Source organism: Urocitellus parryii, chromosome 4 (assembly GCF_045843805.1).
Source record: "Urocitellus parryii isolate mUroPar1 chromosome 4, mUroPar1.hap1, whole genome shotgun sequence".
Lineage (NCBI taxonomy): Eukaryota > Metazoa > Chordata > Mammalia > Rodentia > Sciuridae > Urocitellus > Urocitellus parryii.
Genome location: NC_135534.1, coordinates 94064726 through 94136814, shown reverse-complemented (window position 1 = coordinate 94136814; position 72089 = coordinate 94064726).

Here is a 72089-nt window from a genome sequence, read left to right as displayed (position 1 = left end):
ATTACCTTTGTTCGGAGTCACCCTGCTGGACAACAGAATATCAGAACTTATTTCTTCTATCTAACTATTACTTAGTACCTTTAGATCAACCTGTCCCCATCCTTTCCACTTAACTCTCCTCAGTCTCTGCTAACCACTATTCCACTTTTCAACTCCGAGGAGATCAACTTTTTTAGATTCCATGTCTGAGTGAGATAATGTGGTATTTATTTGGCTATGCCTGGGTTATTTCACTTCACATCATGACCTCCAGTTCTGTCCATGTTGTTGCATGTGACAGGATCTCATCTGTGGGAGGCCATCCTTGCACGTGATTGAGTTACCTCCCCAGCTGGGTGAGAGGTGCTCAGGCAATTTCTCTTTGTGTTAGAGCTTTCTCCACCCTTCTTAGGTCCCAGGGCTTGTCTGCGTGGAGGCTGCCTGACCACAGCCCTCGAATATCCAATCATCTCACCTGACCTTGGAACACTGCCCCCCTTAACCTTCATTGGGTGGGATTTTCGCCAGAATTTTTTTGTTCCCCAATAGAAGTCCTCTCCCTGGTGCACTTGCTCTCTCTCTAGCCTCTTAAGTAAACCTCGCTACTTCTTGGGTAGCTTGAGGCTGGGAGTTCCAGGAGCCATCCTGGAGCTGGTTTAAAGGTAATTGGAGTCTGTGTCTTGAATTTAAACTCCCTTAAGATTTTCCCATGTAGCCAAACCTTAATATCGTCTGCGCTGACCGCAGACTAAACTCATCTTTTTCTGGCTGAATAGTGTTCCATTGTGTGTAGGTACCACTTTTTATTCATTCATCAGTTGATGCCCTCTTAGTTTGTTTCTATTTCTCAGCTATTGTGAATAGTGTTGCAGTGAACAAGGGAGGGTGGATGTGGGGAAAATAGCTGTGTGTTAGTTTTTGGATAGATATTATTCAGTAGGGAGGGAATAATTAATGATGGGTGAGAGATAAATAATTCTTATTTTGTCTCCTGCAATGGAGGAGAAAGAAAAGCTTGTTCAGGAGAAATCTCAATGTGATTTGGGGTGGTCAGGGCTGGGAGTCCTCATGCTTCTCAGAATACAAGGGTGACCATGCATTTTCCTGCCTATTGTGGGGTTTCCAGCACCCTGCCAGAGTAGATTCTTGCTCAGGAGGTGTGAGCAGCTTGAGAAATAGGAAGTCTGAAATAATTAGTAAGAAATAGAGAGAGAGCCAGAAATTAGGTAAGTCGAGTTCCTGATAGGTCTTCCAGTCCTGATAGGAGCTAGAACTAAACAACTAAAAAATGGCTTCTGTTCTTTATTTAGGGGGGAGTACATCAAAGTTTCAGCGGGAGGAGTCTGGGTGCTTGCTTCTCTGTGTGGCAGGGGGATAAGTTGTTTGGCATTTTGGCAACCCTCACCCATCTCCCAGAGATGTGTGGCTCCAGCATGTCAACCCATCTCCAATGCTGTGCTAAACATTTTTTTAAATATATTTTTATTTGTTGATGGGCTTTTATTTTATTTACTTATATGCATTGCTGAGAATCAAACCCAGAGCCTCACACCTGCCAGGCAAGCACTCTACTACTGAACCACAACCCTTTTGATGGAGCTACATAGGAATCCACGTGAACCAAGCATTCTCAAACCTGCAAGGTTCCTGCTGGGAATTCCTGATCCCAGGTTTTCCTGCCTAATGGCTTCCACATTGCTTTGGTTTACACACAGTTCACAGATGGCTCCCAGCACCTGCCACTGCAGGAAGAACTATTCACTACTTGTGAATCCTAGGTAATACAGGAAATTTGAGGGAAAAAAAAATTATTGAGTTAGTCCAATACTGTCTGGTTGCAAGAAAGAAAGCAATCAGAGATCTGATGCCTCAGTACCCCAGACCTCACACCAAATTGTACCAGCCCTATCTTCCTTCTGTAGGAATTGTGGCTTTCCTGAGCAGGAACTCAATAAACGAGATTTTAATAGCACTTGCTATTTTAACCCTCACAGTACCAATGAGAGAAATACCAATCTTCGAAATGATGGCACCTGAGGTTCCCTATGGATGTATAAATTGCTCCAGAGTTTTGAACTGAGCTCTGACTGACAGTGGACCTGAGGTCTTCCTCTATAGTCCACCTGCTTCACCATCCATCCCATCCCCATGTGTGTCTTACTAGATAGCAATCGCAGAAGGGGAACTGAATCTGAGATTCACTTCTCTTCCCCTAAAGGAAAATAGTTTTAAGATTTCCTCGAGTGGAGAGGGCAAGTGTTGAAATGGATTGACATGTTTATATGCAACAGGGACACAATTTTACTCTGTAATTAATTAGCCTGTGAACACTGATAAATGTAGGTTTTATGATGCCTTCAAAAATGCTATTTGTATGCCTAACAATTACTCAACATATCACAGAAGCTTGAGAGCCCAATATTTAATTAAAATAAGAACTACCACTGATCCTCAAGAGCTATACAGCATTTTCAAGAAAGACACACAAAGCCTAGGTTTGCCCAACAAAATCACACAACAAGAATTTTTTTAAAAAATCACACAATCACCTTATTGTGAAGCAGAGATTCAAACCCTTGACACTGAAGTCTATGGCTAGTTCTTTTTGTACGTCACTTGTGTTAGCTTTTCATCACTGTGACCAAAATACCTGAAAAGAAACTCATAGAAGAGGAAAAGCTTATCTGGGGCACAAAGTTTCTGAAGTTTAATCTATGGTAGGCTGAATGCATTGCTCTGGGCCCATGGCAAGAAAGAACACCAGGGCAGAAAGGCACTACAGGAGAAAGCTGCTCACCTCAAGGTAGCCAGGAAGCAGAGAGTAAGAGCCTAAGGAGCCAGGGACAGCATATACAACCCCCAACAGCATGCCTCCAGGGACCTGCTTTCTCCAAGCATGCTCCATTTACTTACAATTACCACTCAGTCATCCACTCAAATTATTAACCCATCAAACAGATTAACTCACTGAGTAGGTCACAGTTATCATAATCTAATAATTTTACCTGAAACATTCCTTCATTGTCTCACACTTGAGCTTTTGGGGAACATCTAAGATCCAGATCCTATATCTGATCACTAGCTGCTGAATACCATTGGTGTTCCCACCACCTTACTCTACCATGTCTTATCTGGCTGCCTGCCTTTAAAATTATTCATTCATCAAATACAAATTTTTCCTCTCTTATTAGTTACTATATAAGGATTAGGAATGTAATGATAACCATAAGCAGATATAATTGCAAAACTAACATAAAATTAGAACTTTGATTAGCATCTTAAAGAAGTCTATGATGCTGCTCACATTTGATTGGGGCATTTCATATAGTGTGAGGGTAAGAATCAGGAAAGGTTTCCTGAAGAAGAGACAATTAAACTCCAATCTGAAAGCTAAGTGGCAACAAACCATATAAAAGTCAAGGAGTATTTCAGGGAAAGGAAATGCATGCAGAAAGAATGAAGGAAAGGAAGCATGTCACAAAAACTGCGAGAAAACCCGGGAAGCCAGAACAGAAACCAAGGTGGGTGTGTGGAGATAGGAAAAGTGTGAGATAAAGACAACCCATAATATGGATGCATTTTTAAAAGACTATTCTAAGAGCAGATTTAGGGACATAGCAAGTTTGAGTAGAAAGTACAGAAATATCCAATATATACTGTGCCCCAACACATGCACAGTGCCCCCCATTATCAACATTTCCCACCATAGTGGTACCTTTGGAACAATTGATGAATCTACACCAACACATCAATATCACCCGAAGTCCATAGTTTACATTAGGACTCACTCTTAGTGTTGTAACCATGTGGATTTTCATCACTATACTATAAAAAAATATTTTTTTCCTTCTTACTTTAACGAATATATGTTATTTGTGCCAATTAATTATACATGACAGCAGAATGCATTTTGATTCAGACTCATTTTACATAAATGGAGCACAACTTTTCATTTCTCTGGCTATACACAATGCAGAGTCACACCATTTGTGCAATCATACATGTACATAGGGTAATAATGTCCAGCTCACTCAATCATCTTTCCTATTCCCATACCCCCTCCTCTCCCCTCATTCCCCTCTGCATAATCCAGAGTTCCTCCATTCTTCATTTGCCCCCCTCCCTAGAATCTACTTATCGGAGGAAACATTTGGCCTTTGGTTTTTTGAGATTGGCTTATTTAGTTTAGCATGATATTTTCCAACTCCATCCATTTACCTGCAAAAGCCATAATTTCATTCTTTATGGCTGAGAAATAGTTCATTATGTATATATACCACATTTTCTTTTTCCATTCATCTGTTGAAGGGCACCTAGTTTGGTTCCATAACTTAGTTATTATGAATTGAGCTGCTATAAACATTGATGTGGCTCTTTCACTGTAGTATGCTGATTTTAAGTCCTTTGGGTATAAACCGAGGAGTGGGATAACTGGATCAAATGGTGGTTCTATTCCAAGTTTTATGAGTAGTATCCATGCTGCTTTCCAGAGTGGTTGCACCAATTTGCAGTCCCACCAGCAGTGTATGAGTATTCCTTTTGCTCCACATCCTCACCAACACTTATTGTTGCTAGTATTCTTAATAATTGACATTCTGACTGAAGTGATGAAATCCTAGAGCAGTTTTCATTTGCATTTCTTTAATTGCTAGAGATGTTGAACATTTTTTCATATATTTGTTGATCAATTGTATATTTTCTTCTGTGATGTGTCTGTTCAGTTCCTTAGCTCATTTATTATTTAGAGGTTTTTTTTTTTGTTTTGTTTTTTTTTTTTTTTTTTGGTGTGTGTGTGTGTAGTTCTTTATATATCCTAGCAATTAGTGCTTTATCTGATGTGCCTGTGGTAAAGATTTTCTTTTATTTTGTAGGCTCTCTCTTCACATTATTGTTTCCTTTTCTGAGAAGAAGATTTTTAGTTTGAATCCATCCCATTTATTAATACTTGATTTTATTTCTTGTACTTTCAGAGTCTTGTTAAGGAAGTCAGATCCTAAGCTGACATGATGGAGATTTGGGCCTACTTTTTCTTCTATTAGGCGCAGGGTCGCTGGTCTAATTCCTGGGTCCTTGATCCATTTTGAGTTGAATTTTGTGCATGGTGAGAAACAGGGGTTTAAGTTTATTTTGTTGCATATGGATTTCCAGTTTTCACCATTTGTTGAAGAGGCTTATCTTTTCTCCAATGTATTTTTGGCGCCTTTGTCTAGTGTGAGATAACTGTATTTATGTGGGTTAGTCTCTGGGTCTTCTATTTTGTACCATTGGTCTACATGTCTGTTTTGGTGCCAATACCATGCCATTTTTGCTACTATAGATCTGTGGTCTGGTATTGTGATACCTCCTGCTTCACACTTCTCGCTAAGGATTGTTTTGTCTATTCTGGGTCTCTTATTTTTCCAAATGAATTTCATGATTGCTTTTTCTATTTCTATGAGGAATGTCATTGGGATTTTGATTGGAGTTGCATTATATCTGTATAACACTTTTGGTAGTATGGTTATTTTGATTTTATATCCTGCTGCTTTGCTGAATTAATTTATTAGTTCTAGAAGTTTTCTGGTGGAATTTTTGGATCCTCTAAATATAGAATCATGTCAGTGGCAAGGTGACATTACTTTAACATATATTAATAGAGTATCCATAATAGACCATGCACTGAGGAGCCGGTGATGAGAGATGATGGCCCCAGAACTCAGAGAATTAGAGTCATGTCCAGAATCCATGAAACAGGTAATTAAGATTCAATCCTATGATAAAAGGAGTGAAGATGCTAGAAGTATTTGGAGGAGATACACCAAACCAGACAGGGATGTCAGAAAAGAACCAACTGGGACCTGAAGATGAATGAACGTCACCCAGTGGAGAGATGGGGAAGTGTCTTACAAGACAAGGCAATAAATTTGAAGATCCACAGGTGAAAAGGGAAGATTACTGAAACTTAAAGTAGAAGGAAAGAAGTTCAGAGATGAGGTGGAATATTTAGGTTGGGACCAACACAGGGTCTAATAAGTCATGTTAGAGAAATAGCAATTTATCCAAAGTCTCTGACTATGGAATTGAAGATGGATTGAACTGGACACCTCAGAAGGTAGAAACATATATAAGGAAGTTTCTACTACACTCAAGATAAGAGGTGACTGTGATCGAAACTGAAGCAGCCACAGCAGGAATAGAAAGAGGCAGATGGACTCATGTTATGTCTAGAAGGTAGAATAAATGGGCTTTGTTTTACGTAAACTGCCTTCGTCTATGAACATTTTCTTTCATGCCTTCTTAGTAGACAGGAGGACGACTTTGCCCATGGCCTCTGCTAAAGAGACAGCCTAATTTGCACCACAAGTTAACATCACTCACAGGTCCAGATGACTGAAGAAGAGGTATTTATGTATCTGCCCCAAAGCTGGATTATATCCAGGATATTATTATCCAATGTAAATGAATTCATATTGTCTTCCATGTGGATTAATCAAGAACTACAAGGAGAATAAGGTAAAGAGTTGAATACAATCTAAAAGTATGAGGAATCCAAGCCACAAGGTGAATAGCTTGAAGTTAAAGTCTTCGGTGAAGAGCCATACATCTCATCAAGCTGCACAGGTCACTGAAGTCACACTCAGAATTATGTTGTGGTTCCTGCTGTCCACAAGAATATGGGGCTCTTTCTGCGACGGCATGACTTTGTCTTCCTATAACAAATCCCCACTGCTTGAGAAAATTTGAGTTAGTCTCAATTTCATTGAAACTGGAACAAGAAATCATACATCTTTTAAGAAAGGTCACACATCAGACATCCTCAAAAGTACTGAGACAATAGAATTTTTATTTCAAAAACCATTCCCAGACAGAGCTCTTTTCAACTGGTAGTTTTTGTCAAGAGCATACAGGAAGATGTAATGGCAGTGACTGGTTGTTCTATATTTTCTGTGAAAAAAAAAATGAGCAAAAAGAAAAAGGACTTCAAAGATAGTTGGAAAAATTTGGATCTGATTTTGTATAAAAGTAAAATATATTTTATGCTGGAAAAATTACATAATGAGTCTCCTCCAGATGAAATAGATAGAAAGTCATTTTAGAGAAACATACTTTTTTTTTTAACTGGAATTCAGCATACAAGTTTCTCTCCAGGGTTCACATACTATAATGGTTGCATTGATGGTGACCAAGGATCAGCTTATCAGCTCTGATGGCCACAGAATCCCTGGGAGCCACCTGGGACAGGCTGCTGCCTGCAGAGCTTGATTTCACATTGTGAGAGGGCGTGTTATGGCAAATACAAGATTAGCATTTACAGTCAGAATGCATCATTGAAGGCTTGGCTCCATGCATTCAAGTTTCTATTAGAGAATCTTTAAAGTAGATGTAGGAATATTTTTAATGGTTAATGTGAGGATTTTTTATTTAAGAAGAGTCACCATGTGGAAAAACATCAAATAAACTGGACAGCACCATAAACTTAATATTTGTGATAAGGAAAGTTTTCTTACTGAATAAAGACAACTGATGAAATTCACAAGAGCAATTAAAGAAGCTGACTTTGGGATCAGATAGGTCTAACTCTGAGAGATGACTTATTAGATCACTAACTCCATAATATTGAATGAGTTATTTAAATACTCCAAGCCTCAGTTTTATAACAGCAATAGGCTAAAATAGCAATATACCTCATAAGCTATTATGATTTCATGCTAAATTACATAAGGGCATGATTATAAAGCATGAAAACTTATAATTCATATTATTATATACTCTAAGTGTTCCTTAAAAGTATAGTAGATGCATCAAGTGGCATTTCAAATATTATTTATAAGCAAAGTGTCATTCTAGATTGAGTAACATCTTGGATTGTCTGTCCCAAGAAGCAACGCAGATTGGGAAACCTTGAGGATGAATCTAGTATTCATGCTAGCTAGCATTATGCTTCATTCATGGGGCATATCAGTTTCCTCTTTGCTAACATCTTACATAATTAGCAAAAGGAAATTAAATGTAGCTTTTCCAGCCATAGATCTGCAGTTGTCATTTAGGGAGCATGGGGAACTGGTGGGTCATAGTGAGGAAATATATTTCCTTAGTATCAGTGTTTAATTTATTGTTTAGTCTTCTAATCTAGTTTAGAGGCAGAAATTTGACAGGAAGAAAATATTCTATTCTATGTTAAATGGACACCTCTATCCTTAGAGATTGTAATTTTGAATCCTATTTGGAATATAGCTTTAATGTATCCAGCCATTCAACAAGTATTTTTTTTTTGGATCTGGATTGAACATTGGCTATTTAACATGAGCAAGATACATGTGGTCCCTGCCTCCAAACACTAATGGCCCACAGAGAACATTGAGAAGATAACCAGCAATTATAATACTATATGTTAAAAGCTATGATAGGAAAAGTATGCTTAATGAGTAAAGAGGAAGGGAATATATCCACACTCACAAGAAAACAATCCTATCATATACAAACACTCTTCTGCCCTATTAAATAGTACCCAGATTCCCTTGATAGAATCTGGCTTATTTGTCTCTACATTCTCTGTAATATCTGAAATATGACTTCCCAGAGGTAATTGCCTGGAGTATATCCAGCTGATTGGCTTTGTTCATTTAACATCTATCCCGACCTCTTTGTACTATCATACAAGGCTAGAAAGTGAAAAACACTATTTCTCAGGCTCCCTTACATATCTTGTTATGGATGTGACTTGGATTATGCCAGTTAGACAGGATCACACAAGATTTGTTTTGGAAATGAGTAAAATAGAAACAAAAGTGGTACATGAACACATCCATTATTGATGCAGATTGCAACAGGCACATTGGGCTGGAGCCAACCCCTTTAACACTGACTCCCTGGATTACAGTCAAGGTGGTATGAACCCGAGGCCAGAAGTTTAAATACTGGTTTCCTCATTCCTTGCTTTTCAAACTGTGACAGAGTAGCAATTCTCTTGATGGGACAGTTCTGTTAAGTGTTACCAATTTCTAAAGTCATTCCCAGAGGACCAGCCTAAGTGCTTCTCCAGCACTTTGGACAATGCTATAGCAAATTAATTCTCCCTAATAAGTCCTTTTCTGCTCAAACCAGCTGGAACTGGCTCTACTATCTGTAATCTATCCTTATTTCAGCCTTTTAAGTAAAAAATGAATTTTTCAGAAATAGATACTATGCTCCATAGTGAGTACATAAAGAAGCACTATGACATAGGCCACTAATTAAGTGTGAAAATAGTAGGAATGGGCCCAGAATGGCCATACTTAATCAACTACATACATTATTCTGCTTTAAATTATTTGAAAATATGTTGTTTTCCAATAATTTGTAGTCACCCAAGACCACTCAATGTGGCTCTGATATATGTTTAGCACTGACATAAAGCAAAGTAGATGATTCAATCCATCACATTTGAGCAGTTGTTGTGGTCTTCTGAGGTCTAGAAAGAAGGAAATCAATGAGAAGAAACAGGTCAGTGTGTCTTTGGCATCCTGGAGGAGGTGGAGACCTGATCAGCAGATGTGATTATTAGCTTTTCTCGGATGGTGTGATTCCAGAGGTTATAGAACAATGACACTTACCTGGAAGATGCTCTACTTAATTGCCTTGGGTCTGTTTCTAGATTCATCATAGATTTTTTAAATATTTATCAAGCAGACAATGACACAGTGAGTTTTTTACACATATAAATTCACTCTTCTAAATTCATCTCATGGATGAAAATGCTAAATCTCATGAAGAGTAAGTGGTATTTCCCAGGTCCCAGAGCTAGTAGTCAGCAGAGCCAGGATTCTCTGGCTCTTTAATGTTATGTGCAGATTCTTGAATGGCAGTTTACATTATACTGCCTCGCACAAAGAATTTCCTTCCAGAGAAAGAATACATCAGCCAACTGATTTTCAATATTCAGGTCCTCTTGCCAACCATAGTTCTCTGCAAAATAAACCATTGTATCTAGTTGTAAAATGGTCCCTTGTGAATTGGGGAAGCATGATATACCATATTCACTGCCCCAGACCTGATCCATCGATTATGTAAATTTTAGGGGTGACAAAGTTAAGAACAGGCTCAGAAATATGTATAACCCACAAAAATGTTGCCATCCTGGGGAGTAGGTGGCTGGATAGCCAGCAGACTCCAATGTCCTTCCCAACCTTGCTCCCTCCCTCCCTTCCTTCTTTCCTTCCTTTCTCTCTTCTAAATCCCTTCTAAGTCCACAGCCTCCATCTCTCTTCTTCTTCCCTTTGTTCTCAGGAGGCTGTTGTGGTTTATACATGAAGCCTTTGGTGTTCACCATACCTGCATGATACAGATTTCTGAGCTATTTTGGTGAGAGGCTTGCCCTCCTGTTGTTCAAACAATAAAGATTTTTCAAAGGTTTTATGGTCCTGCAGCTCAGCCCTCTCTTGACTAGACTTTCTTTAATACAGACTCTGTCAACAGCAGGGAGTCTCAGCAGCTGCTTTTGTGATGTAATTTAAGGGTCAATGAGAAGGCATCTCTGACCCTCATAAAATTTTGTCTCTTTCAGTTCAATAGTATCTAAAAACTCAGAGATTTATTCATTTAAACTGTGACTTCTCACATATACCACAATTCAAAAAGTTCTGGGAAACTAGTAGATACGCTTTATCTATCATAAACATCGCACTGAGCCTGAGTGTATCAGATCCTCTGCATAATGGATGTTTTTAATAAGTAAGACCAGAGAGGGAAACCTCAAAGCATAAGTATGTATTTAAGATCCAGAACTATGGGGCGTCTCTGTCTTTCTGCAGCCCAACTCTGTTGGGGAGTGAGGTTAAATGCATGATTTCACACTCTGTTGTCTCTTTTCTATTTCACTGGATTCTCTGCAATATTCTCCTGTTGCCACCTTAGTGTGGTCACTGAACTGTAAGACTCTAAGGTAGAAGAAATATTGCTCACCTCTGTCCCCAGCATCTAGAACTGGTATTGCCACCGTGCTAAACAAGGATTTGTTGAAGAAAAATTTTGTGGAAGAATGATCTTCAAATCAGCAGTATTTCATTCTTATTCATTTGCCATCTTTGGAACATTTGTTCATTGTTTCCTTTTTTTTGAAACACCTTTCCTTTGATGTCTGTGTTCCACACTTTCTTTGGGTAGAGATGAATGGAAGGAGGATGCACACTGACTAAGGAATTAGACTCTGGAATGGACAAGGTTAAGATCTTCTACTTTGGAGTTGTGTGACTTAACTCTCCAATCATGCTTTCTCATGAAAAATGTGAGTGAGGCTCTGAAGAATCTTCCTCATCAATACTAATGCCACACAATGCCACATACATAGTAAGCTGTCAATAAACATAGACATAATCAACCCATTAAACCCATTTGGTTGTTATATCTTATGCTCATTCTCATTCACATGTCATTTAAGTACTAATGAGAAAGTAGAAGATCCCTCAGAGTTTCATCCTTCTTATGAATTCTCATCCATTCTATAATGTCCATTACCCATTATGTCTTCATGATATACCCCTTAATTCTTAAGTCTCATTTATGAATCATAAACTCCTGGATTGCATATATTACCAGGTATTTCCCCACTCATTTACTCTACCTCTTGAGTACACTGTGAGACCTCACTTCCTGACCTTTCTTGTAAGTTTTCAAGGCTGTTTGAGTAAACTCTATGAATGGAATATTGTGCAAATGGAATGATTTACCTCTAATGCTGGTCCAGCAGACATTATCCATGTGGCTCTCCATACTTTCCCTCCTCTTCCAGTTGATGCAGATGATCTAGGAGACCAGGAAGCCTTAAGGAATAGAATGGCCATAATGTTGAATAAGCCAGTTTGGGCCATTATCCCAAAATGCATAATCTTGAACTCCACAGTCTCCACAGATATTGAAATTGTAAAAGATCAAAATCCCTAAAGTCTAAATCCCCAAATCCCAAAAGTGTAATGCTGGGGAAAAAATTTTTTTAAAATTCTTTAAAGGACATTTATTTACATTTTTAAAAGAGGTTTCATTTGAAAAATATAAAAACACTTTATACAATAAAATAGTTGATAATAACACATAATTTTTATAAGCATAAACAATAGTTGCATGTGTAAAATAGCTATGAGCAGAAAAACAATAAGCAGGCAAACTATTTATAAAAGAAATAAACTAAAAGGCTAAATGTATAGATGAATATTACAATAGTTAGTAATTGTATGCACAAAACTTTTAATGTCTTTCGAAAAGACTGATGAAAAACTTCAGTGAATCACTATGGAACATCCATCCAGTTGCCCAAAACGCTGAGATCTTAAGAAATTCTATACTTCACAAATACCTATGTTAAAAACATTTGACAGTTCTTCTTTTGCTGATGAAGTTTCAATGTTTTTATGCACTCACACAACCCTTCTACACAGATAGTAGCTCTTTTGTGGAGCCAAATTTAGCTAAAAATGCTTTAAATGAATTAGAGCTCCCTAAAAGCTTTATGCAATTTGTATCTTCAGGACTAGAAATGATGTGAAAATGAAACACATAGCATAGTGGATTTTTTAAAAAATGCTGATTATTTAAAATAATGAGAAAAATCTTTTAAAAGAAAATTTAACACAGAAACGTGTATTGCAGAGATAAATTGTGGGCAATTGCATGGAAGTAGTCCACAAGAGCTGGCTGACTTTCAGAATCTTTAACCATAGTCTAAAGTCTTGCATGATGTTGTGTAGCAGCTTGCTTTCTCTTAGGGGTGGGCTCTCCTCAGAATCACATACATTTTGCACATGGTGCTGCTATTTTTGACTCTTCTACAATTCAATGTGCACTGAGTGAGCATTCTCTGTTAAATTTTCCAAGTTTGAGCCTCACCGACACACTAAGAGTATACTTTCCAGAATGAGTGTTCATTCTGCCTAACATGGTAGAACCATCCTGCATACAGCTGAAAACACACTGATCCCCTCCCCAGAATGTGGCTTTCTACCCCTCTTACATAGTCTTGTTTTTCAACAGGAATTGCAATTTTGAACATTTTAGCATGCAGGATTTCAAACTTCAGGATTTTATATTTTGGGGTTGTGATTTTTTTTTTTTTTTTAGAGATTAGACTTCAGGAATTTTAGACTTTGGGTATTTTGATCTTTGGGGATTATGGTACTCAAGATTGTGTCTTTCAGTGTTCCTAAATGACCATGGGAAAGGCTCCCTGCTAACCAGGAACATCTGTATTGGTCTTGGCACAAGCAAGGAACAAACATTTCCTAATGTTGAGATTTAGTAGGATGTTTGTGTAACTCTAACACAAGCCCTTTATCTAGCAGCCTAGTAGAACTTTCACTTAGCTGTACTCTCTACAAATCAAACTCAGAGTATCTAACATTTGAGTTTATAATTGCTGACATTTTTACTGATGGGAATTCTCTGCTTGACCAAAATTTGTTCAGGCTTATGTATCTTCTCCTAACTTAATCCATGTACTTCCTAATAAAATCCAGCTTTCACAAAGAGTCCTACTAACTTGTATGATACTGTGAAATAATAAGAAATTTCTATGTTCTGGTTTCTGCCCCCAGTTCCTGGTGTGGAGATTCTAAAACTCTTGTAAATAAGGGCTCTGGGTGGATCTTTTGTTCTATTTGGTCTTTGCTCCAGATTCCAGATTCAAATCTCCTAAGACCTTTGTAATTTCCAGTGTTCAGAGCATCTGACACAGAACTCCCCAAACCCTGGGAGTTTTCTGGGTGATGGGAGCATCTTCTATTCTAATCACGCTACTCCATGAACTCCTGATAACCTCAGGATAGGGGCCAGTTGCCAGGGTAACCAAGGGTGTAATTAGAAGTTTGGAACCTTGAGTTGTATCCTCCAACCTCAGCCGACAGAAGAGAGGCTGACAATTGAGTTGATCACCAGTGGCCAGTGATTTAATCAATCATGTCTATGTAATGAATACAATTACATACAAATTACATAAAAATCCTTGCTGAAAATGTGGAGTTCCATCAAGGATCATGTATCAGGAAGCAGGCATGAAAGAAGCTCCATGCCCCTTCCCATATTCTTTGCCCCATCTGCCTCTTCCATCTGGCTCTTCACTTACATTTTTGACATAGCTTTTGTAATAAACCAATAAATGTGCTTCCAAAGTCCCATGAGTCACTCTAGCAAGCTAGTTAACCTCTAGGAGGAAGCTTATGTTGAAAGCCATCCATGGACTCTGAACTACATCGGCATTGCAACCTAAAGAATAGGAGAATCTGGTGTCTGGGCACTTCCAGTGGAAATTTCCTCCAGCCAAGATGCCCAAATACATGTGACCCTATTCAATCTCTGCCTCAGGTTCCATGCAGCACTGGAGATGGCATGACCTGCTACAGCCACATAGCCTCTCAAAGATGGGTGTGACCTGCGATGCCAATCAACCTGCTGACTGCAAGACACACAAAGCAAGACTCCACCCATGAAACCTTATCCCTGCCTTTGATTATCCCCTTAAATAAGCCACGGGAGCCATTTTGTAATTGTCCATTCTCAGCTCCTATGTGGGCTGGGCCTATCAGGCGCTCTCCTTTAAAACTATTTTTCTGACTCTGTGTCTTTTGATCTTCACTAGTTATTTCTGACTTACTTTCTCTAGTGGCTTATACCCTCCTGGAAGGAAAAGGGACCCCCTGGCAAGGCACTGGCAGCCTCCCCATAATCATGGGAACCTTGATTAAAAGCTGGTCACTCAGAAGTGTGGGTGACAACCTTCCACCTATAACTGGTATCTGAAGAGAGAAGCAATCTGTAGGACTTAGCCCTTAATCTGTGTATATTGACTAACACTAGATAGACAGTGTCAGAAATAAATTCAGTGACAGGACACCCAGTGGGTGTTCAACAATTAGACATGTAGGTTAAAAAAAAAATGCATCCAGTGTAAAAAGCCTTTTGTTGAGTGGTTTTCGGAAGTAGGAAAAACACTTTTTTTTTCTTGTTCACACAGTTTTCTGTCAGTTTAGCAAGAATCTCTCATCTCTCACACTTGATACCTGATTACCCTCCATATCTGATTGCATTCCTTATCCTCCAGCTGATTTGTGACCACCTTGACCCGTCTTCATCAAGAATCCTATTAGGTCTTATTAGCCAGAAGCTTCCTTATCCTCAGTGTTTCTTCTTAGTATTTTCCATCCACTGACCACACTCACCCTTGCTCCTTGGCTATAAATTCCCACTTTTCCATGCTTCATTCAGAACTGAGCCCGATCTCTCCCTTACTGCAAAATCTCACTGTTGTGGTCCTATCCCTTTGGTACCTCAAAAAGTCTTCTTTACAGTACTTAACGAGTGTAATTAAATAAGCTTTTCTTCAGCATTAAAAACCTCTCTAGGTGAATAAAATGGTGAGATCATCTCTGGAGCCTTCCGCACTTCACCTCACAGAATGCCGTTGCTTAGGTGAATTTACCTGTCCTGGACCAATCTTGGTAATTCAAGATCTGATATTGACAGCATAACAAAAATGGCAAAGCTTCTCAAGGGAAGAGTTATATTAGACCCATTTATAAGATTTATTAAGCCAGAATAAAGATGTTTTAGTTTACACTGAGTATTATAACTGCCAAGCATAATGGCTGCATTTCTTCAGGAGTACTTCAACTAATCAGAATTAAATCAAAAGATGTGTCTGGAATCAAAACAGGGAGCTCCTATTAACTTATTATGGGAGTCGAATATTTAGTGATACTGACCTCCAGTAACCAGAGTTGCACAATCTAACATCATCAGCATGAGAACTGCCCTTCATTCATTCTTCTCCTGTGTTTCACCAATACCTTACCCTTTCTTGAATCGTCTTTTTCCTGTCCATCCTCAATTATTAGTGTCTTCATTCAGATTCTCATCATTACCGTTAATAATATCTTAACCTATATCTTTACCTACACTTTCATTCCACTTGAATAAATTCTCCACGAATTTGACAATCATCTTTCCAAAAATGCCTTGCACAATTGCATGATTTTTCCAATCTAGAATTCATAAGCATTAATCTTTCAGGATGAAATTCAAAGCTCCTTCATGAAATTTCCCCTGCTCACCTCCCCAGTCTCATGCATTACCATTTTTCTTATGCTCTGGTCATGCTGAAATGTGTGCAGTCTTCTCTAAATAAGGCAGGCTCCTTCTCACTGTCTTGACTGTGTACAAGTGCTTCCTCTACATGCAAAGATCTCTCTTCCTTTCCTTGCTGACTTCTTCCCGTACTGGCTTAGCTATTCCGTCAGCTTGCTCCTAATTACCCTACATGTCTATCTATCATAGATTGCATTCTAACATATTCTTAACTTTCTCATTCACCAATTTCTCTTCCACCAAATGATGAGTTCCTGAAGGTAATTAGTTTTGTTATAATTTTGTATCACCTGCTCCTAGGATAGCACCTGCCTAATACATTATACCTGCCTAGTGAATATTTGTAGGAGAATAAATGAATATAAAAGTAGATGGGCTATATCCTTTTGGGTCAGTAACTCTTGACTACTTCAAAAATTTTGTTTACTCATTTAATTTAGTTCATACAGCAAAGAAGTTATTTTTACCCTATATTGTACATAAGGATCTGATCTCAGAGGAGTTAAGATCCACAGTGAGTAAGATGAAAGCCAAGTTTGAACATCAATGAGACTGTAAAAGTTGATTTTCTTTTTGAGACTATTCTTCATACAACTGCTCATAGGTTCAAAAGGCATCCAGGTATAAAAGGATAAGCTGGCCTAGAATCATCAGGAAAAGTTCCATGTAAGAAGTAAGTCCTTAGCTGGGACTATAAAATTGGTTAGATTTTGGATAAACTATAATTTGAAGGCAGAAGCTGGGTGAAGTGGCACATGCCTGTAATCCCTGCAACTTGGGAGGCTGAGGCAGGAGGATCATGAGTTCAGAGCCAGCCTCAGAAACTTAGTGAGGCACTAAGCAACTCAGCAAGACCCTGTCTCTAAATAAAATATTTAAAAGGGCTGGCGATGTGGCTTAGTGGTTAAGAACCCCTGGGTTCAATCCACAGTAACCACCCTCCCCCCCCAAAAAATTAAAGGCAAAATCTTTTAGGCAATGAAGACTAGCACCAATAAAACCACCCCCATATAAATTCATGGGTTGTGAGAACACCCATCATATTTTCGCATTCATTTTTTGAAAAACATAACTTAAACCTTGCCTCTGTCAATGAAATTAATTTCTGATTTTAAATTGCATGTTTTCAATTCTGCAGTTAGAAATATAAATGCAACTGAGGTTGTAATAGGAATGATAATATTTATATTTCAAAGAATGACTTCTAAAGTGTTCATTTCTAGATAGAGAGCAAAAAGATTTGATGCTTACCGTGTATCAGCTATTATATCACATTTCAATTTTTCAGTGAGGGAAAATTTTTGCCAATATATCATCATATTTAATCTATTGTGAGAATTTAAGCCTGACGAATGTTTGAAGATGTCAAAATCTTAGAAGTAAGCTCGGTTCAATTTTAGGAAGGAGTCTGGGGCTGCTCACTAGGTTCCCAAATTATTTTTCCTCTCATGTGCAGGCTTGAAATCACTTTCTCTAGCTGTTCCCTCTGAAATGCAAAGAAAAAGCTAACAAACAGATGTCCTCAGCAGAAGGCTGGGTGAACAAATTCACAAGAGCTGAAGGGCGTAAAGGCCAAAGGCAGACCAATGCTCCATGAACACCAAAGCAGCTAATGGGGCCAAGCCTTTTCACCTGCGTAATGCCATTTACTCAGTGAGAAAACATGGCCTAAACAAGTCAGGGAACTAGTCCAAAATCTCACAGGGAGCATGAGGAGAACCAGGATTAAAAGCTGTTTTGCAATTTTTGTTAGAGATTTGTGGGTCACTTATTAATCCCTCGCTGCCTCCTTCCATCTAGAAGTTAACCGAGAGAAAATAAACCCAAGAAACCAAGTGAAACTCAAATATGATAGCTTTACAAAGAAGAGTGAAATTATGACATTTGTAGAAAAATGGATGGAACTTAAGAGCATCATGCCAGGTGGAATAAGCCAATCTCAGATAGTCAAGGGTCACATGTTTTCCTCATATGTGAAAGCAAGAGAGAGGAAAGGGGATAAAAGACTGTGGGGAGGAGAGTTGTTACTAAAAATAGAAGGGAGACCAGTAGAGGAAGGAAACCAGGATGAAGGAAGAGGGAAAGGAAAGGGGAGTGACATTAAAAAATTATACTGAATGTACAAATAGGTAACAACAAATGCCACTCTTTTATGTGATCTTAATGCACCAATGAATTTTTTTGAAAAGTAAAATAAAAAATAAATCACGAGTATTTTTTTTCGAGCAAGGTTAAACTGGAAATCACAGTGGGACCTTCCACCTCCCACCAAAAACTTAAGACCTTGAAAAGCACGTGACAGAAGTCTCTAATCAGTTGCAAGGGAAAACTCAAAAAGAGCAGAGAATTGATTTATCTACCAGAAATAGAGCCTGATTCATCTACCATCTCAAGGAGAAAGCAAGAGCACACATTGTCCCTGAGGAAAGGTCAGACCCAAAGAACAATGGCCCATGTTGCCTACAACCTAATAAAATAGTCCAACCACCTCTGGCTTACATGACCCAGTGGGTGCCAGTCACTCCTCCAAAGGGGAAAAACAAGTGAGAGAAAAATGTCATTGCTCATACCTGGAAAGTAGAGTGGAAGTCCCTCATGGAAATAAGAGCAGGAAGTACATAACATTTTTTACTATATCCAGAGCCTCATCTTCAGCTTCTATAGACAATTGGAAGCCTTTATAATAGAACCTCAAATTAAGATCAATCTTCATTGGTGATAGAAGCAGCACAGAACCACCTTTACATGGGAAAATCAACCTTAAGGAACATTCTTCAATGTAGTATTTGCATTTAATATTTAACACAATGGTGTTATGTTTTGGATATAAAGGATCCCCCAAAGGCTCTTGTGTTGAAGGCTTGGTCCTCAATGCAACAGTGTTCAGAGGTGTGGATTTGGTAAGTGATTGTATCATATGGACTCTGACCTTATCAATAAACTAATTGATTGTAGGATTCACAGCTAAATAGACTATTGGAAAGTAGGGGAAACTGTAGGAGGTGGGACCTAGTTGAAGGAGTAAGTCCTTGGAGGCATGACCTTGGACATTATATCTTGTCCATGACTCTCTCTCTGCTTTCTGGCTGCTATGAGGTGAGTAGCTTTCCTTTTTTTCATGACCTTCCACCATGATATTCTGCCTTACCTCAGGCCCAAGCAATGCAATTAATCAACCTTGGAATAAAAGCTCTGAAACTATGAGCCAAAATGAATCTTTTCTCCTCTAAGTTGTTTATCTTCAGGTATTTTGTCACAGTAATAAAAAGCAGACTAACACAAATGATACATGATTTTTAAAGCTCTTTTGAGAATTAAATGGTCCTCCTCTTGTAACTATTATAAAACAATTTGATTTTACCATTTACATAGACAAATTAATGCCTGTTTTGATTTTCTAAATGCTTTCCTCCCCAAAGATATTGGGAACAAATTATTTTATTTGTATTTTTTCAGAGAACATAATTCAGTATTGTGATCTTCACAAAATGTAGGCTTGAACAAATAGTGTCTCCATTGTATAGTCTAGAAACGACTTGGAGGTTAGTACACATGTATTCTGTCCCTCTCAGAATTAAGCAGTACTGAACACATTGTGAGAGATGAATGAATATTTATCTTAAAATAAGAGACACAGAACATAGAGAAGCTATCTTGCTCTTGGGAAGATTCATGTTGTTTTTTCAAGGACTTGGGGCCACTCTAGCAAATATTTTTAAGTTCTGCATAAAGAAAACATTGTGCCTTAAGCCCACGGTTTGGATTTTGTTTCTGAAGAGTCTAAGCATATCTGGTCTGCATCTTGCTCTATTTTACCAAATCTTCTAGCTGCCCATATTATTGCTCTTCTATTACATTTATACCCCCTTCCTCCTGTGATAGTAGGGGCAAATGTGACTCCATTTTGTTTTATGACTTCATCCTGTGAAACAACCATGCCAAGTAGAAGAGTCATGACTGGGGCAAAATGTTCTTTTCCTTTTGCTATAGAAACCTTTAAGAACACAGAACTACCTAATGGGGTATTGTTTCTGTAACTAGGGTAACGGGGCTCTGTTTCTGTAACTGGGGTGATTGGGCTAACTGTGATTGGTTAGGCTTCCCTCCACTTGACTGCACTGTTCCGCTTCTGTAACCTGACTTGCTTGCATTGGCTAGACCCCCGAACATCCCTTTTGAGGTTTTCAGGCTTATGAGGAGTGCCCTTGCAATTGTTCGGGGCTGATCAGGGGAACAGCTTTATGTTCTGGTCAGCCGCCACCGGTGTGCTTCAATAAAGGCTTGATTCGATTATACGTGAGTGGTCTGGAAGTCAGTTTATGAAACCTTGAGATGATGTTTTAACTATAACACTCCATCCTGAAACATGAACATGCTTTTTCTAGAAACTATGCCTCTAGTCCACCTCCATAGCTGTAGTGTTCAAAGTTATCTTCAAAGTAACGTGTTCCACAGTTCTGTTAGATCTCTGGGATCATCCTCCTCTTCCTAAGTTTCTCACCAGATAAAACATGACCAAGATTTGTAGCCAGAATAGACTGTGCCAAAGAAACCAAATGTTATCATTAGAAGACAACTATTGTCTTCCTTTGGTGACAGCTACATAGTCCAAACTTGACCAGTTCCCCATGTCGCCACAAGATTGCATTCAGTGTTCACCTACATCAAATAATTTTCTGTATCTAGTAATGTTAATTTCTCTACTGATTTCATAGTCTTTCTCAATTTAGTCTCACCCAGACAACTCTAAATTCATTTCTGCTCCCCATCTCATCAATTACATAAGTCAGACTCCCTCTCTTGGGGAGAGTCAGAGCATGATTCTAGCTGAAATATGCCCTCCTGAAGGTCTGAAGCAAGGACAGTGAAGGTGCTCCAAAAAGGACAGACAGTAACTGCAGCCCACTCTCCAATTTCCATGCATTTGATAGGTTTTATTAAAAACTGGGGAGGGTTAAAAAGGGAGATGTAAATTACGGCAATGTTCCAGCTCCTATTTTTATATGTGAAATTTTTTCAAATTGAGATGGGAAATTTGGTTTTAAAAATATAATAATTATTCATCTTATATTTGCATCCAATTTTTATTTTAAATGTTTAATCTTACAATGGTTTTAATTATACATACTGCTTGAATAAGTTTTAGAAGTAGACATAATAGAATCCAAAAGTAAAGTAAAACCTGAAATTCCGAACAAGTATATCTGTACATCACCAATTGTAGGTGAGTCAGGTATGATTTAATGCTGTCCTCCAATTGGTATCCCCATGGAAATAGGAGGCAAAGCTCTTGAAAATAAGCAAAGATAAATATAAACTTACATTGAACATGTTGTAATTTCTTATTCTATTCTACATATTAAGATACATAAGGTGAAATGATGATATTAATAATTCAAAATATTTATTTAGTATTTTCATATAAGTTGCTCAATGCATATTTAAAAGTAAGACTGCATGAAATTTTTTGTATTGTGGAATCTTCTCAAGAAAAAGGTGACTGATCTAATTTTGAAAAAAAAAAATCTGGTGGATTAGTAAATTAGGGATCTGATCCCCAATCTCATTAATTCATATATGTACTTTAATTAAAATTTTAATTTAGGATTTTTTACAGAGGTGAGTGAAGGTTACTAACATTCTTCTTTAGGTTCCAATCACAAATACCCAATAAAGGCAAAGGGAAGGAAAAAAGAACAAAAGGAAAATCTAAAAAAACAAAAAACGATCAATGTCCTTAAAATGCTTTCAGTTTAAGGACACTGGAGGTTGGGAGGGTGGGGCATGGCCAAAAGCCTTGTCACTTATATGAAGTTTAGAAATAGGTATAATTAAGGATGATAACAAAGAACCATAAAATAGTCTAACTAGTTGTGGTGGGCTAACAATGCTATCCTCTCCCCAAAAATGTTCACATCCTAATTCCAAGAACATGTGAATATGTTACATCACATGCCAAAAGGGATTTTGCAAATGTAAACAGGGCCTTTACAAAGGGGGATTCTCCTAGGTTAACTAGATGGGCCCAATCTAATCACAGGAGTCCTCAAAAGCAAAGAACTTTCTCTGGCTGGAGACAGACATGGAATGAAAGCATGGTAGAGGAAGCAGAAGAGGAAACCACAGCAAGATTGAAAATTTGAGAAGAATTCAGCCCACCATTGCTAGCTTTGAAGATGGAGGAAGAGGAATAGGAACAGAGGAGACAGGCATCCTCTAAGAGATAAGAATAGATGCATCCAACAGACAGCAAGGAAACAGAGGCCTCAGTCTGCAACCATGTGTAACTAATGCTGCCAACAACTTAAATGAGTGTGGAAGGAGATGACCCCACAACCTCAGATTAAGTGTTTACATCAAGCAACAAACAACCTGATTTCTGCCTTCTGAAACCTGAGGCAGAAAACTCAGCTTATACTTTGAAAAACAAATTTATTTAAATAATAGATGACTCATAATTTCTCTTTGCTTTCCTTTGTTGTGGGTTAAATAGTGTTCCCCTAAAATTCATATATACCAAGAACCTCAGAATGAGAACTTACTAGGAAAGACAATCTCTGTAGCTGTAATAAGAATCAAGATGGGATCAGATTGGATTAGAGTGCAACCTGAATCCAGCAAAACTAGATGTAAGAGTCAGGAAGGACACACAGAGATAAAGGGAAGAGGGCCGTGTAGTGTTGGAGTCATAGAGTAGAGTCACGCTGCCATAAGCCAAGGAATGACAGGAGTCAACAGTAGTTGGAACAGGTGAGGAATGCTTCTTTCCAACAGCAGACAGAGCATGGCCCCACCAACACCTTGACTTCAGATATCTGGCCTCCAGAGCGGTGAGAATAAATTTCTGTTGTTTTGTGTCACCAAGGTTATGGTAATTTGATACAACAGCCTTAGGAAACTAATACAGTTAATTTTTGGATTTGTCAGCAGCTCTTTTGGCTCTGGAAGGATATGAGCTTCAAATGGACTACTAAGAGGCTGTGCTTCCACTTGGCCTCTAGAGGTATTGTTTTTGCTTCAATTGTGCCAAGCTAATATGTTTTCTGAGATAACTGAGGATCACTTTCTCTGATATGCTTCTTTTCTCTTCTGAATCAGGGAAAATAAAAAACAAAACCCAACCACGAAGAGTCTTAGCACTTCTAGTTTTGCAGTCAATGTTTATTTGGGGGAGGGAGTTAAAATGATATTCTAAAACTTTTTCTCCTCACTGACAGAAATTCACTTCTCCTTATTCACCAAGTTAGAGGTATCAGTGAGGCCTTTTCTTAGGAGAAAGGAGTTAGACAGAATCATGAATTGATTGCTAAAAACTATCTCAGTTTGATCCTAATTAGTTTTCATATAAATCATACCCTTTTTAAGTGTGGACCGTGAGGCTGAACTCCTACATTCATCAAATTTCTCTAGAATGTTACTTTCCCCTTCTTTTTAGTATTTTCTTAGGAGCAGTGAAATTTTGTGAGTGTCCACATCTGAGTCTTTAAGAATGTACCTTTACTTCCTATCTTGACTCTTTTTCCTGCACAACACACGCCATAGGCTTGAAGTGCTCAATATTTCATATCACTGACTCTCCACTTCAAACAAAGCCTTATTTCAGAAAACTTCAAAAGATAAATCTTCCAACTATCTCTCCCAATGCATTCATTGTCTATCAATGACAAAAAAAAAAAACAAAACCCTCAACTTAGCAGCTTTGGGATGTTGTAGGTAAGCACTGAATATAACTGAGCTTCTTGGCAGCTCTCTAATAGCAGACATTGTATTGTGACACTTTTGACCAAAGGAAGAAAGAATGCACAATTTCCTAGAGATAAGATATGATTTGTTTGGTATAGAAATGGTTCATGATAAGTAGGGGAGGAAAAGCAGGAATGCCAGTTTGATTTCAGTTGAATAATAGAGCAGCTCCCATTATTGAAGAACTTACTAAAGACAATGAATAGAGCAAGGTAAGAAAGGGTTCTAAGATAAGGCTGTAAAGCAACGGAAAGGGATGAATACAGAGATTGTATGGCCAAGGAAGTCAATTAAGAACCAAAATTTCTACAAGATAACTAGAAAATAAATAATATATCTCAAAGAATACATGAGAGGTAGCTAAAAAGATCACATTGAAAGAGGCTTGAGTTAATCTCAATAAAATGTAGAAAAAATTTAAAAATTAGAAAGAAGACAATTGGATTACAAATTACTTCCAGCTTACATGCTTAAGACAACACAACTTTATTAGGTCAGTTTCTATGAATCAGAAAGCCTGCACTCCATGGCTGACTTCTCTACTCAGTGTCCTCAAGGTGCCAGCCACGTAGAGCTCTTATGCGGAGGCTGGGAGGAAGAATCTGCTGGAAGTTCCTTCAGACTGTTAGCAGAGTCCTGTTCCTTGTGCACGTAAGACTCAGGTTTCCATTTACCTGCTACGGGAACTCTTCCTCATCCAGCCAGCAGCAGCACATTGATTCCATCTTGTGCTTTGATTTAGTCTGACTTCTGATGCAAGAAGTTTTCTGCTTTTGAAGATAAATTTGATTAGGATTACCTGGATAGTATACTTGTTTAAGGACTCTAATTTTAATTATACCTGGGGATTCCCTTTTACCACACAGAGTAACCTATTCAGAGTTTCTAATGATGGGGTATGGACATCTGGGGAGGGGGCACTCTGTCTGCCACTGTAACAGACATGGAGAAATGTTGTTCCTGAAGTACAGAATGTAACAAAAAGATTCAAAAATAAATAAATAAATAATATATAAAAAAAGAAGTAAAGAGACTCTCTAATTAAAAAGTAATCAGAAGAAAAACAAAAGGAGTAAAACCAGGCTAGCAACAAACTACTGTGTGGTGATCAGGCAGTGCCAGAAATTGATGGAAGACTGCTATAGTTTGGATCTTGAATATCCCCCAGAGACCCACAGGTTAAAGGTTGGATCCCCAGGGTGGCACTATTGGGAGATGGTGGAACCTGTGAGAGGTACCTGTAGGGAGGGCTTAGGTCATTGAGTACATACCCCCAGAGGGGTTTGTAGGGCTTCATCCCTTCATTTTCTTTTCTTTCCTCCCTGGCATGTGATTGCCAAGGTTTCGGCTTGGCACAGAATCACGAGCCACCACACACCTTGTAGATTCAAACAGCAATCCTTTATTCCCCAACTCACACCGGCCTCTACAAACACGTTCTGGTGAAATCCCGTTCTTCTGCCCCCTACACCTACTCCACAAGGCTTTTTTCCAAATCCCATTTGAATCTCACGAGAACTCAACGGGAACAAGCAGCAGGAACACCCTAATCCCAGCAGCAATAATCTTCAACCTCCAACTTCCCTAAAACCCGTATTGTCTCAGACCGGGAACTCCCTAAACTTGTCTTAAACCAGGAACGCCTTAAACTCAAGGAACAGGAAACTTCCTCAAACCTGATCATCTCTAAACCCGGATCCGCCCTGAGCAGGGTCAGCTTTCTCAAACACACATGCAAGGTCACAGCAAATTTCCAAGGCAAGTCCATTTAACATGGGGTACGCTGGCAAGGAAATATCGATGCGTCATTCCTACTTGGCAATGGCCCTCAGCATGTGATGAGTTGAGGAGTTTTGCTCTGCCACGTTATCCCTCCATGATGTGCTGCCTCACCTGTTCAATAAGACCAACCAATTATGGACCTGAACCTACAAAGTTGTGATTATCTCAAATATTCATTTGAGTACTGGAAAACTGACTAACACAAAGGGTGTACAAAATTTAAGAGAAATAAAATATGATTCATGTTTATTATAAACAAACAAAATTTTGTTTATGCATTAAGGCAACAGACATACATTTTCAAACTTAAAAGAAGTCAGGTATCAAAATGTACAAGAATCTTTTTTCGAAATACCATTTCATGATGAAACCTCTTCAACTAAAACACTGAGTGGAGAAATAATGGTATCAAGATGAAAGGATATTCAGCATCAGAAGAGAAGGAAGACTTACTTCATTCTCAGAATAGTTTCCTTTCTTATGAAATTCAAGCAAAACTTTTAGTTATGAAAATTTATTTAATTTTTTTAGTTTCAGAGGTAAATGGGCAGATGCCTAGATATAAATAATGGTATCTAATATTATATCTACATAATATTGAGAATGCAGACGACTGCCTAGGGATCATGAATTTTGAGTAATTTTTTGGTCTTCTTTGAACTCTTCTTTTTTCCTGGGATGTAGGGCATGGCTGCCTGCTTCCCGGTCTTGGGGCCGCACAGGTGGCTGGGATGGCTCCAGCCGATCAGCCAGGAGGCGGTGCTGTGGGCGGTGACGCAGGAGGCAGACCACCTCCAGGATAGGTCCAGTACTCTTCCACCCTTGTGGTCAGCTTGTGCCTTCCCTTACAGACTATGGGGTGGGTGTACACGTGAACTTGCTCCACCCCTCTGATCTTTATTCTGATTGGCTCCTGTGCAGTATATAAGCTGTGTGTACTTCCTTATCAAAGGAGATCCTGCTTTGACTGTTCTCCCTGGCATGTCTGATTGTCCTCCCTGGAGAAAGGGCTGGGGTGGGCGGCCAGTTGACCTTTACCTCTCTTGGCTTGTCTTGGTCAGAGCATGCTTTCCCCGCTTATCCCGCCAGTCAGGAAGAGACAGGGGGAGGGGGGTGCTAAAAACCCCGACACTGGGATGGAGAGTACCAGTCACTCAGCCACTGAGCCACATCTGTGAACATCTATGAACATTTTTATATTGAAAAATATGCAAGGTAAAAGTTATAAGAAATACAAGGAAATTCTGGTAGAAATATATGTGTAGTAAAAGATATAAATTCCAGCACATAAAATTAATAAAAATTAAGAAACATCTACTTATGTATCACATACAGCTGTGTACGTGAGCTGTACGCATTTGAGCATATGAGGGGAATGGTCTGGCATTACGTGCTTTTTGGGCTGTGTGACACATGTGTGTATTTTCTCTTGCTCTGCCTGTAATCCCACACAGCACTTGAAATGGGCATGACTTGCCAAGATGTCAGTCAATCTGCTAACCACAAGACATCACCAAGCAAGAATCCACCCTTCGAAACCCAATCCCTTGACTTATTTGGGTGGAACTTTCTATCGAATGTCTTTCCCCTAAATAAACAGAAGGGTTCAGGGTGTGCTCTCTCTCTTGCCTCTTGCCTCCCTTGTACACCTTGCCCTCCAACGTGAGAGCTGACACGTGAAGTCTCAGAGTCATCCCTGACCCCCCAAAAAAGAATTTCTGTGTTTGTGTGTTTTTTGTCAGCCCAGCCAGCTGGTGACACTTATGCATTATTTAATTAACATGGCTGTCTTAGTCTGTTTTCTGTTGCTACACCAAAATATACATGGTTTAGTACTTACAAAGAAAAGAGTTTTACTTAGCTCCTAATTCTGGAGATTCAAAAGCATGGCGCTGGGATCTTCTTATACTTCTGGTGAGGGCCTCACAGCAGATGGCTTCACAATGTTAGGAGCACGTGTGGCAGAAGAATTCAGAGGAGGTACCAGCCTTGCTTATATCATCAAGAGGATTGATCCAGATACACAAGACCTGACCCACTTCCATGAGACAGCACGAATTCACTCATGAGTGGGGAGCCTCATGACCTAATTGCTTTCAAGGAAGCCCTACCTCTCACAGGTCCCGCCACCTCAGCTCTCCATGCTGGGGACCAAGCCTCCATCACACGAGCCTTGTGGAGGACAAACAATACTCGAATCATAGCAATGGCTAGCCTTGTGGAGGACAAACAATACTCGAATCATAGCAATGGCTAGACTAAAATCGTGACTTACATTAAGTTATATGCCCTTGAAAGATATTTTCTTTCTACATGCTCTGAAAATATGTGTAATATCTATTGAGAAAGAGATTAAGTTGCTGAAAATAGAACCAGAACAGAGCATATTATCTTATAACAATGCAATAAACTATCAAGCAATTACAAAATTAGAAACCTAAACTACATTGGAAAATTTAAATCTAGCTGTTAACTCTTGACTCAAGAACAAAATAAGAATCAAAACTGAAAGGAAATAAATCACAAAAATTGTTAAAATTACATTTTAATATATCAAAACCCATGGGTCAACGATAAAGAAAGTCTCTCAGAAGAGGATTAGTTTTTTACTACTTTCTAATCAAAATTACACATTTAAGATCCAATTGGCTTTTATTTGCAATTCTGAAATCAGAAAATGTCTCATTGTGTAAAACACAATGAATGTTTTGATGAGCCCAACAGAAAAGATTGGCTTCATAGGCAAGAAAAGGCTGAGAAAAGTAGGAATAGAACAAAAAGTGGGTGAGCTGTTAAAGTTATTTTTTAAGTGGGAACTTCCTTATTAATCTGATTCAAATTGATTGTAATATCCTGTTTGTTTTTTTTTTTTTTTTGAAACTGTCTTGATTTAATTATATAATACTCAGCACAATGACCCCATTCTAGTTGGTCTCATCTGCTGGGGCCTAGTGAAGAAGACTCATCCACAACAATGGCCGCCTGTTAATTTTGTTTAATATTAGATTTCTGGATAATAACTAATTAAATAAATTAAGCTTCCAAACTAAAATTTAAAAAATTAACCCCAAATTACACAAAAAGAATGTTGTCACATGCAAAAATTGAAATTTTAAGACAGAAAAAAATAATAGAATTAATAAATGAACTCCAAAGATTTTTTTTAAAAAATACTTTCTAGAAAATCTAGAAATTGAAAAGCTCAAATACAGAAAATTAGAGTGCAGTAAAGGTAAATAAACATAGGTAAAAAGTGAAGTAAATCACTAAAAGGGCATACTTCTTGCTTGAAATATAATTTCCTTGCTTGGAAGTTTTAATGCTTAAGCAAAAGAAATTATCTTTTAGGAAAACACATATTATCACTCACAGAGAAAACTGGGTAGACCAATAACCATGGAAGAAATTGAGAAAGTTGTCAAAAACCTAGCCATGCAAAAAAATACTAAACCCAGATTATTTCACAGTTGAATTATTCTAAACCTTCTGGAAAAAGATAATTCCAAAGCTTTTATATTCCAACAGTATAGGGAGAAAAGTAGAAATATTTCTAATCCTCTTTACACAGCCTACATAACTCTGATACTAAAACCTGCCAATGCATACGTGCATACACACACAAAATACATGCATTCCACAACTATAACATCTTTATTTTAGGTATTAATTCAATATTTAATTTATATATTTATACTTTTTTGAAAATTACAAATATTATTTTTTAAAAACTAAAATGTTTACAAATGTAATCCAGAAATAAGGTTTTTAAGCTACCTGTAATTACCAAATTAAATTAGTCAAGAAGTGAAAAGACAATACAACAAGAGTTTTTCTAGAAAACCTTTTCCCTGTAAGAGGTCAATAGAGCAAAATGATATGATCATCTGGATTGTCGGCAAAGTGCATCGGAAACACAAGCAATGACCAATGATAAACTCTGAGGGATAACAGAGATGGAAACTCCCTGTGGCAGAGTTTGCCAACCCCAACCCCTTCTTTCTAATGGGCACAATTGGTTCAGCTCTTCACCCTTTCCCAGACTCAAGAGCATGTGACCACACCTTCCCTTGCCTGAGATGAATCAGGACTGCTCTCTGTCACAGTGGTAGTTTTCCTTTTTCCTGAATGAATTTTTATGTGGCCTTGTAACAATAACCGGGCCAATGGAAAGCAAAGGAACAGCTTCTAGAGGGATTTAGAGAAAGATTTTTTCTTACTCATTACAAAAATAATGCACAGAAGAAAACACATCTTTGCTTATTACCAGATGTGCCTGAACCTAAATGTGATATTAGAAAATGTAAAAACCACCATCACCATAAAGCATGATTATCTGAGGATGGCAGAACAAAAAGATAGAAGGTACTTAGGTATTTTATGATAAAGTTGAATCACCAAATTAACTCTGGAATTCTGCCTCTCAGGTATTATGTGAGATGATAGCTTCTCATCTTAAAGCTACTTTTAGTTGAACTTTTGCTGTTTCTGGTCACTGCCATAACTGATACATTCTCTTAATATAGTGAAGTAAAAACATTTAGTCAAAATTCCAAACACTAAGAGCATTCCCATTAAATTTGGAGGCAAGAAAAGATAGCTGTTACTTAATAGTATTTAACATTATTTTGAAAGAACTAGCCAAAGGAAATAGAAAATCATTATTACGGGAAATGAGTGGAAAACTGAGATATTCAAAATTCTGGACTATGAAACTGTTGGGGAAAAGTGAGTGTTAATATATTTAGTTAAATAAAAATGTATACATATAATAAATAATTTGAAGATTATTTAAGACAAGATCCTGTTTTTTCCTATCTGTAGAAAACTATCAAGTTGCAAAACAAGTCACAATAGGAGATTTAAATAAAGGGACATGTATACTTCTTGTTCTTAATTTGGAAGTTCAGTTTCATGAATGTTAGATAATCCCCATCAAAACACCAATAGAAATTTTTAAATGATAAAATTATTCTAAAGATTAGGTGAACGAATAAACGTTAAAATGTATGAATAAATTTTGAAAAAAAGAAAAAGGAAGGCATTTCCTACTCCATGTTAAAACAGATTTTAAAGCTACAGTTTAAAGAGTATGGTAAGAGCACAGAAATGGACATATAATTTACACAGAAAAAATTCCCTAATTATACCAAAATGTTTATGAGAAAAGAATGCATAATAAGGTTGGCATGGATGTGGGAGAGCGGACCCAACGAATGACTTTTGGCTAATAGTGTACCATTCTATGGGGGACCCCCCAGAATTTCTATACTGCATATAAAAACATGTCCTAGTGAATCATAGATTTAAAGGTAAATGTCAAAAATATTTCCAATTTAAGGTGTCAGTGATAATTTACAACACTTAAGCCCTCTTACAAAAAGAAAGCATAGAATCATTATTTCAAAAATGGAGCAGTTATTCTAAAAACCACTGAGGCTAGACTAGCAATGAATTCTTATTAACTCATAAAGCTAGACCAAATGCTTGGAGTAAAGCTGAGGCCTGTGCTCGGATGAAATGGTACCAACACTGAATGAGTGAAGCCAGGGAGAGGAACAACCACCCAGTAGTGAATGAATGTGAGCCAAGTTGAATGGAATTGCTTGCCTTCGGAAAAAAACCTTCTTCTTCAATAATCAGAAATTACAGAGCCAGGCGCTGTGGCGTACTGCTGTAATCCCAGAGGCAGGAGGATTGTGAGTTCAAAGTCAGCCTCAGCAACAGCAAGGCACTAAGCTACTCAGTGAGACTTTATCTCTAAATAAAACACAAAATAGGGCTGGGGATGTGGCTTAGTAGTTGAGTGCCCCTGAATTCAATCCCCAGAACCAAAAAAGAAAGAAAAAAGAGTACAAAATGACAAGTCAGAAACCCAGCCAGCTCCCATTGAAGTCAAGACTCCTCCAAATTCTAGATACATTTATAAACCACAAAAATACTGCTATATAAGTCATATATTTATAAAGGAAATCAAAATAGAAAATTGCAAAAGACTTAGAAGAGAATGACAATAAAATTACTATGTGTCAATGCTGTGAGATGCAACTAAAATGGTACTTATAGCCATAAAGATATTTATTAGAAAGCAAGAAAGATTGAAAATAAACAATCTAGGTTTTCATTCAATATGAAGGGAAATATTGACATACACTCGAGAAAACCAAAGAATGTAACAAGGATAAAATTCAAAGAGGAAAAATAAAGAATTAAAAATAAACAAAAACAATAGAAATGGTTAACAAAATCGAAAACTAGCTCTTTAAGAAGCCAAATAACGTATGTAAATCTCTGGTAAAATGGATCAAGGGGGTGACTGGGGTTGTGGCTCAGTGGTAGAGCACTCACCTAGCACGTGTGAGGCTCTGGGTTCAAATCCTCAGCACTACATATAAATAAATAAAATAAAGGTATTGTATCCAGCTACAACTAAAAAATAAATATTAAAAAATACATCAAGGGAAAAAGATGCAAATAAGTAAGCAACATTAGGAATAGGAAAACTGAAAATAACTACAGGTGAAGTACAACTTTTATAAATCCTTAAAAGTGCTGTGACAAGTTTGATTAACTTAAAACAGAATGTCTTACATGACGTGATTTTACATTCTGTAAAAGGAAACCATACCTTTCTATTTAAAAATCTTTATATTTCTCTTGAAATAATGTTCTGATTTTACTGTGCTAATTTTCCCCTTCCCATCCTGAGTTGCATCATCATTTTGTGTCTAACTATACCTGGCACTGAAATGCACCAGCCTGTTTCTATTTTTCAGTCTCTAGGAAATAGAGGAGTCTGACTCTCCATAGACTAAAATATTAGGCACCAGGAACTCTGTTTTATTTACCTTCATCTGACTGGGGATTAGTAGAGTGTGGTGTATAGAGATTTCTGTCAATGTTTGATGGAGGCATGAATGCAGACTACCATCCTCCCAAAGCCTGCCTCACAGAAACTGCTGTGCCAGTGCCTTTCCTGTTCTGCTGCATCTTAGGACTATTACAAGAGTCCTTGGAAGAAAATCTAGTTTGTGTCTCTCCTTTGCCAACCTGAGTTAAAATCAGCAAGAGACTTGGGAGCAAACAGATATGAAGAAAGATTTGTACCTTTTTATCAACCACAGAAAACTTAGAGACCTATTTATGAGCTCTTTGACCAATACATGTAACTGCTCTTTACAGACACTTCTATCTCAAAGCAATATCCTATATTTGAAAAAATAAATAAATAAAACATCTAGAGGTCTGGTTTGAATTTTAAGGCTCACACGGAACATTCCTGATGGTTCAGATGCAGATCAGCTAGAATAGAATGAAAATCCTGAACATAGTGTGGGAGAATCATTTTGAAGATGTCAATGGAAGCTATTTCTAGAAGAGAGTGCTTGTGATGAACTTGAGTCACTGAGGCTCCCTTGCAGTGGAAGGAGAGCTGAGATAACAGCAGTAGAATGGTCAGGCATTAATGCTCTCTTCAGTGGGAACCACCACAGCTGTATTCTAACTCAGAGTGGGGAATTAGACTGGGAGTATCTATCATTGGTGAGGAATTCAACCTCACAAAAGGTGCCATTGAATTTATACAGAGATTTACTGCATAATATTTAAGCCCTACACTGGCAATGAAATAATCCTTGGATTTCATATTTTCAAAGACCATAACCCACACACTAGCTTTAAACAACTCTAATTTAATCTCAATTTGTAGATCACTAATATTAGGAAGTCAAGTTTCTTACAGAGAAAAACATTCCATCATTGGTCAGATCTAATTGGATTTCTAAACTAGGTATTACTTTTTAATAGGTCACACTCCTATTGTCATGGTTTGGATGTGAGATGTTCCCCAAAAGCTCAAATGTGAGACAATGCAAGAAGGTTCAGTGGCGAAATGATTAGGTTGTGAGAGTCTTAACCCAATCAGTGAATAAATTCCCTGATATGGATTAAATGAGTGGTAACTGAATTGATAGGGTGTGGCCGGAGGATGTAGAAATTGGGGGCATGGCTTTGGGGTATGTATTTATATCTGGCAAGTGAGAACCTCTCTCTCTGCTGACTGATTATCATATGAGCTGCTTTTCTCAGCCACACTTTTCTTCCACGATGTTCAGCCTCACCTGGAGCCTCAGCTGGAGTTCTATGGACTGAGACCTCTGAAACTATAAGCCCTCAAATAAACTTTTCCTCCTTTATAATTGTTCTGGATGGGTCCTTTAGTCACAGTGGCAAAAAGCTGACTAAAACATCTATGGAGCTATGTATGGTATTTCTGAGTAGTTTATCTATCATTGCATTGCTACTTTATTTGCTTGACTTTCCTACCAAACTTTAAACTCTTAGAAGTTGGAATCATATTCATCTATGTATCTCCAGGTACAGCAGAACACCTGACATACGGTTACCACTTAGTAAATGTTTTCTAAATTAACTTAAATTGAATTGATGCACACATAACTATTCTTATTCTGAATTACACATAACCTTCTTCCACATAACCTTCCCAAACGGCATAGGTTCCAGAGTCTTCTGTAGAAATTGAAATACTACGAAGACTATTCTGTAGAAGACACAGAAGACCAGAAGGGGCATGGATTTCTATGCAAAAAAAAAAACATAAACCAAAAGATAATGATTCCTCATATCTTCCCAATGTACACTGAATTATTTAGGCCCCTCTGCTGATTGGTAGAAGATTGAAAAAGAAGAGTTAAAGTATATCTTCAGAACATTCTAGACTTTATTTTATTTTAGAAACAGAAATTAAAAGGTTGAAAATACCATAATAAGCATTCTCTTTGCTTTCATCTCACTGGAGTAAAACTAGGACTATATTTGTATAGGTGAAGTAAATAAATGAAAGGTATGGAGACTCATTCAGCAACCTAGCTGGGCCTAGCTGGGTTGCTAGATCAATCATATCACCAGTCTAATAAACTGACTTTTTGGATAAATAAGTTGACTTGAATGACTAATCAGATTGATTCTCCTGGAGAGGTAGCAGTCAGTAATGGTGACACTTTGAGCCATGATCATTATTCTCCTGACAAACCAAGTACGTGGAGAGCTTTCCATCTAAGGAGGGGGCTCCTTCAGAGTCAGTCTGCATATCAGCGACCATACCATCGGCCTCTTTGAGAAACCTCCTGAGACAAGTAGCATCTGCTACTTATGAAATGACATTCAGAAGGACAGCAAACTGCCTCATCTCACACACACCAAAGGTCAAAGGAAACATGGTCTCAGAGGTAATTTTATATTTCTCAGAAAAATTCTGCCACAGCTAAACTAGTGGGAGAGTCCCACAGGATACACAGAAACACTGTAACTTTTATCTTGAAATAACAATTTCTCCATAGCTATTTCAGAAAATATAAATTCAAAAAACTCTAACTTCCCATCATCTAGTCCTGACCTGCTTTTAATATATTTGAGGAAATAACTACATGCCAGATGAATTTAATTCAATGATTATATTCATCTTATTCCACAAACAGCTGTTTAATCCACTTAACCTACTTACAGGACCATCTTATATTCCAAATATTGATTTCTCCTAAGAGTCCAAATTCTGCACTGACTTACAAACCTCTAATCTTCTCTAATTTCCAGGTAAACATTAGAACACAGACAGAATTTTAGTTTTGACCCAATGAGACACCCAATGAGACACTCAAGGCATTTTCATGAAACAAATAAAAGATGTTTCTCCTTTCTTTTTGAAGAAGCTCCAAAAGAAGCTAATAATGAACGTACTTGATCCCTACTTTTCTGTAATATTTCCTGTCTCAGGATGTTTTATCATTTTTTTTATTTTAATTGTATGCCAAATTGTCAATCCCTTCTTGAAAGTGTGGGTAAACTGGGCAGAGCCTACTACATTATATTTATTCTCTTATTCAAAATGTTTTCTAGAAAACTACTCTGGGTTGTAAGATATGCTGTATAATGAAAATGCCAAGATAAATACAAAAAACCTCAAAACCCAGGGGAAGACATGCATGAAAACATATTTGGATACAATATGGTAACTTTGCATATGGTAGGGGGAAGTTTCTCCCTACTGTGCCCTTGGGAAATCTAAGAAGTGCACCCAGTTGTACTCTCCATCTTTCTTCTCTGTTAGAAATCAATGTAAAGCAAAATGACATTTCTAGTCCAAATGCATGAATAAAGTATCTGTTGACTAGATATTCCATACATATGTCAAACTCCACAGGCCTTCAGATGTGCAAAACTGAACTTAATTTTACTTTCTTTCTATATTTTAGATTGTTCTGGTTTTAGCTTGGTGTCTTCATCTTTTGCCTGTGAGAATGTAATAGCTTCAAAACTGGCTGCTGTGTCACCAGTCTTTGCCATTAATCTATTCTATACATTGAAGCCAAAATTTATTTCTGCAATGCACAACTGACTGTATCCTTTCCTTATATAAAAATCTTCTTTTAAACTCTCAATGTGTATAGAATGAAGTGATGGAATATGTCAGGTGTTGAGTAGATGTTCAATAACTTGGGTGAATAAATAAATAACACCCTTCATTGTGTCCTGTAAATAGATTAGAGGAAGGTGGGTAGAGTAATGGCCCCCAAAGATGTCTTTGTCTAATCCCCAGACCCATGGAATATGTCCTTTTACATGTCAAGTATAAATTAGGGGCGCAGACTGACCATATGACAAAGCCACTGTCCTGGAATAGAGACTAAGGGCCACGGAGGAATCCTCACAAATGAAAAAGGAAGGCAAGAGGTGGGCCCAGAGGTCCATATTCATGGAACTGGAAGGCAGGACAGCCACTGTCGGGGTAATGCAGCATGAGGAAGAGTCAACAAGCCATTGCTGGCTTTGAGGAGGAAAAGGGGCCAAGGGCTGAGAAATGCAGGTTGTCTCTAGAAGCGGGAAAAGATGAGGAAAGGGATTCTCCCTGAGAGCCTCCAGAGGAACCTGGGAGCCCTACCTACACTCAGATACCCATTCCAGACTTGTGAACAGTAAGACAATTGATTCGTGCTGTTTTAAGTTACTACGTTTCTAGTAATTTGTTAAAACAGCAATAGAAAGCTCTACACTTCCTCTCAGAGTATGAGACATTGTATTGTCCTGAAGCGCTTTTGACCCTGACTTCCCTGTCAGGGACGCAGTCATGCTCATTGCCACATACTCACGACAGAGTCAGACATACTGTAGAACCTCAGTAAATGTTTGCTAAATTACAAACCCTGTTTCAGAGGCCCCCCCCTTTCAGAATTTTTTAAGGATTTGATATCAACTAACTTTTCATAAATAATTGAAAATCTATTTCTTATTAGCAAATTGTTACTTCAGTTTGCCATAATTTTTATGTATTTTATATTTTTGATCTGTGTAATTGGGGGGGCGGGCACATTTGTAGAATGTTGTGTTTCTCCTCTTCCAGAGAGTCCAGATTTCCAAAATGGAATATTGCTGATCCTCATTCTGTCCTTATTCTTTGGTCCATAGTCTTTCTACTTTACTTTATCTGTTCCATCTCTGTCCTACATAAGCCTGTTCAGCTAGTTCTGTCCCTTTTCATTTGGGCTCATGCAGAGAGTATGCCTTGCTGTCCCCTCTGGCCTAAGATATTCTCTTGTGAAGCACTGTCTCTCTCCTGCCCTGGATTTTGGCCTTAACCTTTATTAAGTGCATTTGTATTAGACGTTCTATGTGGCACTCCTTTCTCCTAGATCGATTCCCGGACAATTCCTTAAAGATCTTTCTTCCTCCCGGTGCTACCATTTGTCTTCTCCTAAGTGTGTTTCTTTGGTAGTATCTTTCTATTTGACCTATCATTGGCCTGAACCTCACTCCTGTATTCTCCTGCTTTCTCTACAGCCTTCTATAAGTTTTTCTTTTTGATTTTCCAAAACTCTTTTCTTTTTTAGGGGCATTCCTTTTCCATAGTATTTTGATGGGAGGAATTAACATTCAAAGTTGTTTATTGTTTTATGTGACCTGCTCTTTATATTAAAGGTGAAAGCACAAGTGACAACTAGACAGAGAGTATCTCCCATTCCCTTCTCAGGGTCTGAAGAGTGATCTCCCTCCAAGTTTTCACTGTTTTTCTAAAGTGCTGTGAAAAATGCCTCCCTCGGTGAAATGATGTATCTATGGGGGGAGCCATGCATCACAGTTACATAAGGAAATTGGCAAAAGAATCTGATTGATGAGCCTTGTCTATTTTCCTATGATAGATAAACTTCCACACATACCCATTTCATTTTTCCTCTTATTTCCCAGTGGTTTTTTTACCTTTTGAAGTAAATAGCAATCATTCTCATAGATTCATTCTCCTCTTTTATGTCTTCAGTGCCATTCTCTCTTTTTCTTTTAATCTTTTCTTCCTCTATCTTATATGATTTTGTACTTTATTGTTTCCTGTTCCAAGCATAATCTTCACATTTTTGAGACTGCAGGTTTAAGAAGATACCAGCACGGCAACACGGCAATAGCAGAGCAGAAAGATGATAACACAGAGCAGCAAGGCTTATTAATGATTTTTTTTTAATCTCTTAGAAATGAAGAACCAGAGGAACTACTTTTAAATGATAAAGAGCCCAGTGTGGTGGCACACACTTATAATCCCAGCAGCTTGGGAGGCTGAGGCAGGAAGATTGCATGTTCACAGGAAGCCTCAGCAAAAGCAAGGCGCTAAGCAACTCAGTGAGACCCTGTCTCTAAATAAAGTACAAAATAGGGCTGGGGATGTGGCTCAGTGGTTGAGTGTCCCTGAGTTCAAGCCAATTTGGCATATATATATATATATATATATATATATATATATATATATATATGTTTTTTTACACAAACCTGAAAGATATATGAGTAATGGTGAAACACTGAACATTTTCCTTTTGAGATCGATAAGTCAAGAATGTTCCTTATTGCCTCTGCTATTCAAGATGTCCTGGAGTTCCTAATCACACAAGCTATTTCACAAAATAGCTTTTCACAAAATAGTCTTTTCTATGAGTGTCACGGGTTTGCTCCAAAGCTCCAGATGTCTACTCTGTGATCCTTCTGTGGGAGTTTCCATTTTTTCAATACCAGGCTGCCTCTAGAAACCAGAAATATCCATGAAGCCCAGTACCTCCAGTGGCCTGGTAGTAGTAGAACACATGATTATGGGAGACCAGGTGACCATGTGGCTAAAATTAACTACCCTAAACTGGATCCTGTCACGCTGTCCAATGTAAAAATGTTGAGCAAACCCTAAATCAACCTTAATATGGAAAAGGTCTATCTAAGATTGAGCAAGAACACCAGCAGTGGTGCATACCCCCATAACACCCATCACTACTTCAGCACTCCTCTCTCAGCTCATTCCTATGAATATGTGGGGCATCCCAGATAAGCAATGGATGAAAGAGCAAAATGTATAAAACTGGCTTACAGATATATGGATGCACAGATACAGATTAGAGCTTCACTCAAGTGGATTCAAAAGTCAGTGATGAAGAAAATTCTCCTACTGGGTAAAGCCTTCAATGGTGTATCTGATCATCTACTTTGTGTAGAAAGAGAAATGGTTCACAGCTAGAATATGTACTCATTAACACCAGCAAATATCTTCCTGCTGGTAAGGAATTGAAAAGGAAACAGAATCTAGATATGGGACATGAAGGTCTGAGGTAGACACATGTGAATGGACATATAGAACTAGACATACTAAAAAATATAAAGGTCTTTATACCCTACATTAATATCTGTTGAGTATTGACGATGGAAGAGTCACATAATAACTAAGTAGACAATCAGTTTTAGCCAGCTGATGTCAAAAAGCCTCTATCATTGGCCACACTATGGCTGGCACAGCAAACACAAGATGAAGTGGCCGTGGCAACCAACATAGGTATCACATATGGACTCCACAGCATGAACTTCTGCTAACTCAATCTATCTGCTTTCTGTAGCTGCCTGAGTTTAAACCTGTAAGCAAGAGACATCAACCAAGAGTTCTCAGTACGGCTCCATTCCTTAAAGATGCCAATTAGTCACTTCATTGCCCATTCCATGCTTGGAAATGCTAGTAGTTCATCCTCTCAGGAGAAGAATAGCTTTTTGTTAGGTATGGATTTCTTTTCTGCCCTCTGGACCAGTCAGTGCCACAGTCCTAAAGCTTATAAAATGCTTAATCCACTGACTTGTCATCCCAAATAGCATTTCATCAATATGTATCTACCACTGTAGTATGCCAATTTTAGTTCTTCTGAATAAATACTAAGGAGTGGAATAGCTGGATCATATGGTGTTTTCATTCCTAATCTTTTAAGGAATCCTCATACTAATTTTCAGAGTGTTTGTACTAATTTGCAGTTCTACCAACAATGTATGAGTGTACCTTGTCCTCCACATCCTCACCAGCATTTGTTATTGTGCTCTTTTTTTTAAAAAAAATAGATGCTTATGGACCTTTATTTTATTCATTTATTTATATGTGGTGCTGAGGATCGAACACAGTGCCTCTCACATGCCAGGCAAGTGGTCCATCACTGAGCCACAACTCCAGCCCCTGTTATTGTGTTCTTGATGATTGCCATTGAACTGGAGGGGGATGAACTCTCAGTGTAGTTTTTGTTTTGTGTTTCTCTGATTGCTAAGGATGTTGAACATTTGACGGTTTGCATTTATTCTTTTGAGAAATGTCTGTTTAGTTCATTTGCCTACTTATTGATTGGGTTATTTGGTGTTTGGGGGTGTTATGTGTTTTTTTTTACTTCTATGTATAGTTTGGATATTAATCTCTTGTTGGAAGAGTAACTGACAAAGATGTTTCTCCCATGTTGTAGGCTCTCTCTTCACATGTTTGTTTCCTTTTTTGTGCAGAAGCTTTTTAATTTGAAACCATCCACTTATTGATTCTTGATTTTATTTGTTGAGCTTCAAGAGTCTTATTAAGGAAGTCAATGCCTGTACCAATATGTTGGAGTATTGAACCTGTGGTTTTCTTCTAACAGTTGCAGTGTTTCTGTTCTAATTCCTAGGTCTTTGATCTACTGTGAGTTAATTTTTATGCAAGATGAGAGGTATATACTTTCATATTTCTTTATATAAATTTGTTAAAATTGCAAAATTGAATTAAACTAAAAGACAAAAATAACATTTTTGTTGACTATTGATCCTCCCTGTTACACTGCGTTAGGTAAAGTGAGAAACAATTCCTTCACTCAATGCCAAAATCAAGAAGCTCTAAGTTAAAGAAGACAGCTAATATGTTTTTCAGAGTCATTAGTGATGTTCCAAAGATAAAAATGTAAAAATATATCACTTCTGTGCTAAGTTTGTCTGGACCTTTCATCTCCAAGAAAGCACCTTATGAGGCCATTTGAAATACTGAGAATTTCACTCATCTAGAACCAGGCACATGATTTCAATATATTTAATATATTTATGTTTGTCTTTCTCATTTTTCTTCAAGAACTGATAGGAACAACAACATGTATAAAGTAGTCGGGACCAAATTAGAGAAGCAGAAAGCTGATGACGTGTGTGTGTGTGTGTGTGTGTGTGTGTGTGTGTGTGTATGAGAAATATATGTGTGTGCATATAGAAATATATATATGTCTATATTGCTGCCCCTCTGTCTACAGCCCTTCCACCAACACTTTTAGAGCTCTCCCACACCCTGCCTATTATAGTCATTGTGTAGCTCTGTTGGGTATTATATTTGTAGTAAGACATGTACTGAGATATTCTTGTTCTGCTAACATGATATATAATGATCACTAGGCGCATAACATACTAGCTTTGGAGTCCAACAGCCTTATTATTGGCTCTGCCATTTTACTTGGCCTACATTGGATATGAACTTCCATTTAAAATGGGCTAGCACCACACATCTCTTGGAGTTCATAGAGGTTCTGATTGGTATGTTTTTGGTACTTGAGGAAATAAAACATGTGTAGGAGTTCCTAGCACCGTGTCTAAATGTAGCAAATATCAAGACATTGATAGTACTATTGATCCACATCTGGTGAAAAGTGAAGTCTCCTAATGATATCAGAAAAACAAAAAGTATCAGAAAGCTTGTAATGCTAAATTTCAAGATAATTCTGTTTAGTTTCACACGAACTCTTACTTTAAATAAATACTCCTAAAAAGTCTTAAATATAGTAATCATTTCAAATTTGAATAGATAGTATAACAAATGTCCATATGTCTTCTACTTATCATCAAAAACTATCATTTGACATATTTAGTTTATCTTTGTATCTATTCCTATGCATTTTTGCTCAATGAAACATTTGAAAATATGAAATATGTGAACTTTGTAATTATAAACAGTACCATGACAGGTTTCTCTAAATAAGTATTTGAGTATAAAATCAAGCCATCAATAAGGAGGTAAACAGGACTTCTCCTCCCCCACTCAGAAACACATATTTTCCTGAACCACATGTGTTGAGGGTCAGACTGTGAATCTCCTAAGAGAATGCATGAATCCCGAGGATGATTTTATAAGCTTTACTCCAAGGGCTTCATTAACACTTAACTCCAGATTAGCATGAATGTGAAACTGGCTGCAGCAGCAGATGCCTGTTGTGATTATCTAGCATGAATTCGTGAGACAACAAGGATGGGGTGTTCATCAGAGTGCTGTTGTTTTTCTCCCTCAACCAAGCACATTATTGATTGAATGTGCTTAGTGAGATTGAGAGACTGCATGAGATTCTTGAGCTGCGCAGAGTTTCTTCTCCCTAAACAGAACACAGGGCTGCCCACTGTTCCTAGCATTACTTTTGCTACCTAGCCAGAGAAGAGCATCCATTTTTTTACATTTTTAAGTAGAGGTGGGTAAAATAAATATGCATATTCACTGAGCACACTTTTTTATTTTTTGCTAACTTCATCCTAGGTTTGATGGAAATTTTTGTGATTCATTTTGTTGTTATACAAGTAACATAAATAAATTTCAGGCCACAAACTCCAGTACATATAAGTCTTTATTTTTCCTGTATATCTCAAGTTAATATCTGCATTGAGACCCTATTCTCTGGGAATGACAGAATCATGGTGTCAGGTGGTTTGAGGTTTTCCTTCCTTTCCCTATCCTGGGGAAATATTTTTCCTGACTAGCAGCATAAAAGAAAGATAAACTCAACTCTCTCATTCTCAAGACACTTCTTTCAAATATTTTGTCTGCTAGAATTTTGTAGTTACCTTCCAAAAGGTCACCAGCCTTTGGAGGCCAGAAATTGTCCTTTTTATGTTCCTCTTTATTTTGATCCTATCATATTTTTCCCCAGAAGAGAGGTATACAATAACATAGATGCCTGAATGTGGAATGGAGCAAATGGGAGAAAATGTCTAATATTTTAAAAATTAATATTTTAAAAATTATATATATATATATATATATATATATATATGTCAGAGTTCTTTGATAGAAGAATCTTGGCTAACTTAAACTTAAATTTTACATTATTTTAGATGATACAGGAGGCTAACAAGATCTCCTGGAAGAACTAGACCTATAATATAGAGCTAAGTTAGGAATAGCATATAAAATTGCAAAGCAAAATTTGTTTATGCCATGAAGATCCTTCCACCCCTGGGCACAGATGGGCAAGTGTGTCTTAATATTACTGGTACTGCATATTTGGTGTTAAACTCTCCAGATACTGATGGAACTTTTCCTGTTGCCTCTTTCTCACCAGAAGAGATTTTGAATGGTCCCTGCTTCTTGTCCCCACTAGTTCCTGAGTCAAAATCCAGAGTGGAGGTATCTGATTAAGTATGGCTCAGCCTAGAATATAACTTTGCTGTCCTAACGGCAGGAAATTCTAATGAAGGGTTTTCTCCTTCAATGGTGGAAGTCAGTACCACTTTCCACCACAACTCCTACAATGGATAATTCCACCCCCGCAGATACAGTGTATTTGACCCAGTGTGCATCACACATAGCCTTTTGGGCCCTAGCCAAGCACCCCACTTTCCTTTCAGAGTATTCCAATAATGGTTCAAACGTTTCCTGTGATTATTAAGCCAGCCCATCAATGTGAATGTCACCCCACCTCCCACCATCACTGTTTCTATACACCAACCCCACTTCAGAGGTAGGAGCTGTGCTTTGGCATTATCTCTCAAATGTCCATCAAGGGAGAAAACCCAGAATTTTCTTTCTTCTTCTTCTTTTTTTAAAGATCAGCTTTATTGAGATATAATTCATATCCTATAATTCAATTACTAAAAGCTCATAATTCAGTGGATTTTAATATATTCAACAGAGTTGTACAACCATTACAGAAACCCAGGATTTTTTGGGGGGGGCAAGTTCCACCTGAGTTTCTCCAGGGGCTAACTAGAAGGACAATATCACACATTCTTGCCATATGGGGCAGACTCCTAGGGCCAACTTCAACCAGTAAGTGACAGTAGTAGAGAAATCAGGTGGTAAACTGTTTGCCATCCTTCTCCTAGATGAACATCTCTGAAGTTCAGGTTCCACAGGGTCTGTCTAGAAATGTTCTCCAGGGCTGAACCTACCCAGCAAGGAGCTTGCAAGTTTCACAAAATACCTTTTTTTTTTTTTTCAATTTCCCTCCTCCCCTCACTCCCCTTCACTCCCACCCCTGCATTCCTGAGTTTTCAGTAGTGTTGACAGGTGTCTCAGTGCTGTTGTAAAAAAGCACTATAGACTAGGTGGTTTATACACAACATAAATTCATCTTTCACAGTTCTAGATTCTGGAACATTCAAGATCAAGAAACAGTAGAATCAGTGTCTGGTGAGGGTGCACTTTCTGGTTCACGATGGTGACTTTGTTGAGTCTTCACATGGTGGAAGAGATGAATGAGCTCCCTTGGATCTATTTTATAAGGGCATTGATCCCATTATCCCTTCACAGACCCCTCTTCCTAACGCCATCACCTAGGGTGTCAGCTTTCAACCTATGATCATTCAGATCATAGCAGCAGGTCAGCTCTTCCAGGGAACAGGCCAACGTGGGGGAGTGAGGAGATCAAAATAATACACTGTGTACCACATCACCATAACTGCTAAAATTAGGTTCTTTCTACATACCAGAAAACTGAGGCTCAGAAGAGAGACAGCAAGTAATGGAGCCAGAATTAGGAATCAAAGCAGAATGACTGCAGCTCGCCTTCCTCTCCCTGCACTTCATCCATTGCACATGCTCCACACTGCACAGCTCCATGAAAAAATAAATGCAGAAATACAAAAATGCTGTCTGTATTCTTCTCTGGTAAAGCATCTCAAATTGAATTCTCTTGACACCAAAGTGGTTTTCTTCACACCTTTAGCTACTAGGGCCCAGATAAGTCTGGGTGCTTATCTGACCCATTTCCCAAACCCACCCACCTTTTATCTTCTCTTCTGCAGAGTAACGGGGCTGGCAGAGCTACTGGGTAGGCTTGGCTCTGACTAAAAAGCATTAGCGGAAGGTTGATAAGGCATGACACTTAGCAGCTCTTAGAGAAAAATTTAAGAAAGGAAACATGGTTTACACATCATGGAAGAGGTCAGTTTGGTTGTTGTTGGTTGGTTTATTTGTTTATTTTGTACCAAGAATTGAACCACTGTGCCACATCCCCAGCCCTTTTTGAGACAAAGTCTTGCTAAGTTGCTCAGGGCCCTGCTAAGTTGCAGAGGCTGCCTTTGAACTTTCTAACCTCTTGCCTCAGCTTCCCAAACCACTGGGATTACAGGAGTGCACCACCACATCTGGCAAGAGTTTAGATTTTTGAGGTGGAATTATATAATGATATCTCTCACCCAGAGTTTGGAGTCAGATATTAGAAATCCAAATTCTAGCTCTGCCACTTACCAACCAAAGGCAAACTATTAAATCCCATTATGACTCTATTTGTTCATCTGCATAGAAGGAATAATTGTAGTTTCACTTAATCCATTGCTCGGTATTTAGTAGCTTTTAAAAGAGACCATGTTGCTATTATTAGACCTAAGGAAACACAGTATGAAAGAACCTAGTATCTTTTGTCTACCCTTCATACATTTTGATAATAACCACTCTGAAATACCTACCTTCTTAAAATAGAATGCAAAACATTTTTATCCTTAATATCCTCACAGAATGAGGTCATGGGGCTTATTTCCTGCCTATCATAAATATCTATACAGAACCTCAATTTGGAAATGAGTAACGTAAAGAAAGAAAGAGACTCTGCTTCAGACATCATTTTGCTGACACTGGTGGCAGCCCAGGGAAACTGCTTTGAGGAGCAGTAAAGTTGATGTGTCTACAATTGCAGCAAAATCAAGTTCTCACATGCAGGGAACAGGTACTAGCAGCAATGCAGGGAAATTTCATCATCCTAAGTGTTCAGGGATGTGGTACTGGGCATAAATTATGAAAGCTCAGCTTAGCTTCAACCTATTTCTTTAAACTTCCATTTTATTCCATAATTACTGAATATCCTTAAAATCCTTTTTTTAAAAAAATTTGTGGAGACAGAATATATTCTTTGTTTGCAACTAACAGCACTTATGGAGATACAGAAGCTAGCATATATTATACTATGTTCAAGATACTGTTCTATCATTATAATTTTAATCTTACAGATAAGGAAACCAAGGCTTAGAAAGGTTAAATGATGGTGACCTTGATTTAAACCATGTCCCATGTCTTTAAATTTGACCTCTTTCCAGGGGAAAAGACTCTTGCAGGTGTGTGTTGGTCTTAGATACCATGTGGTCTTCCAGGGAAACTACCAAGTCCAAAACTTTCCTGGGAATTTGTTCATCTCCAAGATGGCCACAGAACCAGGTTATAGCAGAAGGACGGAAAGTCTGATTGAAGTAAGTTGGAAAATGCAGATTGGATATGAGTATTAAAGGGAGTCATCAAAAAAGATTATAGTAATATCTGTAAGAAGACTAGAAACATTTGTATGTTAGGGGCTAGGACAAGTGTCACACATTGCTATCTGATAACTTACAAAAAACAAATACTTGGGTGGTCCAGTAATTAATAGAGAAGCACAGAGATTCAAAGGATTAGAAATAACTTTGTTTGAATTCCCACGAAATCTCTTTCTGAATGTAAGTTTTAAAACTCCAGACAGCAAACTTCTTGAGCAACAGTGTCACCAGATCAGTGTGTTCACACAGGCTAGAAATTAAACATGGATAATAAAGAGAGGGTTAATAAGAATTATTTATTGTATTAATACACATGTATTGTATTGATATACAAGATTTTGGCTGCTCCATAGTCAAAATAGCAAGAAAACCAAGGGGGTAAACAGTTTATACATTTGGGAGCTAGAAAGCAACATATTAATAAGCTACATTGAAATGTCTCAGTGGTCCTGTGCCAATTTGTAAGGGTCCAAAATTTGCCTAAAATTGTGTTAGGTCTCCCAGCTGCATATGTCTTTTATCATGTAAATGAATCTAAATAGGGTGTTCCTCTTGCTCTTAGCACAAGCAGCTGTGGTCAGATGTTCCTGCACTAGTTTCATCTTCTCCTGGTGCTTGTTTTGAACAATGAATGTGGTTGGGGAAGGTTTTCCTGCCGTTCATCTTAAGCATAGAGCAGTCAACGTAAACTCAACCATGTATTCCTGCCGCATCAGGACACTGTTGATACTTAAGATTTATTTTTGTCATGAAATTTTACTTTTATGTTCAAAACTTGCTTGGTGTCATAAAGTCTGCTTATTTTACAATATAATGCCAAATATTCTGCTTAGTTGATACTTCATAGAGAAACCACCAAAATAGGGCTATGTGGCCTTTCTGAGCAACTTTTACTAACAAAGGATTGAAAGCAAATGAACAGAAACCCATCTTTCAGCAGGTCTAAAACCCATAGGAAATACTAAATTAATTTTCTAGAGAAAAGTCCTATCTCTTTGAATTTGCTTCATGGTAAGAAATGCACATATTCACCCAGAACCACATTGCTTCTAGGCAGAAAAAACTGATATCCTAACATTAAACAGCATGCATTTTTTTGTCTCTTTCTTAGTAGCCCTTGAATAATTAAGAACAACTGATTACTTTTTATCCAGTTGTTGTGTGTACCCTCTTTCCCTCTCCCTTTTATAGACTCCATATGGGCAGAGTATTGTATCATAGGAAGAATGGTAATGTTTATTAGCTGTGTATGGTGGTCACTCCTGTAATCCCAGTGACTCAAGAGGCTGAGGCAGGAGGATCACAAGTTCAAGGACAGCCTCAGTAACTTAGCAAGGCCAGAAGCAACTTAGTAAAATAAAACTTTAAGAATTTTTAAAAGGGCTGGGAATGTGACTCAGTGGTAAAGTGCCTCTGGGTTCAAACATTAGTATCAAAAAATAAAAAGGAGTTTTTATTGCTTCCTTACTATCCCTCAGTTACTGTCAGAGCAAGTGTCTTCATATTTGATGACAACAAACATTCTATAAACTAGGCACTGTTATGTGTGTCCAAATATGATTTTTTATATTGACTCCTAAGTTGTTTTTTTATTATTATTTTTTTTTAATTCCAGAGTGATGCCAGTTAGCTCAAAGGCCTATTGGCACCAAACCAAAATGTTTACACACCCAACTATTTTCAAAACCATCTTTCATACAGGTGTTAACCATTTAAAGACTGCCTGCCTTACATAGCCTGAGAAACTTCACCCAGAACCTAATACCAACAGAGATGATAAAATCCAAGCCATAAAAACCTTATCCTGCTGCTGCCGTGGAGAGCTCTCTGTCCCAGGAAGGGACTTGCCGTGCTGCCTGCTGCTGAGGGATATTACCTACATCACCTGAACGACATCACCTTCATTACCTCACACATAAACTCCCTCTCTGACCCCCTAGTTCCCTTGCCCTCTTCTCTTCTGTGGATCAGCCCCAGCTGTAGCCTCCATCTCCAGCTGTGAGAGATCTCCTGGTGCAAGCAAGCCCTTTTCCAGCTTATCCACTGGAGCTTGCAGGTACTACTGCCACCTCATGGTCATAATAAAGAATCAGCCTGTAGATTTTTCAAACTAATTTCCTACAATTGGTGATAAGAATGAGATTTCGGTGATCAGGAAATAAGATTATAAAATAAGATATTATGATGCGATAATACATCAGAAGCACAATCAGTTGGCAAAAGAATCCTTCAGGTGGGTTGGGACTCCATCTTATAGTGCCTCTGAATCAGCTGGGGATGCATGGCTCTGAACTCTCTTATGCTCTATGTTTTTCCTGTTCTCACCACGTGCCTCATTAGCCTGGCCAAGTGGTAGCACCATGCTATTCGAACTAACTTTGGACATCACTGGCACCCAGATGTCTGGGGAAGGGGGTCATACTGCCCCCCTGTGTCCCCACTAGACAGGCCTTAGACAGCATTAAGACCTGCGAGCCTGAGTGGACAGAAGGGAGAAGTGCATACCTGAGAGCAAGGGAGGGCTCTCTGACCCCATCACCGGCCATCACTGGAGGAGCTGCCTCTGATGTTTTGGTGATTTGTGGTACTTTGAGAAGAGAGGAAGCTCCTATCTCTGGGGACGACTGTGACAAATAAATGAGCCTATAAGTTCTTGACAGGAGGCCAAGGACAGTCCTCAGGTACAGATGGGGAAGGCGCCTTTGTAAACAGCAGGCATGGCTCTGCTGCTGTCTTACTTGGATCTCTACCCTGGGGGAGGTTGGCATTTGATCTTTTCCCAAACCCTTGGGCTGAGCTAGCTGCATCATTACTTAAAGTGACTAATGACAAAAAAAAAAGTTTATGTTCTTACCTCTTCTAAGACTCTCAAGGAGCTGTTGATCACACTGAAGGAGCTTTTTAAATCATAAGATACAGTTGGATCGCCTTCCATTTCCATGCGATTCCCCTTCTCGTTTCCTTGGAAGGCGATCCTCAGGGTTATACAAAATGACATATAAGAGGAAAGGAGGGGTAAGACAAGATAATTCAAATGGAAGAAGTGATTTACAGTAGAAGGGGTAGAGAGAGAAAAGGGGAGGGGAGGGGAGGGGAGGGGAGGGGGGATAGTAGAGAATAGGACAGACAGCAGAATACATCAGACACTAGAAAGGCAATATGTCAATCAATGGAAAGGTAACTGATGTGATACAGCAATCTGTATATGGGATAAAATTGGGAGTTCATAACTCATTTGAATCAAACTGTGAAATATGATGTATGAGGAACTATGTAATGTTTTGAACGACCAACAATAAAAAAAAAATAAAAAAAAAATAAAAAAAGAGATGAAAAAAAAAAAAAAAAAGATACAGTTGGGACCCCATTCGCCACAGCTTCTCAGGAGGATACCACTCTGGATGGAGGAACAAGGTCATGCTCCCAGGGGAGACCAACAAGGGGTGGGCATGTCCTGTCTTGCCTGAGACCCAGTTTCTCCTTAAGCATTGGCTCCAAGGACCAAAAAAAAAAAAAAAGAAAAGAAAAGAAAAGAAAAGAAAGAAATCGTGCATTTGTATACACATTTGATCATTTGATTGTATGTAGCAAGAAGACTCAGTAAAATTTTTAGACAGTCAGAGGCATGCTCCAAAGGGGCTATAATATCAGTCTCCTGAAAAAAATAGATTTCATTAAGCAAAATCATCTCCTTTACTTATCAATTCTTCTGGATTTCACTAAATAGGAGTCCAACAAAGAATAGGCTTTGAATGCTTAATTATTCTTCTATAGGATTCTGGTTCTTAAAGAGGATTTACTGCTGGCTCCAAACTCAGGCACAAGAGGGAAAGAATATCTATTTTTAAGTACTTTTATATATATACACATATATACATACACACACTATATATATACATGTGAAAAACCAGCCTCTACCTCAGAGCAAAGCCTGTCCAAGGAAGGGGCATGACCTTTGTCCTTGGAAAGACCCACAGAGCACTCCTAGACACATACCCACCCTGCTGAGTTGTTTATCTATAAATAACAGGAGAGATCTGCTGCACCAGGTGTCCCTGACTCAGTCAGTCTAGGTAAGGACCCACAGCAACCCCCTAACAGCCACCAATTAGCATGAGACAGGGAAATACCTGGGATGCCAGATGACCCTCCCAGTAGTTTATGGTGGTTGATAAGTGTTCAGCACGTACACCCCTCTTGGCTTAAACCAATCAGTTCAAAGGAATCCCCCTCTTGTACTAGCCAATCACCCTTACCCAACTGTTCCCGCCAGTAAATGTGCTAATCATGTTTTAGAGTTGTTTTATGATTTTCCTGCGGTGTGTGATGATTTGCTAAGAAATGCTATGATGTATGTGAAGTCCCTGCCTTCCCCAAAGAGTGTATAAAACTGCTGCAAACCCTGGGCTCGGGGCCTCTCAGTGTCACCAGTTGCTGTGTGCGCACGGAGGACCGAGCTAGCTTGCAATAAACACCTCTTTGCTGCTTACATGGATCTTGGTCTCTGGTGGTCTTTTGGGGGTCCTGAATTCGAGCATAACACATGCATATACATACATTTAATATGCGTATGAAGCAATATTATATAGAGTAATGAGAGAGATAGAGACAAAGATAGAGAGAGCACACCTGCAAAGTTCTAAGTCAACCACAATTAGAAAATAAGGAATTTCTATGGAGAACAAGGTGATTATTGTTTTTCTAGTCTCCATTTTGCCCCATTCCTGAAATCTGGACTTACTTAATGGTGGAGCTAAGAGGGCTGCCCAATCTTCTGAAATGGCTGCTGCAGCACCATGCTTCAGGCTCTTGAATCTCTCCAACTACTACGTTTATTTCTAGTCTTTAGGGAAGTTCTCAACTCTTACCAAGAAGGAAAGCTCAAGAGGTAAAATTAGATAGATGATGGATGGCTAGATAGACAGACAGATAGGACAGGCAATAGTATGTCTTTGGGAATTTCAATTTAAAGTCATTTTTCCATTTCATCTATAAATACCACTCCCTGTTTACTAGCCCTGGAGAATTCTTTGCACTAGATAGTGATCTCGCAAAAACAGATTGATCATTCTTTAGTTGGCAGAGATTGAACTTTAACAGAGACAAAACTAGACCCAAGCAACTTAAATAAAGGCTAAGAAAACTGGCAAGTTTGAGAGTTAATGGTTGGTTCCTGGGAAAAGGGATGATTATCCCTAAGGGATTCTAGTGCCATGATGGTCCATTGGTCAGAATGGGAGTTATAGGTATTGAGTGAGAGATTTTGGGTCCCAAACCGTTAAACAGTAGGCACAGTGACTGCCATAAACATGTTTCGTGATTATTGCTCATTTCATGAGTGCACAGTTGTATTAATACTGGCTCACTAGCAAAATTTCCACAGATGGTCTCTAACCCCAGAGAATGATGTTTATATTAGAAGAGACAGTGGACACCCTGGAATTTTTCCTCCTTATCACATGATAAACCAAAGGTAATATCTCATCCACAGACTCAATGAGATTAGAGCCACCATCTAAGATTTGAAAGATGAGATGCTGAGATCTATCACATCCCCATTTCACTTGCCTGTCTGGGTTATGAAGAGCAGGATGGGTGTTTCAGAATGACACTGGATTTCCATACACCATCAGATATTCCAGATGTGGTCTCTCTCCTAGAACAAACTAATACATTTCCCATCCCCTGCAATATGCTAGCATTCTATTACATGCTTTTTCTCTATCCCAAAAATCAAAATGCTATGAAAAACAGATATCACTTTTATATCCTTTTCACTTGTTAGCATAAGGAGTACAGTTCCCACCAACACACAGGGTACCATGCTAGTCCACAACGTTGAGCATACCATGAAGAAAGAAGCTGGTGAGGAGGAAGTATCAGGTCCCCTAGGAACCCTCATATGATACTAGCATTCCAGAAATCATAAGAAAGTTCCATAAGAATTCATAGTATCAAGAGCCTAGATATGTTAGGATACTCATTCAAGCACTCAGTGCCATTAAAAAAGAGATACAACCTGTTCCTGGACTTCTAGGATCTAGAGTATGACATGATATCCCTGCTAAAGAAGCTATTCCCACTAACAACATCACATAGCACCTTTAAACCCTTGTGAATTTGGAAGGAAAGATACCCAAGTGGATTTGCTGCTCAAAATCTAACAAGCTATTCTTCCCCCGCCTTATTAGGGATTAGTATCCACATATTAGAGAAAACATTCAGCATTTGTTTTTGTTGTTGTTGTTGTTTTTTGTTTTTTGAATTGGCTTACTTCGCTTAGAATGATGTTCTCCAATTCCATCTATTTATTGGCAAATGCCACAAGGATGGAGCTGTCTCTGGGGAGGGAAAGAGGAAGATGAAATTGCACTGAACTGCAAAGGGGCCTTTATCTGTATCAGGGATATTTTACTTCTCTAAAAAACAATTTGAAGGAACATGGAAAATGTTAACATTCATCCATTCTAAATAAAAAGGACATCCATATTTGTTTATAATATGAAAAAACAAATATAACAAGCAATCCAAGCCAATACCAGCTTGGAGTAAAGCCAAGAGCAAGAGATGGCAGAGACTATAGTAGAAGCAGTTTTTCAATTTGGCCCCTAGGACCCAGGAGATACAAAGACAGCTAAAAAGAGTCTGCAGTGGATCACAATCAACTGGAGACTGTGACAGGCCCCATTGGCAGAATCACAGTGGAAATTCCCAGTGTTCTGAAATGAACAAGGCTTTAATTTTGGTATCAGATCCAGTTAGAGACGAAATAGTTGACCATAACACATCAATCGATACCATGAATTGATTCATGAATTTAATGTTGGATGATATGCCAACTCTTAAAATAGGTTGTTCTGTACCTGTCAAGTTTCAATGCACAGAAACTCCTTGTAGGTAATTATTCAGGGTAGAATCTACCACAGGAAATGACTCGTTCTGAAATTATTAGAAATATTGGAAGAAAGAGTTCTAAGTTATACCTCCAAAATAATTGGTAGAACACTATAAAATTAATCACCAAGAGCAATTTCCTCTAAGACTACCACTCCACAATGAGATCATGAACACATTTTTGAGAGAGGGCTGTGCATTGGGGGAGACAGAGAATATATGGGAAATCTCTGTATCTTCCTTTGGATTTTTCTGTGAACCTAAAACTGCTCTTTAAAAAGTAGTCTTAGAGTAGTTTCGATTTGCATTTCTCTAATTGCTAGAAATGTTGAACATTTTTTTTATATATTTGTTGACTGATTGAATATCATCTTCTGAGAAGTATCTTTTCAGTTCTTTGGCCCATTTACATATTGGGTTATTTATTTTTTTAGTGTTAAGATTTTTGAGTTCTTTATATATCCTAGAGATCAGTGCTCTATCTGATATGTGTGTGGTAAAAATTTGCTCCCATTCTTTAGGCTCTGTATTCACTTCATTGATTGTTTCTTTTGCTGAGAAGAAGCTTTTTAGCTTTAATCCATCCCCAATCTCACTCCAGTTAGAATGGCAACTATTAAGAATACCATACAACAGGGCCTGGGGCTGGGACTGTAGCTCTGTGGTAGAGCAACTGCCTCGCACCTGTGAGGCACTGGATTTGATCCTCAGTACTGCATAAAATAAACAAAGAAGATATTGTGGCCATCTACAACTAAAAAAAATATTTTTTAAAAAATAATACATACAACAATAAGTGTTGGTGATGATGTGGGGGGAAAGGCACACTCATACATTGCTGGTGGGATTGTAAATTGGTATAGCTACTATAGAAAGCAGTATGGAGATTCCTTGGAAAACTGGGAATGGAACCACCATTTGACCCAGCTATCCTACTCCTTGGTCTATACCTAAAGGACTTAAAAACAGCATACTACAGGGACACAGCCACATCAATGTTTATAACAACACAATTCACAATAGCTAAACCGTGGAATCGACCTAGATGCCCTTCAGTAGATGAATGGATAAATAAAATGTGGATATATATATATATATATATATATATATATATATATATATATACACAATGGAATATTACTCAGAATTATAGGAGAATAAAATCATGGCATTTGCTGGCAAATGAATGGAATTGGAGAATACTATGCTAAGTGAAGCAAGCCAATCCCCCAAACCCAAATGCCAAATGTTTTCTCTGATATAAGGATGCTGATTCATAAGGGGGATGGGGTGAGGAAGCAGGGGAGGAATAGACAAACTCTAGAGAGAGCAAAGGGGAGGGAGGGGAAAGAATGGGGTAGGGGGCTAATAAAGGCAGTGGAAGGAGATGAACATCATTACTCATCATGTATGAAGACATGAATGGTGTGACTATATTGTGTACAACTAGAGATATGAAAAATTGGGCTATATATGTGTAATATAGATTGGAAATCGTTCTGCTGTCATATAGAACAAATTAAAATAAATTAAAAATAAGTAAAATAAAAGCTTTTAAAGTATTAATGTTTTAAAAAAGTAGTCTTAAAGAAAACTACTCTATAGTAACTACAATTCAGGCCCCAGAGAACCAAATCGCAGCAACCACCACCACAAACTCCTTGTAACACCTAGAGACTGAAGATAAAATACTACAGAGCTCCTGGTAGAAGAATTTATGTCTCTACCAAGTTGATTCCTAGCAGAAAACAGCAAAAGGGGACTGAAAATGGCTTTTGTCTGTCTTCTTCCCAACTCTTGTGTGACTATATCTAAAAGATTATGGTAAAGTAATCTGGGTTAAGTGGATTTTTACCTTTCTGCAGGTCAGGAAGTAACTGTTGAAGGAGGGCAAAACAGTGTCTGAGTGAGCACACCAACCTCAGCAGCACTCCATGACCAAGGGAAATTGCTACCTTTTAAGATTCTGAAGGTAAAACTAAATTGCATGAGCAGATGGTTTATACCCCCAGTGACCTATTTCACAGAACTGCTAGCCCTCTATCAATCCACACCTATGGCTTCATGGAGAGCTCCCGCAGGTATAGACCGCTCACACCTTGCTGCAGAACTGAGTATGCACCTGAATAAGTTAAGGTAGCCATTTGTGTAAATCCACCACATTCTAGGAGAAAGTTGGCCAGACTTCACTGAGATGAACAAGCTGAACTTTTGCTTACTGATGGATGAATATGAATCTTTTGTTTCATTGATAATCAACGTAGGATTTTTACTTTTGATATATAGGTTGACTCATAGTGGTATCCTTCTCTGCCTGATTTTATTCTGTTTAGAACTTATTATTTCGTTGTACATATGGATTCTGTTTCTCTGGAGAACTATTGTTAATACACTTTCATATCCTCTAAGATTACAGTTCTTACATTCTCATAAAACTGTGTGCTATTGTTTTGATGAGTGTCCCTCAAATGCCCAAGTGTTAAAGTTTTGTTCTCCAGGGTGGTACTCTTGGGAGAGAGTGAATTGGTAAGGAGGTCCTTAGATTATTGGGGCCATGTCCTCAAATAGATTGTGGGACCCTAGTCTTTTTCTACTCCCCTCTTGCTTTGTTGCCTGGTTAATGATGTAAATAGTTTTCTCTGCCATGTGTTGCCGACCATTGGCATCTAGTGCCCCAACTAGAGGCCCAAAGCAATGGGTAACCTGATCATGGACTGGAACTTCCAGAATCATAAGTCAAAATAACACTTTCCTCTTCATAAGTTACTTATCTTAGGTATTTTATTATCTAAGCTAACTCACATACATAGCATGGTTCCTTTCCCATCTGTGCTCCTCAGTGCTCCAATACAATCACAATCCCATGACTACTCAGTGCTTTCCCCAATAAAGACAGCCAGGAGATCCAACTTATAAATATAAGTACGTGCACAAACTCATACACACATGCATAGACATATTCAAGCATGTGCATGCTCCATATAGTTTGACTAAGACTACAGATAGATTTCCTACTTTTGTCAAAGTTGACCAAGCTAGGAATCAAAAACCTAGACCTGGGCTGGGGATGTGGCTCAAGCGGTAGCGCGCTCGCCTGGCATGCGTGCGGCCCAGGTTTGATCCTCAGCACCACATACAGACAAAGATGTTGTGTCCGCCAAATACTAAAAAATAAATATTAAAATTCTCTCTCTCTCTCCTCTCTCTCACTCTTTCTTTAAAAAAAAAAAAAAAAACCTAGACCTGATTGATTCTGAAGAATACCTCTTCACCGCTGTTCTAGTAGATTCTTCCAATGCTTGCATTTTAGTTCAAGCTGTCCAAGCTAAATCCAATCCATCCTCCTCAAAATAAGTAGGACATTTGAAAAAATTATACATACACACACACACACACACACACACACACACATACACACACACACACACACATATATAATCTCCACACACATTTACATAACATATATACATACACACACACACATTCACACACACACATATATATATAATCTCCACACACATTTACATAACATATATACATACACATACACACACACACACACACACATATATATATAAAACACAGAAGATATATATATGTGTACATATATGTATATCAAATTTTCTATTTTTTCCTCCAATTTTCTCAATATCTATAAGCAGTTTGAGGGCAGGAAAAGAGTATTATTTACCAATTTAGCTAGTGATTAGCACAAGAGATATTTACGAAGTAAATGAGTCAGTTGAAAAAAAAATTAGCCCAAATAAATGAAAGAACAGAGTGTGGAAATAGAAGAAAGAAATACCTAAGATCTGTTTCAACATTGTATTCATTCAATAAATATTTTGACTATGTGGTGAATGAATGATTATATCTTATAGTTAATATATAGTCACTTGCATATAAGATTATTCAAGTAACTCCTATAAAGCAAATTGAACTAAGAAGCTACAAGCAGAGCAGGCTTTTAAAAAGCATAATGCTCCACTAAAGAATAATACGAAGCAATCTTGATTAATCAAATGATTAATCCTTGTGCTGATTTTTTTCTACTATGAAAGGAAACACAATCTTGGCTCAAAAAATTTCTATGAATCACTGAGAAATAAGAAGATCTGAATATTAACACGGGGCCATTTGGTTTGATTTGGTTTGGTTTTTTGTTTTAGGAATATGTGTGCTATTGTTTTGGTTTTGTTTGTTTTCCATCCAAAAGGAAAGAGAAGACAGGAGTTCAGATAGCATGCATCTGCTATGAGCCAAACATAGTGCCAGTTGGCTCTCTCCAAAGCAACTCTGTTGATCTGTATTATTGTAATACATTTTAAAAATCAAGAAAAAATGAGACTCTGATGGCAAGAGATTTGCTCCAAGTTGGAAAGCTGCTCAAGTCGTGGAGCTGAGGTTTGAATCCAGGTCTGTGGCCATCAAAGTCTGTGTTCTTTCTTGACACTGCTCTGCACTTCTCTCAGGCCCAGCCACTTTTCATCTCCCATTTGAGGATAACATCAACATGTTCAGTATTAGCACTTGGTGTCTCCTAAGTGACCCCTGGAGTTCAAATAGTACTGGGCAAAGCCTTACTGAAATAGATATCCATCTCTGCGCTTCCTATGAGCTTCCTTGCTAACAACACATTAATACCATAACAAGTATATACTAAAACAGGAACAGAATTAATATGATACAGTGCAAAACTAAAGAATGAAGAAATATAAGGCCATGAGTGGAGTTCAGAAGGAAAGCAATTGAGTTCCAATATCATGTTAGTCTTTTCAAGGTACACAGATCTGTACATACATATTAAAGTTTTTTCCAATAACCTTTAATATGGAAGTATTAGAATTCTAAGCCAATCAGCATGTGAGTAATAATGCTTTAACAAAAATCAGCATGCCAACCATTTACTCACAGAGCAGAATTGTTTTATCTTCAATGAAATTACAATAGAAATAAAGTCCTTTTAACTGAATGGGTTTCCTACCATTTCTGTTTCCAAAAATATTTCAACACAGAATACGATTACCCTCAAAATTGTTCTTCCCCAGTGATGTCACTGTTTAATCATAGCCAAGCTAAAGTGGGCTCTGCTGTGCTCAAAAAGTATTTGGCTGATAATCAGGCTCTACTCTGTATTAATTCTCTATCACTGAATTGAAATGTAGATGTTTCTATTTTCAGAATGGTTTTGTTAAATCAAAGAAAATTTTTATCTTTCTTCTACCTCCAAAGCACCTAGAGAACGTTCACTTATTCATGCAATGACTGTGAAGGGGGCGCTATTTTATTTACGTCATTTCTGGCTCTCACCAAATCTAGTAGCTATGATGATCATTTTCATTTGCCCAGAGTCACACAGTCTCTAATTGGCATGGTCAAGATTTGAATCAAATTTGTCTGAATACCAAACTATCACACTACATATTCCTTCCCAACAACTGACCTAATATCAAAAGATGATGTACAGGAAATTTTAAACTGGAAACAAGAAACTAAAAGCAATGCCAAATCAGTAAATGAAGAGATTAAGACAGATTCAAATACAGGACCAAAATAAATTGTATAAAATAATTTTTTAAAATTACAGTCTCTATTTTCCAACAGTTATCTTATTCATTCCACTGTTTTACTTATCTTATTTTTATGGAAATGCCTAGATGACAAGCACAGTAAATATAATCCTGGGCAGATTTTAAGATTCTGATATCCTGATGACAACAGAAAGGAATAAGCTAGAAGAAAACAGAATTATTGATTTTTTATTTTTATTTGTTCTTTTTAACTATTCGTAGCATTAAGAAAACATAATTATAAAAGCATGGAATATAATTTTCTCCAATTCCGTTTCCAGTATTATCCCTTTTCCCCTCTTCTATTATTCCTTTCTTCTCTCCCTTCTACTCTACTGATATTTCTCCTATTTATTTATAGTTTTTTAAATTATGTCTTGTGAATGTACATGATTGTGAGATTCATATATATTCATATATACATAGGAATGTTAGGTCAGATTCATTCCACTGTTTTTCTCTACCCCATTCCCTCTCCGTTTTCTTTATTGCCCTTTCTACCCCACTGGTCTTTCTTCTATTCTTTTTTTATGCCCCTCCTTATTTTGGAGTAGCTTCCACATATCAGAGAAAACATTTGACCTTTGACTTTTGGGGACTGGTTTATTTCACTTAGAATAATCCTCCAGATCCATCCATTCACCAGCAAATGCCATAAAGTCATTCTTGTTTATGCCTGAGTAATATTCCATTGCATATAAATACCATATTTTCTTTATCAGTTCATCTATTGAAGGGCACCTATATTGCTTCCATAGCTTGGCTATTGTGAATTGTGCTGCTATAAACATTCCTGTGGCTGCATCCCTGTAGTATGTTGGTTTTAGATCTTTGGGATATATACCAAGGAATGGGATACCTGTGTCATATGGTGGCTCCATTCCTAGTTTTTTGAGGAATCTCCATGATGCTTTCCAGAGTGGTTGCACTAATTAGCAGTTCCACCAACAATGTATGAGCGTACCCTTTCCCCCACATCCTCACTAACATTTATTGTTCCTTATATTCTTGATAATTGCCAGTCTGATTGGAATAAGATGAAATTTCAATGTTGTTTTAATTTGCACTTCTCTAATTGCTGGAGATGTTGAACATTTTTTTCCGCATGTTTGTGGACCATTTGTATTTTTTCTTTTGAAAAGTATCTGTCTCACTCCTTTGCCCATTTATTGATTGGGTTATTTGGGTTTTTTGTTTGCTTGCTTGCTTTTGGTATTAAGTTTTTTGAGTTCTTTGTATAGCCTGGATATTTGTGTCCTATCTGAGGAACAGTGGCAAGGATTTTCTCCCATTCAAGACAGCATCATTCTTTAAGCATATTCAGAAAAGTAGCTTTCTAATACATACAAAAATATTTTTTCCTCAGTGATGATTAAATCTTCACTTTACTTTACTTTCCCACCCATCTATAAAGAGTAAAGCACTTCAAACACTCTTTGGGATTTACACATAATCTTGACCTTGGCTGGTGTTTGCCAAGAGTAGCAGACACCAAATGTAAGGACTAAAAGGTAAAAGGTGCCTGAAGATCATCTTGTATAGAAAAATTGATTGTGTCTCCAAAGCCAGTGGATAAGTGGCTGCCTAGAAGCGAGCTATACTGAGAAGTCTGGGTTTTGTTGGAGCTCTGTAAATAGCAATGTCTCGCCTGGGACACGTAGAATGACTGTAGTCTGGACATGGGTCATGCACTGAATGGTGGCCCCCAGAAAGACTTATCCATATCCTAAACCAGAACCAGTGAATATAACCTTATATGGTGAAAGTGAAAAGTACTTCATATGGAAATAGTTGTGTAAAAATTAAGGATTTTGAGGGCTTCTACACCCATTAGCTGATGTCCTTATAAGACTGAGGCAGAGGGAGATTCAACAGAATAGGAGTAGAAAATATGAGCACAGAAGCAGAGACTGGAGTGCGGTGGCACTACTTGAGGAGGCCAAGAACAGATTTACTCCTGGGGCCTCTGATGGAATACCCCTCTGCCAATAACTTGATTTCAGATTTCTGGTTTCCCTAAGTGAGAAAACAAATTTCTGTTGTTTAAAGCCATTCCCATTGTGTGGTAATTTATTGCAGCATCCACAACAATTAATAGAGTCCACAGCAATCATCTGTGTAATTCAGGTTCTGTCGAGTTAAAAAGAGCAGGGACTTGCCCAGGCACTATAACTCACTGATAAGGTGAGCTGTTGGCTCTCCATGGGTTTCTGTGTACATAAGCCGTATCTCTGTCCCTTAAAGATGGAACTGCAGCTACGTACTAACTGAGGCCAGAGAACAGAAGAGGATGGCAGGTAACCAGGACTGGCATGTGCCCTAAATGGCAATTCATAGGTAAGCTAACCAAAAGGACAGGGCTTAGACAAAGGGGAAATAACATGCTGCCAATGACAACAAAATCTTGTAATAGAGTCAAATCTAATCACAGAAACCAAGAAAAAAATGATAGCAACCCAAAAGGCTAGCACCATTCAGGGAGACAGTATAGCATGGATAGGTTCTAGATGTACATGTCTTAGGTCTAAATCTTACTTACTAGGAACTTTACTTGAGGCAAAATCATGAAACCTCTGTCTCTCAATTCCCTCAATCTCTAAACCAGGCCTAAAACACCTATTACACGGGACTATTGTGAGAATTCACTGAGATCAGACCTATAAGGCACTCAGAAGAATACATGGCACCTGGTTCTTATTTCATAGTTTTAGTAGTTACTGTCATTAGTGTTATTGCCAGGAATTCTTACAGAAGTATGAGACAGGAAACCCGACAGAAACTCAGATAATAAGTACAAGCTATGGATAGAATCTTCTGTGTGTGCCTCCAGCTGTCTATTATTCATATTTATTTTATTCCTACCCACTAAAGCCTTAAAAGGGTCGGATAGCTTCTGAAAACTTTGGCAAGCCACTGGGAGAGAATTTTGCATGGGCTTTTCAAAAGACACCTGTGGTTGCCTTCTGTCAACCTGGAGGTTGGCAGTTTCTATCTGAAGCTGGCTATGTGCCCAGCCTTGTGTACAGAGCAATGGCTTGGGAGATGCCTGTATGGATTCTGTGCCTCAGCTTCCCAGACAGCCCTCTATGTTGCCAGCTCCCTGTGAAGCCCAGCTGTAGCTGCTACTTCAAGGATGATTAAGTGTTAATACTTAAAACCATCAACTTCTTCTCCCTGAATGATGAGGGAGAAGGCATTGCAGACATGAGGCCACCCAAATCCAGCAAGAATATGACTAGCCCAAATTCCACACCTAGGACTGACAGCTACAGATTCCCCACTAACTACAGAACTGCAAAGTCTTTAGGAAGGGATGACAGAATATTCTTCTTTGGAGAAGCATATTAACTTCCCTTCTCACTTTCAACAAGGATACATGGCAGTGGCCTCATCTCCATACTTGGCTATGCATCCACTCTTAGCAGAGCTGCAAAAGAAATCTACACAAGTGAAAATTATTTCTAGGGCTAATGCTTCAGAGCTAATTATTTTAACTTAGATCCATCTAGCATAATGTTCACCAAATACCCAGACAGTAGTAATACTGCTCTGTCTCAGACTCAGTGAATATAAATAGAAAAGAAAAAAAAAACAACTTGTATTACATTTTGACCAAGAATTTTTGAAGAAGATCATACTTGCTGGAGGTATTTGCGTCACTTGGTTGAGCTGGTTTTCACAATACAATGAATTGCATTGCCGGGATCTTCAATTTATATCAAAGGAAGGGGAGGACCCTTCGATTCACGATTCCCATGTAGTTGCACTGTGGTCATCAGCAGGAAAAGGATTCAAATTAAAAGCTGCCTCATGTTAGTCACTAAACCATGTTGCTTTTTTTTTTTTTATTACTGTGCTGTCAGATCTTCTTTAATATGCAGAGCTTTCTACAAGATGTTTAATAATTCCCAAGTCCAAAGGTCTCTCTATTTGACTTAGAACACTAAAACAGTAACTGAAATGACAACATGAACCACTATCCAGAGTTAAAATAACAACATGCTCAAGCTAGCCAAAATTTCTAAGAGAGATGCAAATGCCTGGAATATCAGGGACAAGGATATGTAAATTCAAAGTAGAGGAAATTGGAATTCTACTCCACAGACATTTATTACAAAGCATAAAGTGTCTGGCACTTTGCTAGGAGGGTGGTGCAAGATGAATGATAACGTGCTTCCTGTCCCCAGGAGGTTTGCTTGTACTGGAGGGAGACAGACACATAAAAGATGATTTCACTCTTTGTGGAAAGTCAGAGAGAAGTGAACAGGTTACCATGAGAACACAGAGGCAGAACCCCAACTCAGAGAGAGGGAATCATAAATGGTTAAGGACGGAAGGAACTACTGTCCTAAGATTTTCAAAATGATTTGGAGTTAGTCAGCTGAAGAAAATGGAATAGAGGTAAGGAGGGGGAAAGGGCTGGAAGGGGATTCTATGGAGCTAATGTCTTTTAAGACAAAAGACAGGGAAGTGGATGTGAGAGATTCTGTGAGTAACTCTGTAGTATCAAAGCATAAAGTTCTCAGCAGGAGATAGCTGGAAGTGAGATAAAAGAAGTAGGCAGAACTCATTGCCATGGACAGCCTTGTAGACCATTAAAGATGCTGGATTTTATCCAGTGGGTGGTAGGCTATAAAATTCAAGAGGGTTCAAAAAAGTCAAGCATGATGAGAATCAAAACAAAAAACAACAAGTAACATCCTATAGAATCAAAACAAGGAGAATGGAAAAAATATTGGGAAGCTAGTGAAATCATTCTTAAGTAATTAAGTACATCAATAAAACAGACCGTCATAGGAGGAGAACTCCTGCTGTTTGATAAATAAGATTAAATCAGAGTAATTATCTTCATAGTAGGAAAATGTATGCTTAAGTGTTAACATGATTTGCCTCGCTAAGAACAATCTGAAGATTTTTCATGGCAATACCTTAACAACACATTTTACTACTAATTCCACAAGCCACCAGAGCCATTTTATTGCCCTTTATGTTCAACAGGTCAAATATGCCTTTTTGTTAATTTCTATTAATTTAATAACTCAATTCTCATTATTAAAATAGACTAGTATACCAAGAAATAACTTCTTTGGTAAAAATAAAGATTTCAAAGTGTTTTGGTTTTGTCCTTTCCACAAATGGATAGCTTTTTATGAATAGGTGAGAGAGATAACGAATTATGTAATCTAAGTTATGGTTATCAACAAGGGTAACTAAGAGATAAAGTTTGAAAATAAAAGCTCACACCAAGGCTGGGGATGTGACTCAAGCAGTAGCACGCTCGCCCGATATGCATGGGGTGCTGGGTTTGATCCTCAGCACCTCATAAAAATAAAATAAAGATGTTGTATCCACCGAAAACTAAAAAAAAAAAATTAAAAAAAAAATTAAAAATATTTTAAAATTCTTTCTTTCTCTTTAAAAAATAAAAAAATTAAAACGCATGCCAATTCTAAGTGTAATAATTTGTCCTTGCTCCTTTTTGGCCAAGTCCATTGCCTGCCTTATTTCTGTTATGTCACTGAAGCCCAGAGGGCTCATAGTTGGTCTCCATTTATCTATCTAAATTAATAAAATGAATTCTGTGACTTTTCCACAAACTTCATGGTGAAGTATATAGGGCAAGAAGGAAGGAATTTTAAAGTGACTCGGATTCTTCTGTATTTGCTGTCTTGCTTCCTAACATTCCCAACTAAAATGCAAAGAATAATGAAGGCCTGGAGTCCACCTTGTTTGAAACCCAGTGGTAGCTGTGAAGGAATTCCTGCCACTGTAAAAGATTTCTTTCCTGAGACAATCATGTTTTTAAGATACCTTCAAGTGTTTATCATTTTACACTTTAAAAATAGAAGAAAAATAGTTGTCTCTAAAAATCCATTAAGATCCTTCCTATTTTAGAAGCTGAATTTTCCCAAACTACGAATTCTCATCTTAAAAATTCTATAATGAGAAACACCCATCTATGCAAACCTCTTTATTGTCTCAGCTTCCCAAGGTATTCAGAGCAACTGAGTTCAGAAAAAGGAGCCAGAGTCAAAGCCTCACAATTTACAGATGCTTCCTCTCTCAAATAGCAGAGGGATTGGGGCCCCTTGCCTTCCATCTCTTCTCTAGACTGAAGAGCTGAGCCAATGCCTCCTAAAACTAAACTGAATCACAGACCTCCTGTACTAGACACACACGGTCCAGGCATCTTGGCCCAAGTTTCTGAATGTAAGTCTAGTTGTCCACTTTGAAAATGAGTTAATTTCAATTAAAGAAATGGGACAAGATGAAGTTCTTTTATTCTTTTATTTTATTGCTCCCTTTGTCTACTGCTACAAGTGCACGGTTGCCAAGAAGTCAGGTGGTGTAACAGCAATGGAGATAGATATGCCAGTCAGACTGTCTTCAGAAAAGACTGTTGAACCGAGCCTAGTTGGCTGACTGCCCACGTCGGCTGCCTTTGAGCTCTGAAGCCGCATTGCTTCCAGGGTATTTGCAGCCAGACTGAGCATGGCAGAGTAACAATTCTGTCCCATTCCTGCTCAATATGGGACTCTACCTCAGCAGCTTTGACTCCAGGGTTCTCCATCAGCCTAGCTGAAACTTTCTCAGAAAGGCCCCACAAATCAAGACTTTTCCTACCCATTTCTCTTTCATCACAGTTTTCCAACCCAGATCATAGCCTGAAGGCTCTCTGCCTACTTTTCCTTCTTCCCTTCTCATTATTCAAAGAAACTTCCCCAGTAAATCTCCTATCTATGCAGTGCTATCTAGTCATTTGCTTTTCTAAAAGATGTGAATAAATTCACTTTTTGTGAATTTGTTTGCATCATAACCCACCAATATTATATTCTGATGAGGGCAAACCATGGAAATATTTTCTTTTGAAGACTATAAAAGGACATAAGAATGATATATCACATATCACTCAAGAATATATTGCCTCTTCGAGGGCTTGGAAGACTGAAGGGGATCAGAGGTTTTAAAAAACTCTTTTTTTAAAAAAAAAAAAAGGGGGGGGAGGGCATGGAAAGGGAGGCTAGACAGGAATTTACTAAATCTTGTTTCTGTAAGAAATGTAGGTCTTAAGTGTAGTTGTATAAGTGGGGACCCAGTCTTAGAAAATGAAAAGCAATCTTTCCATTGACACAAACGCTAATCTGGCCCTTACTAAGTGATGCATTCTACCAAAAACTTGTTTTAAAAGACTGGGGAAAAGAAAATTAACAAAAACACTAATGAGCAAGGATTTTCATTTTAGAAGAAAAATGGAAGGCAGCTTTCCAGCGATTCTCAAAGCAAGTAGCAGGATGTGGACACTAAGAAAAAAAGACGACAGTTCCAGGCTAGGGAAGCAACAGTCTGGTGTCACAGCTGTTTCTGTCACTCACCCTGGGTGAGTTCTTTAACTTCTCTGATCCTCAGTGTCCTCATCTGATGGATAACAAGGATAACAACATGCTATTGTGAACAGTCAGTAGATGACAAGAACAGAGAACAACTGCTCATCTGGATTTATGCAAAAGACTTTCTACAGAATATCTAAAGTAATTAAATGTGATTATCTCCCTAAGATATGAGGTATCACGAAGGGGTTACATGTAAGTTATGAAGCTAAATATAGAGATTTTTCAATGCTAATTAAAATCTATGCAAAAGATAAATTACATCACTGTAAAAGAAAATTTGATCTTATTCAAATGGCTACCTTCTATAAAAAGTCTTTCATGATCTGATTCTTCCAGATTACCAATAACTCTTAACTTGTATTGCAATAGTCATTCTAATAGAACCTGACACATAGGTGACATTCAATAAATAATAAAATCACTACAAGTTTAAAGGTAAAATCTGCATTTCCCCTCTTCTTTCTTGGAAATCATTCAACACCAACAAGGAAAATAATAGCACTAGCCCAATTTTTGTGAAAACAAGAAAAAAGTTGAAAACTCAAAATATAAAAAGAAAGTACAAGCTGTCAAAAAAGTAAAAATAGGGCACAAATTTGAGAAGTCAAAAACAGAGAAGGCCTTAGAAGTAGAGAAAGGACAAGCAAAATAAGCTTCTCAAAAGATAGGGAGAGGAAGAAACAGAACTTCTCCTGAAGCGAAAACCTGACCTGTGTGGTAGGGTGAGGAAAACAAGATAAAGAGCTGACAGCAGGACCTTCCCTGGACTCATGTAGTTCCAAGAAGCAGAGGAATGAGACCACAGGAAGATTCACAGGGAAGCTGCTAACTTTGCAGGAACTCATATGACTGCTTCAGACACAGAAGGGAAGAAAAGACTTCTTATTGTGCAAAAAAAATATCACAGACCTTGCATCTGTTGACTGGGAAGAAGTAAAGGACAAGTGAACTCACATGGAAAATCATCTTTAAAAATTATTTCTGCTAATAAGCCAGGTCCAAAGAACCAAAGGCCGAATGTTTTCTTTGATATGCAAATGATAATTCCCAATAAGGTGGATGTGTAGGAGGGAGAACAAAGGTATTTTGGACTAGAGAGAGGGGAGTGAAAGGAGGGGAGGAGGCATGGGGTAGGAATGATAGTAGAATGAGACATTATTACCCTGTGTGCATATATGATTACATGACATGTGTAACTCTACATCATGTACAACCAGAGAAGTTATACTCTATTTATGTATGATGAGTCAAAATGCATTCTACTGTCATGTAAAACTAATTAGAACAAATTAAAAATAGATAAAAAATTATTTCTGCTAACTTGGAACATAGTAAAAATCTTTGGTTCAATCTCTAGGTCCAAATCAAAAATAAAAAATTCACTTGTTTCCAAAAATGCATGATCAAAAAGCAACTGGCACAAAATCTATACAAACCCACCATAAAAGAGGTCAGAAATACAAGAATAAACAAGAGTCACATAGAGGGAACAGAGCAGGAAAAAAAATGTATCATTGTAAAGTAGTTGAAATGTGGTCATATCTCTCAAAATATATTTTGAGTTAACAAAGTTATGTCTTTTTAAAAAAGAAGTAAAAACCAAAGATTCAAGAGATAAGAGGAATAAGAGGAAAGGCAGAGGGAAAGTACAGAAGGTTAAACAACCGGAAATAAAACATGAGCTGACAAAGTTCAGTAAAATATGGGGGAAAAAACTAAAATCACAGAAATGAAGAAACAACTGGGATAGAAACAATGAAGCATATTAGTAATTAAAGTAGAGGTATGGATTATAGAGAGCTAAAAGCAGCAAAATTAAATGTAAATTAAAAATACAGTGAAAATAATTAGGAGATCTACATCCACTTAGGGTATAAAAGGTTGCAAATGGTCCCATCCCTGTAATAACAATGTGGAAACTCCAGATAAATGGGATAAAAAAAAAATTTAAGTCATTGGAAATTTGTGAAAAGAAAGGAGTCTGAATAAATTAAATTATTAAAAAAAGGACAGGCGTTGCAGGAAAGCAGAAGTCTACAGTCACTTTGACCTCTCTGTGGGCACAATTGCCCAATCTGAAAGCAGGACAGATGAAAGACAGCCTTAAACAGGCAGCTGAACTTTGCTGAGACAGGTGGAAAGCAGCAGAACTTTATGGCGGCTGTTGTTAGATGCCGTGGATTAGAATCTGAAGGAATGTCAAAGACAGTTAGTTTTTCCTGTATACAAACTTTTCACCACAAGACTTTTGCTGAGTATGCTGTGGCATGGGAACTGGTCTGGAAGAGATTGACAGAGATGTTTTATACTTGTAATGCTTAGATTAAAAAGAAATACAAATAAATAATAGTGGAGTATTTCCAAAAATGAATGAGATGTTATCCACACTTTCAAGATTAGCTAATCTTAAATAGAATAAATAAGGAAACCCACTCTTAGACCCATCATACTGAAAATTGAAAGTAACAAGAAATCTTATTAGCAATCAGAGAAAAATGATAAGGGGCAAGCTATATAAAATATGGTATATTTACATGAAACACTATGCAAAGGCATGGTGAAGCACTTTATGTACTGATGTGAAAAGTCCTTACCAACGAGATATGTTAAGTGAAAAAAGCTAAGGTGAAGAATAACAGTGTGTGCAGCTGGACAACATTCAGAAAAAAGAGAAAAAATATTTTTGCTTGAATCTGCACAATATCTAGAAGGATCAGTGCCACACTGTGTTTTAGTCAGCTTTTTCGCTGCTGTGACTAAAAGACCAGACCAGAACAATTGTGGAGGAGGAAGAGTTTATTTGAGAACTCACAGTTTCAGAGGTGTCAGGACATAAACAGTGGGCTCCATTTCTTGGGCTCTAGGTGAGGCTGAATGTCATAGCAGAAGAGTGTGGCGGAGGGAAGCAGCTCACATGATGATCAGAAAGCAGAGGGAAAGAGAACCTCCACTCTCCAGGTATAAAATATATACCTCATAGCCACGACTCCAACGAACCACTTCCTTCAGCCACATCCCACCTGCCTCCAGTTAATTAATCCCTATCAAGAGATTAATTCACTAATTGGCTTAAGGCTCTCATAACCCAATCTTTTCTCCTCTGAATCTTCTTGCATGCCCCACACATGAGCTTTTGGGGGACACCTCACAACCAAACCATAACAACTTGTAACACTGATAGTTTTCACAGGGTGCAAAAAATATGGTCTACAGAGGGATAACACCAATCTGAGACTTTTGAACTTTTTGATTTTTAAGCCAATAACTGTGGTTAAACTACTTAAACCATATATAAATATAATGCAAATGCAAGTAAAATATAAATGTAAAATATACATACAGAATATCATTTGATCATGTAATACCACAAGAATGGGATCCTATGTTATACTCCATGTATATAATATATCAGAATACACTACACTGTCATTTATATTTGAACAGAACAATTTAAAAACAAGCAGAATATCATGTGATTATGTATAATTTGGCTTAGGAAAGAAAGAGTTTTTACAAAGAAAAGGAGTCTCTCCTTTACCTTTTTCTTTCCACTTTTCAGAAAACCAGACTTCATGGAAACTGGAATATCATTAAGTCCCACTCTGTCTCCCTTTCTCTCCCAGTGAGTTTCTCACCTCCAGTTCTTCCTGTGACTTGCTCCAATCTCCTCTCTAAAGTCCAGCTGCTTCTAAATGGCTCCCATGATCATGTTCACTTTGGACTATTTATCAAAAAGGCTCTAATTCTGGTCTCAATTCTATAATGCCTGCCAAATTCAGATTCTTGCCATATTTTTTTAATTAATTAATTTGGTCCCCCCCCCTCCGCTTCTTGGTACTGGGATTAAACTCAGGGCCACTGACCTACATTCCCAGCCCTTTTTTATTTTATTTTATTTTTGTTTTTGTTTTGAGACAGGGTCTTGCTTAGGGCCTCACTAAGTTGCTGAGGCTGGTCTTGAACTTGCAATCCTCATGCCTCAGCCTCCCTTGTGAACTCTGCCTTTATCCCTGAATTCAAATCCCAAGGAGAGAATATCTAACTGACTTGACAAACATTTCCTTTGACCCAATAAGTCACGGGTGTGTGTGCTGGAGTTCAGAACACAATACATTAAAGTATAGTATCTTGGCATGCTCAGTACATTGAAATAGAGAATATTGAAAGAGTCTCAGAATCAAGGTCTTACTGACCTTTTAACATCCTCCTTTCCCTTTCGACTCATTCTGCCCAGGAAGCAATTCACAGGAACTAGAATTCCTCTTCCCAAAGGAGATCATACAAATTAAAACTCCTCTCCTCAAAGCAAGCCATAAAAGCATTCCCCCTTTGGGCTGGGAATGTGGCTCAGGCGGTAGCACGCACGTCTGGCATGCGTGCTGCCGGGGTTCAATCCTCAGCACCACATACCAACAAAGATATTGTGTCTGCTGAGAACTAAAAAAATAAAATAAAATATATATAAAAAAAATTCCCCCTTTTTCTCTTGAAAGCCTCATTACCTGAGAGGAAACAATGACATACAGAGAAGCCAAGAAGAACATGAACAGGTCCAGATGGGCTTCCCTTCTCACTTTATTTCCATTAGGTCATACCATTTTGTTTAATCATATTTTGATATGCCATCTCTTCTTCATGAAACATACTGAGTCTTTGGATCTTTAGTTCCAAAGGTTCTAGCACCACATAAAACTCCAACTAAATGTATTTGTTATACTTCATATATATATATATATATATATATATATATATATATATATATATACATTAGCATGTGTCACCATGACCCCTAGGATGGATGAGGAGAGGTATCATAGCTATCAGTGGCAGCACAGAGCATCCATCAGTTCTAGGGATAGGGCTGTCATCTCAGGTGAGGGAAAACTCGTGGGTAATCTCTAAGTCTGTAAGTATATGAAGGATAAAAACAGATTAAGCTAGCAATGGGAGGATTTAGCACATGTCCTAGAGTTATTTTTCTCCTTTAGAATGGGTCAAGATTTTTACAATACAATTAGATGATACTAGGCATCAAACTAGCAGTTTTGTGTCTCAATATATTTATCTCTTTCTCTGTAGCAATATTATCACAAATGTAGCCCCCTAAAGCCACACACATTTATTATCTCACAGTTTCAATGGGTCAAGACTCCAGGTATTTCTCCATGAGTCCTCTCTGAGGAAAGCACCAGCCAAGACAGCATTCTCATGTGAGGCTCCATGGTGGAGCAATACACTTTGAAGTTTACATCATTATTGGAAGTATTTAGTTCTTTACAAGCTGCCAAAAGTTTATTGGTTCCTTGTTAGCCAGAGGCTGCTCTTAGTTCCTACTGCATGGCCCTCTTCATAAGCAAGTAAACAGCATGGAAGCTTGCTTCTTCAAAGGGACCATGGAGAGGAATCCTTACAAATTGAAAATTATGAGCCCATTTGATGTTAACTGCATATGCATACCCCATAGATTCTGCCCCTTTTGCATTGTTGTTTTAGTTCAAAGCAAGTCATAGTTTTCTCCATGCTTGTGGGCCAACAGGTAAGAGCATCAGGAATTGGACTACAAAAAGGTGTGAATACCAGGAGGTGAATTCAGAGAGTCTACTTTAGAATCTGTCCACCACATTAGACAAAATAAAGATTTGATATCCTCCAATCTCAAATATTAACATTGATCTTCAAGTGGTTGTTTGACTTCTCTATTTAAATATTCTCACTCTCTACAGCTGGATTATAAATGCTCCCTGGACAGTGATTGTTTGCCCATTGCTTGGTCAACTGAGTCTTTTGT